The sequence below is a fragment of the Tasmannia lanceolata genome, unplaced genomic scaffold (assembly GCF_043159265.1).
Source record: "Tasmannia lanceolata isolate RefF3 unplaced genomic scaffold, GAP_Taslan_0.1 ptg000016l, whole genome shotgun sequence".
NCBI classification, from domain to species: Eukaryota; Viridiplantae; Streptophyta; class Magnoliopsida; order Canellales; family Winteraceae; genus Tasmannia; species Tasmannia lanceolata.
The window spans coordinates 8,006,863-8,078,951 of NW_027518693.1; the positions used below are offsets into that span (position 1 = coordinate 8,006,863).

Genomic DNA, 72,089 nt, shown 5'->3' on the forward strand with positions numbered 1-72,089 from the left:
CCGGATTTCTGAACCGGAACCGAACCATATAGAAATGGAACCGAACCGAACCGAACCATATGTGCCGGTTCCTTGGTTCGAACCGGAACCATGTCCACCCGTAGTCGACAGGGCCAACGTTTATCCCCCATTGGCGGGATCACAGTTCTTATGTTCACATATAGGCTAATGCCTATGACCCACTAGTGGGGGCCTTTTCTGAGTTCTCATAACCTAAGCCTCTCAATAGGTGTTCAAAGTTCACACAATTCAAAATGAGTGTTCAAGGTTTAAAGTGAGTGTTTCACATTAGTTCCAAAGTGGATTCATATAGTTGAGGATGTCTGATAGTTCAAAGATTCATATAGTTAGAAAAACTGAAAAGGATTTCACAAATCTAAATATTGCACTTCGTAGGTGCACCAAGTAACCAAATTCAATGGAGTTTCATTCAATAAAAGGTTTAAGCATGCAAGACCCAAAGACAAATTTTAGATTATGTTCAGAAGTTCATATTTTCAAGAAGTTATGCAACTTATGATCAAAGAACATGATATCGAATGGTAAATCGCAACACTAAAGTAGTACAAAATTACGTACCTGGAATGCCAAATATATATTCCCTCAACAATTTCTAGGGCACAATACCTATGCCAAACAATGGTATTCATATCAATAAATAGGCTTAGGATAATGGCCAAAGCAATGGTTAAAATCACCCAAAATTAAGAAAAATACGTCAAAATTTTCACTGGGTTCAGAAGTCCGACACTATTCATCGGACGCCCACATCACTATTCATCGGGCGTCTCTGAGACTTCCGAAGGAAAATCACACTCTCGGGTTCTCGGTTTACTATTCATTGGACGCCCGCAGCACTATTCATGATTGGTTTTTTGCGAAAATTTCAGATTCGTCCTGATTTTTCCAAAACTTCAACAGACTATAACTTTTCCGTTTTAGCTCCGATTCGCGCATGGTCGGATCCGTTGGACTCGTATCGACGAGAGGAATCCATCTAAATCAGTTCCATGCTCCGAATCGGTATGAACAATTATTGTAAAATAATCTAATCTTTTGGGTTAAGATTCCTAAAACTAAAATTCTATGACATAATGGCCAAATTAATCTTGGGTTCGTTGGAGATCGAAGGGCGATACTAACCCTAGGAATCCAAGATTAGTCAAAAGGTTCTTATTCTAAGCCATATTGATCATAAATCATACCCTTTTTAAATACTTTAACCCTTGTTTTAATGTTCTTAACATGCTAAATCTTATGTAAAACATAGATCTTACCTCGATTTGCGTTCTCTCCTTCCAAATCGCGCTCTTCCTCCATTTCTCCACGAAGTCCTCTTAGGGCTGCAAAACGGTTTAAGGTTTCTTAACTCCCATAATGATGTATTTAGAGGCTTTTCTAAAGAAGCCCTAATCTACTACTCTTGAAGACAAAAATGTCCCTCACAAATAGAGGGGGACGAATTCTGGAAGAGGGGTATTTCGGGTATTTATAAATTGGTTGTTTCACAATGAAATGATGGGAGAGAGCCAAGGAGGGTGGGCGAAAGAGAGAATGGAGAGGGCATGAGTAAGGAGAGGGTGAGAAAGGGCAGAAAAATGAGAAAAGAAAAACCTTACTCAAAATATTGTTTTGGTGTGATGGAAAGAGGTTTGTTAGCTGATCAAAGAAGGAGGGCTTGGAATTAGAATCATCCTTTTGTTGGAATTCGAGCGGAAGCTAGAATTCGACAACTTGAATGCGCCTAATACTGTAGCCTCACACGTGGCTAAGGTATGGACAATTTTGGCTCTCCCAGGGTATGTGCCTTTGCTTGGATGAAGGCCTTAGATAAGATACTCACTTTAGATTATCTCTGTAACCAGCTTATGTGGATCATAGATCATTGTGCCTATGTGTGGAGGCAGTACAAACAGTTGACCCTAGGTTTGGCATATCGTGGGTTTCCCATCCAGGTTTTCAGAGCTCATAAAAGGATGGTCTTCGGTCCCATGGCGCGAAAGAGGTACAATCCTTTGGAAGGTGATATTATTAACTACGATATGGGTGCTATGGAAAGGGATGAATGCCAGACCATTTTTTGAAGGCTTAGTGAAGCCCCCTCATTTCCTCTTCGTCAAGATATTATAGCTCTAACCATAGCTTGGGCAAGAGCGCCGCCCAACTTTTTGTTTGTATCAGGGCATTATCTTCTACAAGTCCGCAGTAGTAGGAAAATGAGGCCGTCATAAATCAGGATTGGAAGCCGCTGAGCAGATACCTAAAGGTTAATTTTGATGGCTCCACTTTGGGGAACCCGGGGCTGACAGGAGTAGTCGGTTTCTTAGAGATGGAAGCAGAAATACGACATGGGCCTATTTGGAACCCAATGGGAACGTCGAATCCAACGAGGCGTAGATTATGGCGGTGTACCAGGGGATCAAGTTGATTGATCAAGAGCTTCTAGACACGGTCACAGTAAAGGGTGACTCTTTCAACATGTTAAGATTATTGAAGGGAAGTGAAGCCCCATCCTTGGCAGTTTGATCCGTGGATTAATGAGATCTCAGACTGAATGGTGGGATCCTCTATTTCATTTCATCATGTACGTACTGATAGTGACGCTCGAGAGGGGGTTTCAAGGGAAGTATTCGAATTTCACCCTTCTTGATCTTTTTTTGGATTTTGGATTTTGCTTCTCTTTTTCACTATATTCAATTGATCATCTCGATCATCGGGGTTCTCCACGTGTTTCTTTCCTCTATTAATTCAATTCTTAGCCATTCAAAAAAAATATGGTTTTTGTTTTCCTTAGCATTTACCAACTAGGTATCGATATCCTCACTCATCCCTCTCAATTCTCTCCCTCCTTCCACCGTCCCTAACCTTCTCCCAACACTTGGTAAACTAATATTCAATTAAAAAAATCAGGGTTGCTAAGCATGGCCTTAATGATTTATGTAATCACTAAATACTTATTTGCAGAGAAATTATATCGTGCCCGAGTGGGCATGCTCACGTAAGCTGGACATGGACAACTCAAGTATCATCCTTGATATTTGATTCAACAGCAGCCCTTAAAATCTGTACTGCTGTTGAATCAAATAAGATGCTTATTACACAAGGATGTCCGCTTGGGCACCATATAATTTCTCCTTATTTGTGGAGTGCCACAAACGGCCATTCGTATGTATATGAGAGAGAGAGAGAGAGAGAGAGAGAGAGAGAGAGAGAGAGAGAGAGAGAGAGAGAGAGAGAGAGCGTGTTACCCAGCAGACAAGGCAGTGTATTTGAAAATGAAACCATGGAAGTAGAGCATCTGATCATAATAAAGAATGTCATCTCTTCATTTCTAGATTGTCCATACAAGGCCTAGACCAGTGATGACAGATGAAAGACTTGTTAATGATTTTGCATTTTCAAAATCATGTATATTACATGTTTTAGTGTTTTGGAAAATGTTTTATCAAAAGCGTTTGGGAAAAAGAAAAAGTTTTCTTGGAAATATTTGCTTTTACAAAAGGATGTAGAAGTGTAGTTGAAAAAGATAGTTCCACATCGGATGAGAGAAAAGAAAGATAAGGGCTTATAAAGCACTACCTTTTCTAACTCTTGTTGATTGCACATTGGGTTGAACCCATGGTTGGACCCGCGGGACGGTGCAACGCACCGTTCGCACACGCGCGCGCGCGGCGTGGGCAATGGGCTATAGGGCGCATAGTGGCGCTTTATTGGCGCTTTTTTAGGCGCACTTTGCACTTCACGTACGCAACGTCGCGAGGAGCGATTGGAGCCTTTAATTTTTCCAGATTTGATCTGCACCGTTGGATCAAGATGAAGGTGGACCGGTCAAATGGTTCGCAGGCCCATCAAGCCGAATGGTTCAGTTGGGTTGGGCTTCGGTTCGGGCCTAATGGTAAGTCCAGACATATAGGACTTAGACATAGTGCTATAAGAGAGTTACTTACTAATGGAGTAGTAACTATTGATTTTGTGAGATCGAGCCAAAACTTGGCCGATCCATTCACTAAAGCTCTTGCAAGAGATCTGGTGTGTAAAACATCATTAGGGATGGGGTTAAAGCCATTAACCAATAGTCACCAATGATGGAACATCAACTCAACACTTGAATAAACATCAAGTCTTGAGTTCAATGAGTCCAAGTACATCATATGGAGTGACTGCAAGCACTATAATCTGTATTATTTGCCATCCCAAGGTAAAGTGCTTGGTACCTGTAATGTTTAAAAGGAGAAGGCTGAGTATTTAAACTCTTAATAGGCTTATAACATAGTGTTGGAGTGTTTTAGTTACAGGGGCACTCTTGATAAGCCTACCTATGTGAGTGTGGAAGTGGTGCCGCTTCCTATGAGACCTGGCTAGTCTCTAGAGCGCTCATGAAACCAAGATATAGACACAAGGCCAGTACATGTGTCGGTTTTAGAAATTGCCCAAAGAGGTGAAATCTTGTGTGTGAGACGTATCCGGTTAACCAAATAGAATAGCTAGTTCAAAGATACGTCTACTATGCAATTCTGGTTAACTTTGATATGTCCTCACTAAGTGAAGGTTCAAATCGAGAGATACCTTCATCTATGCATAAGATTTCCAAGCCTGATGAGAAAATTTTCTTTGATTTTGAAAATGGTGGGGGATTGTTAATGATTTTGCATTTTCAAAATCATGTATATTACATGTTTTAGTGTTTTGGAAAATGTTTTATCAAAAGCGTTTGGGAAAAAGAAAAAGTTTTCTTGGAAATATTTGCTTTTACAAAAGGATGTAGAAGTGTAGTTGAAAAAGATAGTTCCACATCGGATGAGAGAAAAGAAAGATAAGGGCTTATAAAGCACTACCTTTTCTAACTCTTGTTGATTGCACATTGGGTTGAACCCATGGTTGGACCCGCGGGACGGTGCAACGCACCGTTCGCACACGCGCACGCGCACGCGCACGCGCGCGCGCGGCGTGGGCAATGGGCTATAGGGCGCATAGTGGCGCTTTATTGGCGCTTTTTTAGGCGCACTTTGCACTTCGCACGTACGCAACGTCGCGAGGAGCGATTGGAGCCTTTAATTTTTCCAGATTTGATCTGCACCGTTGGATCAAGATGAAGATGGACCGGTCGGATGGGTGGGTCAAATGGTTCGCAGGCCCATCAAGCCGAATGGTTCAGTTGGGTTGGGCTTCGGTTCGGGCCTAACGATCGGCCCAACGGGCCCATGACTCCAACGGTCAAAGGGTGTGATCAAATGGGTTGTGTCCCTTTCCCCAACGGTCATGTGCCAAGGGGGTGCGATCCACACCATAGATGATTGATCTAACGATGACTGGGTTGGAAAGAGGATTTTACTCAAGCCAACAGTCACATCTAGGATCGATCAGGACCGTTCAATATCAATGGGTGCGATCTAACGGTCAGATTTCAAACATTCTGGAAAGGTGCCCTGTAGAGGTGTTTTTCACACTGAAAAGACACCAGATGGTCTATAAAAATGTGCAAACTTCAGTCATTTCAAATAGAAATCGAATTGGCAATTCTGACTGACTTTACACTCTCTTCTACACTCCTACTAAAATCCCCAAGTATTTCTACATACTGTTTTTCTTTTGTTTACTGTTCTAGATACTGTTTTTCTGCAGAAACAGAATCTAGAGATTTCTCTAAGGCTTGAAATTTCGGAAGGGCATTTCGGGTTTGATTCCGCTAGTGCTACGCGTCATCAAACATTAGTAGGGCTTCCCTACTAGGCTTCATTGTATCTTGGAGGCAATTCGCGGATCCCCTTTGCACACTACTAGTGGGGGCGAATCTTGTCTTAAGGAAAGTGATATCACGCCTTGAAGCAACAAGTTTCTGTTTTCTATCATCAACAGTACCCTCAACAAATTTTCCAACAATCTTAAGACAAGATTTTCTACTGTTGTTTCAATGGCACTTTATTCAGTTCGTCAAATGACCCAAGACTTTGTCAAACTCGAACGTTTCGACAAAGGAAATTTCAAGCGCTGGCAGAAGAAGCTGCACTTCATTTTGACATCACTCAAAGTGGTCCATGTTCTCACAACTCTAAAGCCGTCAGCAAATGAAAATGAAACTTTGGCGGAGGCTCGTGCAAGGATGAAGTGGGAACAGGATGACTACATCTGCAAAGGGCACATCCTAAATGCTATGTCAGATACACTATTTGACATATATCAAGGCATGGGATCAGCAAGTGAAATCTGGAATGCACTTGAAGCCAAATACTTGGCGGAAGACGCTAGTAGCAAGAAATTCACTGTGAGTCAATTTTTAAATTTTAAAATGGTAGATGATAAGTCTGTTATTGATCAATTACATGAAATACAACATGTAATTAATCAAATTCATTTGCAAGGCATCCTTCTTGATGATTCCTTCATTGTCCCGTCAATTATTGACAAACTTCCACCAAATTGGAAAGACTTTAGAAAAAGTCTAAAACACAAGAAAGAGGAAATGTCTATTGAAGACTTGGCTCAATGCCTCAGGATTGAGGAAGAGTCAAGAATCAGAGACAAGAAAGAAAATGAAACTGTATCCTCTAAGATCCATTTGGTGGAAAATGTCAAGAATTCGAACCAACAAAGAAAAGGCAATTGGAAGAGAAACAAACACCCTGAAAAGAATACTAATAAGAATAAGAAAAGAAAGGGTGCTTGTTTCAACTGTGGCAAACCAGGCCATTACAAGAGTGAGTGCCGACTTCTTAAGGATAAGAAGTCGGGTGCACCAACAGACAAAGAAAAGTTTGTCGCCATGATTTCAGAGGCAAATATGCTTGAAGATGGCAATGATTGGTGGATTGACTCTGGTGCGACGATGCATGTCTGTAAAGACAGGAACCTGTTTTCAACTTATGAAACAGTTGAAGATGGAAGCGTGTTATACATGGGAAATTCGTCGACAGCAGAAGTCAAAGGGAAGGGCAAGGTGGAACTTGAGTTCACATCCGGCAAGCGACTCACTCTAACCGGTGTCTACCATGTACCAGAAGTTAGAAAGAACTTAGTGTCTGGAAGCATTCTCAACAAGAATGGCTTCAAACTTGTATTTGAGTCTGACAAGTTCATTCTTTCTAAGGGGGGTACTTTTGTTGGGAAGGGATATATGTATGAAGGGATGTTCAAACTTAATATCAATAAAGTGAATGTCTTTGCTTATGTTTTGGATTCTTCTTTATCTTTATGGCATAATCGTTTAGGACATGTAAATACTAGGAAAATGAATGATATGGTTAAGTTAACCTTAATTCCTAAATATGAAAATGACTTAGTAGATAGATGTAAAACATGCATGCAAACCAAGATAATTACTAAGTCATTTCCTAAAGTAGATAGAACTTCTAACTTGTTAGATTTAATTCATAGTGATGTATGTGACATTCATAGTGTTCCCACAAAGGGAGGTAAAAAGTACTTTGTTACATTTATTGATGATTATTCTAAGTACTGTTATGTTTATCTACTTAGTCATAAAGATGAGGTTTTAGAAAAATTTAAGATTTATAAAACTGAAGTAGAAAACCAATGTATAACAAGCATTAAATGTCTCAGATCAGATAGAGGTGGTGAATATCACTTTCCTCATTTCTGTGAATCAGTAGGCATAGTCCATGAAACTTCTGCCCCTTATACACCACAACAAAATGGTGTAGCAGAAAGGAAGAATAGGACACTTACTGAAATGATTAATGCTATGCTTGTTAATTCTGGTTTAAATAAAAGTTTTTGGGGTGAAGCCTTACTTACAGCTTGTCACATTTTGAATAGGGTACCAAGTAAGAAATCTGATATAACCCCTTATGAATTGTGGAAGAAAAGGAAACCAAACTTAAGTTACCTTAAAGTTTGGGGTTGTAGATCTATAGTTAAAGTCCCTAAACCTAAGTTAAGGAAATTAGGTGAAAAGGGTATTGAGTGTATCTTTTTGGGATATGCTAGTCACAGTAAGGCCTATAGGTTCTTAGTTATAGAACCCAATGATTTTATAGATGTCAATACCATAATTGAATCTAGAGATGCCTTTTTCTATGAAAATAGGTTCACTTCAATTCCTAAAGAAATTGAACCTACAACTTCTGTAGATCATCATTTAGAATCACAAACAGAAGTTGGTGAACCTAGTGTACAACCTAGTAAAATAAGAAGAAGCTCAAGAGATAGAAGGGATAGGAGTTTTGGCCCTGACTTTGTAACCTACCTGGTAGAAGGGACAAGGGAAAAACTCCAAGGTTCTATCTTGTTAAACTTTAGCATAGAAAGTGACCCTCAAACCTATGGAGAAGCCATAAAGTCACAAGATGCTGCTTTTTGGAAAGAAGCAATTAATGACGAAATGGATTCTATCATGGGTAATAAAACTTGGATTTTGGTTGATCTACCACCTGGGTCTAAACCTATAGGATGTAAATGGATCTTCAAGAAGAAGATCAAAGTAGATGGGACCATAGAAAAGTTTAAGGCAAGGTTAGTTGCCAAAGGGTTTACTCAAAAACCCGGTATTGATTTCTTTGACACATATGCACCTGTTGCTAGGATTTCTACCATTAGAGTGTTGATTGCCCTTGCTTCCATATACAAACTTCACATTCACCAGATGGATGTTAAAACCGCATTCTTAAATGGTGAACTTGATGAAGAAGTGTATATGGAACAACCTGAGGGATTTATTCTGCCAGGCCAAGAGCATAAAGTATGTAAGCTTATCAAATCTTTGTATGGGCTTAAGCAAGCCCCTAAACAATGGCATGAAAGATTTGATAAAGTCTTAGTGTCAAATGGTTATAAGATACATGAGTCAGATAAATGTATATACAGTAAATTTAAGGGTGGCAAAGGTGTTGTTATTTGTTTATATGTTGATGACATGTTAATTTTTAGTACCGATATTGAAAGCATTCAAAGTACTAAATCATATCTTTCTCAAAACTTTGATATGAAAGATATGGGTGAAGCTGATGTGATTTTGGGTATTAGAATCATAAGACAGAATAATGGTCTTATTCTAACACAATCACATTATATTGAGAAAGTTCTCAAAAAGTTTAACCATTTTGAATGTTCACCCATTTCAACACCTTTTGACCCAAATATAAAGTTGTATCTTAATACTGGTAGGACTATCTCTCAACTAGGGTATGCTAGTGTAATTGGTAGTCTTATGTATGCTATGACTTGTACTAGGCCAGACATAGCATATGCTGTAGGTAAACTTAGTAGGTTTACCAGTAATCCTAGTTTTTCTCATTGGAATGCAGTCTATAGAGTTTTAAAATATTTAAAGAAAACTATAGACTATGGTTTATGTTATAGTGGGTATCCAACTGTAATAGAAGGATACTCTGATGCTAGTTGGATAACTGAGCGTATAGACCATTTATCAACCAGTGGGTGGATTTTCACCCTTGGTGGGGGAGCAGTCTCCTGGGCCTCTAAGAAACAGACATGCATAACAACTTCAACTATGGAAGCAGAGTTTATAGCTCTGGCAGCATGCTGTAAAGAGGCGGAATGGCTTCGGAATTTGTTATTGGAAATTCCGTTATGGTCTAAACCAATGCCATCGATTTATGTCCATTGTGATAGTCAGGCCACACTATCAAGGGCATATAATCATGTTTATAATGGTAAGTCCAGACATATAGGACTTAGACATAGTGCTATAAGAGAGTTACTTACTAATGGAGTAGTAACTATTGATTTTGTGAGATCGAGCCAAAACTTGGCCGATCCATTCACTAAAGCTCTTGCAAGAGATCTGGTGTGTAAAACATCATTAGGGATGGGGTTAAAGCCATTAACCAATAGTCACCAATGATGGAACATCAACTCAACACTTGAATAAACATCAAGTCTTGAGTTCAATGAGTCCAAGTACATCATATGGAGTGACTGCAAGCACTATAATCTGTATTATTTGCCATCCCAAGGTAAAGTGCTTGGTACCTGTAATGTTTAAAAGGAGAAGGCTGAGTATTTAAACTCTTAATAGGCTTATAACATAGTGTTGGAGTGTTTTAGTTACAGGGGCACTCTTGATAAGCCTACCTATGTGAGTGTGGAAGTGGTGCCGCTTCCTATGAGACCTGGCTAGTCTCTAGAGCGCTCATGAAACCAAGATATAGACACAAGGCCAGTACATGTGTCGGTTTTAGAAATTGCCCAAAGAGGTGAAATCTTGTGTGTGAGACGTATCCGGTTAACCAAATAGAATAGCTAGTTCAAAGATACGTCTACTATGCAATTCTGGTTAACTTTGATATGTCCTCACTAAGTGAAGGTTCAAATCGAGAGATACCTTCATCTATGCATAAGATTTCCAAGCCTGATGAGAAAATTTTCTTTGATTTTGAAAATGGTGGGGGATTGTTAATGATTTTGCATTTTCAAAATCATGTATATTACATGTTTTAGTGTTTTGGAAAATGTTTTATCAAAAGCGTTTGGGAAAAAGAAAAAGTTTTCTTGGAAATATTTGCTTTTACAAAAGGATGTAGAAGTGTAGTTGAAAAAGATAGTTCCACATCGGATGAGAGAAAAGAAAGATAAGGGCTTATAAAGCACTACCTTTTCTAACTCTTGTTGATTGCACATTGGGTTGAACCCATGGTTGGACCCGCGGGACGGTGCAACGCACCGTTCGCACACGCGCACGCGCACGCGCACGCGCGCGCGCGGCGTGGGCAATGGGCTATAGGGCGCATAGTGGCGCTTTATTGGCGCTTTTTTAGGCGCACTTTGCACTTCGCACGTACGCAACGTCGCGAGGAGCGATTGGAGCCTTTAATTTTTCCAGATTTGATCTGCACCGTTGGATCAAGATGAAGATGGACCGGTCGGATGGGTGGGTCAAATGGTTCGCAGGCCCATCAAGCCGAATGGTTCAGTTGGGTTGGGCTTCGGTTCGGGCCTAACGATCGGCCCAACGGGCCCATGACTCCAACGGTCACATCTAGGATCGATCAGGACCGTTCAATATCAATGGGTGCGATCTAACGGTCAGATTTCAAACATTCTGGAAAGGTGCCCTGTAGAGGTGTTTTTCACACTGAAAAGACACCAGATGGTCTATAAAAATGTGCAAACTTCAGTCATTTCAAATAGAAATCGAATTGGCAATTCTGACTGACTTTACACTCTCTTCTACACTCCTACTAAAATCCCCAAGTATTTCTACATACTGTTTTTCTTTTGTTTACTGTTCTAGATACTGTTTTTCTGCAGAAACAGAATCTAGAGATTTCTCTAAGGCTTGAAATTTCGGAAGGGCATTTCGGGTTTGATTCCGCTAGTGCTACGCGTCATCAAACATTAGTAGGGCTTCCCTACTAGGCTTCATTGTATCTTGGAGGCAATTCGCGGATCCCCTTTGCACACTACTAGTGGGGGCGAATCTTGTCTTAAGGAAAGTGATATCACGCCTTGAAGCAACAAGTTTCTGTTTTCTATCATCAACAGTACCCTCAACAAATTTTCCAACAAGACTTACATAATAGAAGAAGAAGAAAAAATAAAAATTATTATTATGCCTTCAGTAATGCTGAGGAGGAGAGCCATGTAGCCCATGTGGTTTGCCGTGCCCTTGCTACACAAACTATTTTATCAGCACATTTGGACTGGGTTTCTTCTCCATCCATGTTTCCTAAACAAGATTCACAACAAAAATGATCTAAAATACTTTTTAATTTGCATAGAGGAAAAGAAGGTCTATTTTATGTGTTTCTTTTCTTACCTTTGTGTTTTAATAATTGCCATATCTCTAACTCATTATACTCTCAATGATGTTGAGAGATCCTCTGTTCACCATCTGCACCAAGTTCTCCATTCATCTCTCTCTCTCTCATGGGTGAAGAATCTCTCTATCTTGGAAGAAGCTGAGTGCTCACTTTCTATGTCATGGACACCTTTTTAAAGGCGAGTGATCAGCACCCTCACATGCCTTGCTGAATATTATATTACGTACACGGTGTTTAAAGTTTTGAACACTCACGTTTGAAGTTTGAAGTTTGACGTTTGAAGTTTGAATTGAAATATACAAATTTCAGAAGTCAAAGAAAGAAAGTGGTTTAACGACTATTGCACTAAAATCTACTATTGACCTATAAGAATTACTGAAAATAATATTAGAAAATCATATGGTTCAAGTCATCCATGAGCTTAAGTGCTTAACTATGGTTTAATTAATGGCTACTGTTAAAAAGAATGGATTTTCTAAGGACCATCGCACAGAGGCATTTCACGACTGGCTGTTGCATATGAGAGCAGGCACCTCATAATCTACTATTGACCTATAAGAATTACTGAAAATAATATTAGAAAATCATATGGTTCAAGTCATCCATGAGCTTAAGTGCTTAACTATGGTTTAATTAATGGCTACTGTTAAAAAGAATGGATTTTCTAAGGACCATCGCACAGAGGCATTTCACGACTGGCTGTTGCATATGAGAGCAGGCACCTCATATGAATAAGACAAAATCGTCTGAAAAGTGAGCCTCTCTCTCACATACAACAGCCAGCCGCAAAAGGCCTTTTTGTGATGGTCCCTAGCAAATCCCTAAAAAGAAAGTTACTTTACACTCATGCTGAAATATATTAATTAGGCCCCATCTTAGAGCCAAACGTAGGGCGCCAATGTGCAAATACTGAATATTCTCCTTCATTGAAGAATGATTAGAAATTGATCATGACCTAGACCATTACTCCCCCTTATGTAATGGGCCCCTCATAGCTCTATTAGCATATCGCCCTTTGCCGCCCTATTAGTAAGTGAACTAGTAAGGAGCGAAGAGTAGACCTGGCAAAAGCAACCCGTGGCCGCGGGTCGACCCAACCCACCCGCAAATTTGCGGGCACGGGTCTGACTTTTAGTGACCGGTCAAATTTAACCCGCGGGTTAACCCAACCCGCAAAAACACGGGCCGGGTCGGGTCAACCCGCGGGCACCCGCATTTTTACAGTAATTTTTAAGAATTTATTGGAGAATGTTATCAGCACTTGGGAACTCATCCTATGGAAATGATTTTTGGAACATAACCTATTTAGGCTATGGCCCATCTAATGGACGGTTTGGATCATCCGATGGTGTGGGCCATACCATACTTTTAATAAAGTGGAGAGTGCCCTCAGTAGTGTTGATAACATTTCGTTTTTTTTTTTATAGGTGGTAATACTCTGTGCAAAGATGCTCACATGGGGAAGGTTTCTAGCAAAAGCAAAAGAAAAAAAAAGTAATCATTACAAAAAACAAAAAAAAAGTAAGTTATAAAGTTTTAAATGAAAAATTACGTATAAATGGTTATTAAGTTATAAAATTACGAGAGTTATGACAATTACTGGAAAAACTTCTGCGGTGCGGTCATATCATAAGAATTGGTCAAATCATGAGAATTACAATCCCATATTATATTTGCGGGTGACCCGCGGGTTGACCCGGCCCACCCGCGGGCCGCGCGGGTCATCTCTTGACCCGACCCGTGTGACCCGCACCCGCATCACCTGCGGGTTGAGCCGGCCCGACCCACCCGTTTGCCAGGTCTAGCGAAGAGGGACCAACCCCCGTAGATGAATCTTAGTTAAACTTGGACTTATAGTTTAATTAGTTAGTAGTTACTTCCAGGAGTCTTTTAGATTATGAATTTGTTAGAGATTTGAGATACTTTTGGCTGTTTTGTTTGTTTTGGAGTCCAATTAGAATACGACAGTGGTTTTGTAGTTGAAGAAGTTTTGGTTTGTTTTGAGGTGTTAGATGTGTGAGGAGGAGATAGTGTTTTGGTAGGACTTGATCATTAGTTTAGTTGTAGTGGAATTTGATTTTTTTATTTTTTTTTTTTTTTTTCTTTTCTGTTGTTGTTGTTGTTGTTGTCATTTTCAAAGGGGAGAGCGACATTGAGAGTGAGTGGCGCTTTTAATTTCTAATTCAAGAGAAAAGTTTCTCCCTCTCCTTTTTCTTTGTGTTTTCTTCATGATTTCTGTTTTGATTTATTCTTCAACATCAAGAACCTGAATGGGCCGTAACCAAGCCATTGTTGGGTTCAATCCAGAGTAGATCCATTGGGTCGCTTATGATCTTCAACAAGATCAACGGCCTTGATTTCAAGTACATACCCCATTTCCCATTGTATGACCCAAAATTTCCCTTATACCAATGATCATAAAAGTGACTTTCTCCTATTGTCATGGATTTTCGACCATCTCCTTATAAAATATATTTCTCGACCACCAGTCTGAAGAAGTACTGGCCTCACCATTGCCTAACATGGCAACAAAACTCTTAGGCTCAGCACTGCGCACCATCATATGAGCTTCCTTTTGTGGTGTGTCAGATATAGTCTTCTTATGTTGTTTACACTCTGCAGCAAAGTGACCCCATTTTCCACAGTTGTGGCACTTGCCCTTCCTTTTCTGAAATATAGTCTTTTTAGCCTCCAACTTGGGATGTTCACTTTTAGGTGACTTGGATTTCCAAGAAAATTTCTTGGGATTTGTTACCGCGTTAGCAGCAGACTGTTGCTGTCTAACCATCTCTAAGTTATTCCTAGCTTAATTCTTATCTTCGATTCGAATGAATCGTTTGAGATCATCCAGTCCCACTTGCACATTTTTTCGATACATTTCGATTTTGAAAGAGTGACATGCAGATGGTAACTTGTATATAATTGCACCCACAAAAAACGAATCACAGACAACTATTTTTCCACTATGCAACTTAGATCTCAAATTCTCTAGATCAGTAACTTGATGAGTGATTTCCTTGTCCTCTTGAAACTTGAAATCCATGAATTTGCCCATAAAATGGGTCTTGGACAATTCCTCCTCCTTCTTGAATTGAGCATCTAAGTTGTCCCATATTTCTTTAACAGTGTTATAATTGTTATAAGTTTCTGCAAGACGGTCTGAAAGACAATTCAACAAGTAGTCTTTGCAGAAATCCTTATCTTTGAGCCATCGAGATTCATCAACTTCTTCATCCGTCTCAGCAAAGTTACTCAAAACGGTGTAAAAACAATTCATATATTTTAGATCGAATTGAGTCTTTCGCTTCCATGAGTTAAACTCAGATCCACCAAAGGATTGAAGTTTGACCATCTCAAACGGAATAGAATTATTTTCCATTGTATTATTTAGATAAAATTTAAATTGGAAAGAGTGCACCTGATTGGCGAAACGCAGTACCAAATCTAAGAAACGACGGCAAGAACCAAACCGTGTGAACTGGTCGCAAGAACCGAACCGCGTGAACCGGTCGCAAGAGAGAACCCAAACCCGACGAATTTGCACCAAGGGGATTACGCTTCAAATTTGCACCAACAAAATTGGTACTAAATTTGCACCTTCGGCTTCAAAATAAAAATAGCCAAGAGGATTTCGGCACAAAAAAAAAACACCAATCGATGTCTGTGGATGAGAAATCCACACCCAAGGTATCTAGTTTTGAATACCAAGGTTGTTGCCTCCAGCCCCTATATGTAGAGATACACTAAGGTTTTAATAGGTTAATGGCTCTAGCCCAAATAGGCCCACTACACCGGTCAATTATCTATTGAGCTTATATTAGAACATATACTGGGGTTATACCATACACATGTATACCCAAGAGTCCTCTCTTTCATAGTAGGCCACATGATGAATATCCCACTCACCTCATCTGCATGCCACACATAATAGTGGGCCCGCCACTTGTAACTAACTTCAACAATACTTTTGAATTTCCGTCTTATAGAATCTCATTGATTCTGCATAGTTTCTTTTCTTTTTGCGCAATTTTCCTAATAGAGTTAATAGTCAATCAGCCGAAACAGCACACTTAATACAATTTGGTAAGTGATATTTCCTCTACTTTTGTTTGTCTTATAGATAATTAAAGAGGGAAATCCAGCTATTTTAGGAAAATACAAACGTAAATGTTGGAAATACTGGAAACGGTGGTGATAATATCATTTACCTATGTTTCCCACAAAGACTAACTGAATACACTTCTTACTTGATTTCCCACCTTTGTAGCTTGCCATAGAAAGATAGCATTGTATAGTTTTGAATCAACATTCAAGTTCCATATGATTGAACGGACATTTTAAAGGGTGTGTGCTTGTGAAGTCCAATATTTTTCAAAAAGCATAGTGGGGTTCACTCCATATGATGATCCAAACCGTTCATTTGTTGCTAAATTCGATGTACCCCCTAAATAAGGGACTAGTAAAAAACCCCACTTGACTTTTATCTTTTCACAAATTTGAGAGGAAACTAAAACGATGATAATTGAAAAAAATTCTTGCCAACAAGGATGGTCAATGAGGACAAAAAGTCCTTGGTAATAAGAGTTAAACGACACCATTTTCCACGCCTTTGGAAGGGAAACATAATCTTGGTGGCAACTTAATGGGTCCTCATGAAAAGAGTAGGGTAACTTTCTTCATTATAGATGAGCCATCAATGAAAGCTTATTAAATAATAATGGATTACAAGTGCACTTAATGGGTTAAAGACGATCAGTGCTTCTAAGAATAAGAGAAAAAGAGTAAACACCATACAAACACATATCTTTAATCTCATCCATAAGATTGGCTAGTGTCTAGGGTCCCTCGTCGATCTTTTAGCCAACAAAACTGGGCATGGTGACATTTCACTAAACTCATATTATGCATGAGATGAAAGAGGGAGACCATTATGACAGTAGAACAAAATTATTGAAAAATGATTAAATTGTAGTGAGATTCTACAAAGTTATATAGCCATTTTTAATCATCCACTCAAGACTCCAATGGTTATTAATGTTCTTGAGAGTCCAATAAGCCCATCCAAATGTGGCAGGCCCAAATACCTCTAACTGGGCCTTTCCGAATCTTTGGTAGTCATCCTCTGATGCTCCACTGACTTGCCACTCTGTGACCCATTCTCCTGCAATTTTCATTCCAATTATGCATTGGATCAATCATTGAAATTAAAGATGATAAATCAAACTCAGCTTATCTTTTCTTTTTAAATTGTCTTCTTAGAGCTTTTTGGATACTGTAATAACATTTCATAGCTCTTTAAATAATAAAAGACAAGATGCGGAATTATTAAAACATGTTAGTGCCGATATCATTAGCATTTTTTTTTTTTTCTTAGGGAGGGAAAACCGGAAAATTGATGTTACACCCTTCCATTATTGAGCTGCACTATGGTAAGTGCACAAGTTTGTCCACAGGAAAGTACAAGTGCAGAAATCTTGTTCTATGATCCAAGTCATTTGCCTAATGGGCCATGACCCACAAAGTCTGGCACATCAAGCAATCATGACTCTCCAAGCAGAAGAACGGTTCAGATCATCAAATAAGTGGGCCCATCAGAGGTTTCAGCATTTCCAAGGACATACATGAAAACTTACCATAAAGAGATCCAAGTATAAATGTTGAAATTCTTTGGAAAATTCAGAGGAAAGAGTAGTGTCATTTTTGGGGAAACCTGGAAGCAAGGAAGTCAATAACAGCAACTGTTTGTTGGATGTTTCCATCAGTGTGTCCCCAATCCTGAAATCCATCTCTGGAGCTGCGTAAAGGGTGTTCTGAGAACCTGGAGCTGCGTGCAGATCAATTATAACCTTCTCACCATATTTTCTGCCTAATGCAACCCAAACTGATATTAGATAATCCCCATCTTTAGCTGTGTTGTTATCTCCTAAATTTCCTCCATAGTCTCCTAAATTTCCACCATTTGGTTAACTCATTTTCCATGGAACATATTTTACTCAAAGCAGAGAAATGATGTCAGAGCACCCTTGCTTTTGATAATAGCACTCCCCCTTTATTTTTTGCAAAGGCTATTATAAATTGTGGAATGATAAGACTCACAGGCGGCCTTCCAAAACAAAAAAAAGGAGTAAAAGACTATAAGGGCGCCACATTGGTAACATTCATTTATGACAGTTACGAATTATGATGGTAATTTTTTGTGGCATCATAAATGGATATTGACCAATGGGGTTGCCCTTTACCCATTTTTTAAAAAAGTGCCTGTGAATCTAGCATTCCTCTTATAAATTTATAATCTCGAGAAAAGAAAGATGCCTATTTTTTTCAAAGAAAATGTCATTTTCCTAAGTGGTTTTAAGGGCCTAGCATAACACATTTCATCAGTACTAGGGTTTTGGCATATTGGTTAGGTACCTGACATTAGTATCAGAGCCAACACCACTTCTCATGGTCGAGTCACAGAAGGAGGCCAACCAGTGAAAAAGATTTCTCAGAACAACAAAGTGAAAGCTATCACAAAGTGAGCCACATAACAGAACGGTTAGAAGGGTAACATATGAAAACGGCTACCTAGAGCAACCTGAGTGAGCCAGCCTGTGGAATAGACAACATGTGAAAAGGGCTACATGGAAGCAATGAAAAAGTAGCCCGGGGACGTTGGTTGCATAGTGTGGTGGAATGTTTAGATCTTAAGTGGCTTAGCATTCATTATAAGTGTAGTCGAATCTTAATATCCTAAGTGTGCTTTAACATTCATTCAGTCCTAGGGATTTCAGCGTATTGTAGCCTTCATTATGATCTTAGTTTTTGAAATTTTAATTTTTAACTTACTGTGCCCATACAAATGCGTTATCTATGAACTTGAAATCTTCTTCGACAATGAAGCTGTTCCAGTGATCCTGAGATTGTGAGGAGAGATTTCTTAACGAGAAACTATACAGTTCATTGGTAGAGAAAAATTATGGTTTTGCTCTCCCCAAAGCGGACCCATGGCATAGTGATTTTTTGGACAAATTGCAATTTCTACCCAAGTTGTAATTTTTTAGACAGCAATTTAAGCTGATTGCAACATAAGAGGCCCAAATTGCAATTTGTGTGCACACCCAAATGCATATTAACCTAATGAAAATGATTTTGTCACAAATGTATCCATCTCTAGGGTTCTTCTACTTAACAGGGGAATGTTAAGTTCCAATCACCATCGTGATGAAAGATTTTTATTGAATTAAATCAGTTCAAGTTCTCTTGTGGGGGGCCTTTTCAGGACCATAACCATTTGTTATTTGGAAATCTCCTTGCATTGTTCGGGCTATCCTCATCACAAAAACCGATGGATCGTCATTAGCCCAACTTGAATTGCCTCCAAAATCAGCCGTTACAGAATCCTCAGTTAGCCCTTGGGGGGGGGGGGGGGGGGGAGGGGGAAGCTCCCTTAGGGAAACAAAATACCAATTTTAAGAAACGAATATTTTTTCACACTCTCTCCACTCCCACTGGCTGAAATCTCTCCCTCTCCCTCATTCTTGACGCTTATCATCACACACTAGGTCCAGCAATTATTCCATGGAGTAATTTTTCATGGTTGTCAAACATGGCCTATATATAAATTAAGTGCACTGATTCGATGCAGTTCGGATTTATACCAATAGGGCTGCTAGTAGCCCTAGCCGGCCTGGCAGAAGTAATGCATTTGAGCCGCAATAAATTGATTCCTTACAGGATTTTTTTTGTCCGGCAGATCCCATTCAAATCCAGTACGTGATTAAGAAATTGTGTTTTGACCGGTGTTTAAAATTGCGGATGCTGCGCAGATGCGGCGTGTAATGTGGCCGAAGAAAACCCTAGTAGGCTCAGGCTCAGCACGACGTGGTCAAGAACTCGGTTGAGCACTCTATTGACCGGTCATAATTCGAGAGAGTCAGAGGAATTTTTATTGCAAAACGTGGAATGCGGATGCAGCGCAATGCGGAATGTGGCCAAGTTAAAAGGGACGCGACGTAGACGCGGGGAACCTTCACCAACCATGGTCTGACCCAAGCCCATTCAGAATGCATTAAGATAGGATCCGATCCAATCATTGGAAAATGAAAACTCCCAAAATCGAAAACCCAGGGTTGATTGTGTTTTTTGAGTTCAGAACCACAAGTTCTCAAAATCAATCCAAGAGGTGTTTTTGGAGTTCAGAACCACAAGTTCTCAAAATCAATCCAATAGAGTGTAGAATAGCAGAAGCGACTCCTTTTTCGCCAAATATTATGGGTGAAACACAGGTTGATTATTGGGAATTCGGGTTGAGCTTTTACCATAAAATCAGGTCGGGTTCGGGTTGAGTCCAATTCATTTTTTGCAAAAGATCAACCCCACCTGACCCAAGTTGGTTGCACCGCTACCAAAAATCTCCACCCAAGGTGTGATTTTGGAATGAAACCAGAACCGCGGGCTGTATTCTTTTCCCAAACCCCAAGTCTTAATATGGCATGTCCTAACCTAAATGCATTCCCACGCGAAAATGTCCAACGTAAGTGAGCCTAACATCAGATCATGTCAATAGATAATGATTAATAATCTAATACTGCTCTTTTTTTTGTACCTTAAATCATTTGATATTGATCTGATGCTTGCCACGTGGAGACAACTCCTTGCCCAAATTGGGTGTGGGCCCATCAACCTAGTAGGCGGTGGTCCCCACACTATCAGATCAAGTCAATTCACGTATTGCATCTTTTGATGCAAATTGCAGATAAGATTGTCTTAATTTAATCTTATCTGCTAATGGACACATTAAGGCTCTTTGGGAGCCACTACCTAGCGCCCTCTTTATGCAAGGGCCAGAGAAGGGCCCTTGAATAGATCCACGGCATTTTTAACTAGCTGCCTCAAAATTAAAGCATCATACTGAAGATTTATTAGTTCTCAATACCTGTTTTCCCGGAATCGATGTTATTCTTCATTGCAGGGCGTGGGTTTTGTCGTGAAAACCACTGCCAAGTCTTGCTTTTCTTCAAAACCCATCTATGGCTTTGAAGGGTTTCTAAGTCTCCTACACTTGTTTCCTTTCTTTAATTGCATAATATTAAAGAACAACATTTCCGTTGAAGGATAACAATGCGCTCATTTGAAACCAATTTGAGTCCTGTAATCAGTTTGGACTCATGATCAGATCAAAAATTCCAAACTAAACAGGGTCTAAATGTAAATTTGAGTCCAATAATCAATTTGGACTTGTACAATTGGTGCGCAACATCCAAAACAAACAGGGCCTTAGTGTATATTTCTTAGAGGGATTATAGAATGGTTGAAATACTTTTACTCTGGCCCACAAATCATAGAGGTGGTGTTTATCATTTGGTGAATCTGCTGGTTCATTTGATGGGCCAATTATGAATGATCTTGTTACGCCCTGACCCCACTGTGTAGATGACCCAGAACCGGACAATATCTACACAGTGGGGTCGGGGCGTGACATAATGGTATCAAAGCGGGACCTCCCATCCAGAACAGTGTGCCAGCGAGGACGCTGGGCCCTAAGGGGGGTGGATTGAAAGATCCCACATTGAAAAAGGGAGAAAAAGTTACTAGGCTATATATATATATATATGGATTTCTCATCTCCCTGTGTAGACGCGTTTTCAGCATCTCCAAGGGGCAGGCCCCGCGGAGTGGGTCGGGCACAGTTAGTGCTGTTAGAAAACAAAACCGGAGAGGGTAGATGACCCAGAACCGAACAAAAATTATGGGGATTATAGAATGGTGGAAATACTTTTACTCTGGCCCACAAATCATAGAGGTGGTGAATCTGCTGGCTCATTTGATGGGCCAATTATGAATGATCTAAACTCAAAAAATGTCACCCAATTGAATGACTTTCATTATTTTTAGTAGATTGCAAATGGGTATAAAAATTAAGCATAAAAAAGGATCCACATTCAAGGGAATAACAGCCATGACAAAGATCATTTCATTAGAAATTATGGGGCATGGCACATCCATAGATGGATGCACCACCCATATTTTTGTTGGTCCAATAAAAATGTACGTTGTAGTGGTTGAATGTTCAAATTGCCCCAAGAACATTCCATTCTCACGTATTCAAGTGTATGGCGATCGAATACAAGAACATCACTGATCACTGATCACAACTTCACAAGTTCAGTTCCTTGATAGGATGATTCCAAACCTGCTTCGAGTTCGCTATAAAAGATGTCTTTTAGCTGTTGATTTTGGCAAGTTTCGATTGGGAACCTTTTCTTCCCCGGGCCACCCCTTTTGTGGAAAAAGAGTAGTCTTGAAAACACCAGTGAGCTAGGGGTGGCCTGGGGATGAGGAGGAGGCGAATAAATCACTTCCCGTCTTAATTTTTGTTTTAACAGGGCCAATGGGATCTCTATTCGACATCAGGCCTGTACCCGATAATGGCCCATTGTATCAACGGTCCCAACCATGGCTGCTTTCATTCTTTTAGACCAGAACATTATGTTAGTTGATGAATTAATTAATTTGAGAACAAAAATGGCTAAGAACTTACTAATAGAGACTCCTAAAACTCTCACCTGCAAAAGATGGGTCCACTACTTGCAGGAACCATACATGTCAGAGTGCTAACTTCATTGGGTTGGTGGAATAGTACTTACTTTTTGCAAAATACAAGGTACAGATCGAGAGGATGAAACGTGTCTCTTTGTCTTATTGAAAAAATAATAATAATATAAAAAATAAAAACAGGAATACCCAGGGAACTACTCACATTACCATGTTTTGATAATCGCATTAACTCACCTTGTGGGTTTTGTTAACGAGTGCCTCAGGTGCAATGGAAATCTAAATCTACACATTTTTTGAGAAAAAAACTCAAAAGCCATATAAAACTCTTAATCCCTATGTAAATTTATTGTAACATCTTTCTTTAATTAATATATTGGTAAGGGTCCGCCTAACCCCACCTTACCGATCAAAAAAAACAAAACTCTTAATACCTATGTAAATTTATCGTAGATTTACATTTTCAATGCACCTTAGCGAGTAACAAAACCCTTTCCAAAATAATAAGAACTACACCCCATCGAAGTTGAGCTATTCATCCTAACCTTCCTATTAGTGCCCAACAAATGCGTGGGTACAAAAAATAATAATCAATTGGCACCTTCAAAAAGAACATTTTCATTTCATGTAAGGGTTAGGATCATCTAATTGGGATGCAGGGCATGGTTTTTCGTAATTGAGCTCCGCTGGTTGAATGGTTTGGATGGCAAGAGAGAACGAGTGAGAGGCTTGGGGTGTGATGGCTACCCTAAGGGGGGAGAAAAAAAGAGAGATAAGAAGAAGGAAGAAAAGGGTTTTTCTTGGGTTTCTTCTTGGGTTCCTCTTGGGTTTTCTTTCGGGTTTTCTCGGGTTTCTCTTATGTACGATCTTGGGTTTGAGAAGCAAGGAAATGATTGTGGCTTTGTGGGTTTGTGATTAATCCATTGTAATCCTTGTATTTTATTTTTCTCATAGTGGAAGATCGTGTTTCTCGTCCGTAGAGTAGGCTTGGCTGAACCACGTAAAATATCAGTGTTCATCATGTGGCTTGCTTGTGTTATTTTACTTTTTCGTTTAATTTCTGCACGATTGGATTGATTTGCCCTGCGGATTTTCTCAACAAGTGGTATCAGAGCTCAGGTGGAGCGATCACCGAGGCCGGGTGGAGAGATTGTGGATTTCAGATTTAGGGTGCTCTGTTCATGTATTCTCCATGAGGGAATATTTTGATACGTTCCAGGTAGGGGTGGACATGGTTTGGTTCGGTTCGGTTTTGGGGTATACCCAGAACCGAACCATATATAATCGGTTCCCTGAAATTGGAACCAGAACCGAACCATATATGTTTGGAACCGAACCGAACCAGAACCATATATAATCGGTTCGGTTCGGTTCGGCTCTGGGTTTACCCAACCTTCACCAAATGTAGATATTTTGCCTAAACGTATTTATAATCGGTTTGGTCTGTTTATATATGAACTACAAAGACTAACATGCACGAATTTGGAATAATCAGGCACAAATTTGTACAAATTTGGGCAATGCAAAAATTATATATGACCTACAAACATGCACAAATTTGGAATAATCAAGCACAAATTCGGGGGGTGAATTAAAATTTTAAAGGCAAAGCAACATGTTAAAGAGGGGTGAATTAAAAGGGGGTGGGGTGATTTTATCAAGCGATGAGGCATTGGATTTTAAGGTGAGGGTCGGTTCTCGGTTCCGGGATCCCAAACCCAGAACCGAACCGAATTTTCATCGGTTCCAGGATATCAGAACCGGAACCGAACCATATAAATATGGAACCGAACCGAACCGAACCATATGTGCCGGTTCGGTTCGGTTCCTCGGTTCGAACCGGAACCATGTCCACCCCTAGTTCCAGGAGACAAGGGCAGGTGTAGTGTCCTTGGGTGACGGGTCTACTTGTCACGTCACGGGAGTTGGGACGGTGAAAATCAAAATGTTTGATGGAGTGGTTCATACTTTGGGTGGTGTGGCGTATGTCCCAAAGTTGCGAAGGAATGTAGTGTCTCTTGGCCGGTTGGACTCCAGGAGTTGTAGGATTTCAGCTGCAGGTGGAGCCATGAAAATCACACTTGGTTGTATGGTTCTGATGAAAGGAGAGAAGCATAGCGGATTATATCGTCTGGTCGGGGACACGCTAACTTAAGTTCCCAAGATCTCGATGGTTAGTTAGAAACAAAGTGGTAGTGCATGCACGCTTAGGGTTTCTTTCACAGTTGGTGCAGAGACAGGTTTCCAAGTTGCAGACGATGGTGAAAAGTTGACAATACCTGCATTGGGGAGGATGGATTGAGATCCCTCTCCAAGGTTGACCGAGTGAGTCAACGGGTTAGCAGCTACAAATGTGCATTAGCAGTGTTGATCAAATCGGGTGGAGTCAGAACCAAGGTGATTCGAGGGTGTGTAGCTAATACTTCAGAAGGCAAATTGTGGTTTGCGGTAATAGCGGACCGGTGGAAACATCAACGGAAAATCTTCAGGTGGCTGGGAAATAATCCAAGGTGAAGATTGTTGAGGAAAGTTTCCTTATTTCCCACCCAGAGAATTGCTTGCAAGGAAGGCAATAAGGCAAAATAGAAAGTGTTTATTTTTCTTAGGTTTTTAGATAGAGACGAGAGTTTTTCTCTTGTGGGCAAGGGGAACAGAAAGAGAGAACGAGTGAGAGGCTTGGAGTGTGACGGCTACCCTAAGGGAGAAAAAGAGAGATAAGAAGAAGGAAGAAAATAATTTTTCTTGGGTTTCTTCTGGGGTTCCTCTTGGGTTTTTTTTTCAGATTTTCTCGGGTTTCTCTTTTGTATGATCTTGGGTTTGAGAAGCAAGGAAATGATTGCGGGTTTGTCGGATTGTGATTAATCCATTGTAATCCTTGTATTTTGTTTTTCTCATAGTGGAAGATCGTGTTTCTCGCCTGTGGAGTAGGCTTGGCCGAACCACGTAAAACATCGGTGTTGATCTTGTGGCTTGCTTGTGTTATTTTACTTTTCCGTTTAATTTCTGCACGATCGGGTTGATTTGCCCAGCAGATTTTCTCAACAAAATCAATTTTCCTAATGGGATCTAATTAGTATGAGAATGCTTAAGTTGTTGACATGGTTAAGGTCGGCAGGAGGCCTTAATCTCGCAGGTTAAAATTACAAGAGCTGAGGTGGTAGAAATCATTCCTTTTTTACATAGATTGTGACAAAAAAAAATGTAGAATATCTGTCTAATTAATGTTGGGTTGGCCAGGCCCATTGGAGTAAATAGTCCCAAAACCAACCTTTTCTTAATTAAAGAGGCTTTGGTTCCCCGCTCGGTAAGACCAGATTAAATACTTCTTTTTTTGCTGTCTGGTTGGTGTAAACATGGCCCCCACCATGCAATAGCACTCTTTATTTGAGAGAGTTGTACAGTACATAATAAAAGAAGAAACAGCCAAAAGAGCAAGAGGGGCAAATGAATATAGGAATTCACTATTTCTCATGTGATTGTTGGGACCCAAACAGAAACAAATAGGCCCAAAACCCATTTAGTTATGTTGCTATGAACCATGATCACTTATCGAATGATGTCACCACTCGATACCTATGTACCTTAATTTGAAACATTCTGTCTCTTGAAATTCCTGACTGTCCAGGCAAATGAATGCATTGACTGACTTGAGTGTACCTTTATGGTGTGTCAATTGTTTGACAAAATGGATCTAATTGGTGCCCTTAGCCCAAGTTGAGTAATGATCTTATGTGTACAGATAAAATTACGCCGGAATTGAGTATATAATCTATCTATAACACCTATCAACGCACGGTTATAGAACTTGATTATTGGCTTTTATATAATTTCTAAACCTGAACAGTGAACATGAAAAAGGAATGGCTTTAGTGGTCATGACCTCATTGTAATACAATGAGGCACGTCCATTGTGACATAGCGGGTACCACTTTTGATTGATCTATACCGTCCACTTCATAGGCCTTGATTTCGATTGCCGATGGCCACCAATCATCCGATCCTTACAGTCACTAATGTGCCTTTTTTAAACCCGGAATTAATATTGGAACCAGGGGCTGCACCTTATATTATATTAATAAGAAATAGAAGATACAACAGAAATTTCAGGCGAAATTTGGTATTTGCCATCGAAATCTGTATTTTATTTAACGGAATACAAAACTATTATTTTAATGCAAATTTCTACGAAATTCCCAAAATTTCGAGAATTTTGGTTTCGGTACGTTTCAGTTTCGGTCCTCACCGAAATCCGAAATTTCAGATTTCGGTCGAAATTTAAAACCATGCTTACAATCATGGTTCGGCCAAGCCTACTCCACGGTCGAGAAACACGATCTTCTACTACGAAATCCAAAATTTCGGAAATATCGGATTTCGTTCGTTCAGGAGGTGTCACACCAGCCACCTCCTGAACGAACGCGAAATGCTTTTTGTGTACCAATGAAACTATTATTTATTTATCACTTTTCAATGTGAAGTCAGAAAAGAGAAATACAAGTCAAGAAAATTCAGGCACTGATCTTTGCGGAGGATTATACGCTTACGTACTTGAAAATTGCATATCTCTGTGGTTGTTTAGCTAAAAATATCCCCAGAAAAATGGTAGTTAAGTAAATCAAGTCATTATTTATTTATTGACTTACATCAGCACCGTCCAACCCCTAAATTTTTCACACCCTGGAGGTATGTTCCGTCTTTTATAATAGTACAAATAAAAAATGACTGAAATGATACTCTTAAAAATATCATGTGGAGCCTTTTATGAATTTCTAGTCCCACCACTGAATCTATAACAAAGACATCTAGACAAGAGTTTTGCTGTCTATTAAAACTTTGACCATTCTGCTTGCTGTAGAAATAGAAACATACTAACAATATAGCAAGATTTTCATCTCCGACAATTCTAGTACTTGAAAAGGAAGTGCCGATATCATTTTTCCCATTACTCATAGGGACAGTTGCCTTGGCCACAACTATTGATATGATGGGCCCTGCTATTTATATGCCTTCGTACATACAAAAGTATACTAATTGGACGATCCAAACCATCCATACATTAATGGGCCTCAAATGGATGATTAACCAAAACTAATAAACTGCTCTTATTGATAAATGGACAAAATATGTTAAAAACGATCAGATCTTGGGCTCATCATGCCTGCCAAGTGGACGTGATCTGATCCGTTGTTCCAATTGTCAAACACAAGTTCAGCCCATTTCCATTAGTCACTCTTTGATTGGATGATCCTAGCCCCTTCATCTATTAGGCTCAATTTAGGGTTCTGCCTAGACAAGCTGCATTGATCATTGTAGGCCTTAATCTTACATGTGGGATGCTCGTTCAGCATCGGATAATAATGGTCTGGTCTGCACTTTAGACGGCTCTGATTTATGATATCCCATGTGGGACCTATCGATGACTGTCAACGTCGTCACATTCATTTGACATCTGAATTCTTGTTTTCTTTCTCCATAGTTGGCCCTCTATAAAGTAAATTCCCTGAGCCTTATGCTCTGTTTAATACGATCACATCTTGGGTTCATCATGCCTGCCATGTGGACGTGATCTGATCCGCATGATCCAATTGTCAAACACAAGTTTAGCCCATTTTCATTGGTACTCTTTGATTGGATGATCCTAGCCCCTTGATCTATTAGACTCAATTTAGGGTTCTGCCTAGACAAGCCAAAGCATTGATCATTGTAGGCCTTAATCGTACATGTGGGATGTTCGTCCAGCATGGGATAATAATATATGGTCTACACTTTAGACGGCTCTGATTTATGATATCCCATGTGGGACCTATCAATGATCATCAACGTCGTCACACTCATTTGACATCTGAATTCTTGTTTTCTTTGTCCATAGTTGGCCCACTATAAAATAATCATGGGCCCTGAGCCTTTTTGTGCCTTGGATCTGGTGAAATTGTCAAGTGCGACTTATGCTAGTGCACCATATGGCAAATCAAGGGTAATTGATTCTATAAAAATGACATCAATGATGCAAATCAACGGTAAATAATTCTATAAAATCAGTCTAATAAATAATCCTAGCCAGTCATTTTTGTGGGCTTTCTTTCCTGTAAAACAGATTGAAACCAATGGTTGGCAGTGGGCCCATGAAGAAGAAGAAGAGTTGGCGAACAAGACGAGCCCCAGTACAAGAAGCACTGAAAACTGATGGGCTTTCTGTCCTATTAAACAGATTGAATCCACATAGTCGGCCCACGAACGAGGAATGAGAGGCGTTGGAGAACAAGAGTGGGTCCACTACAAGAATCGACAAATATTTGATAATGGGACGAATTCCATTTTTTTACACTTTAAACCAGCTGTCAAAGCTATGACAAATCGGAAAAAGAACTCTGTCAGCAAATCAGTGACGGGTAAATCAAGGTAGTGAGGTAGTCCCTATTCCCTACACCTATCAAGATATGGCCGTCCCATGTTTCTATAATTTCACTAACTCAACTTGCCTCTTCTTTTTAATTTACTTGTGATAGCTTTCTGGGAGCGTTTAAATAATAAAAGACAAGGTGAGTTGGTGCAATTACATATCATACGGCTAATATTAGTAACCTTCGAAAAAGGTGTTGCTCATTGTATTTTTTGAAACTATGTGCACTTTCGCTTGGATTTGGACAGCACCTAAAAAGAAGGTTTCTTGCGTGATTGAGAGTCAACGTGCAGTAAGATTTGTCAAAAAGTAGAGAACCTTTAACTTTCTGGTTAAAAAACGCTTGAAACAGTACCTAGTCGTTTTGATAGCCTCACTGAGTCCAAATCAAATCTTACTTTCAACACAGTATTGAACAGACAGTGAAGACTATATTCTTTCTACACTGCTCCCTAATATGACCTACCTATTAGAGAAAGAGAAAGGACGAAGATAATAGAGGGAGGCAGTACAACAGGGATTTGACGGCTCTATGATGATTGCGTGGGTTGATTTCCACCGTACACAGGGCTGAAATACGCAGTAGGGAAGATTTTGCAATCTTTTGAGTCTTTGACTATCATTTTTGAAGATTTTTTTGGATTTTTGGAGGTGTAATTTGGGAGACGTACTGAGTACCGAGAGACAGAGGTGAATCACTGTTGTGATTTACTTACTCAACTATCGTTTTCTATTGATTTTTGAGTTGAAAAGTTTCTACACCAAGTGCAATTTCAAATTTTCAATGCACACTCGTTTACGTAGAGGGCGACCTCATTGTAATGCAGTGAGGCACACCCATTATCCATTTTAGTGATTCATCTAGACCGTTCAATTAACTGTCGGCCTCTTTTGGATTTTGAAAACCCAGCAACTAATATGTAGTGTTGGAAGTTAAGATTGGTGACTTGTCAGGATTTTTTGCCACACAAGATCCAAAGTAAGGACCCACTATGCTATAATGGTGTGCTTCATCGGTTAGGATCACTCAAAAGTGGAACCCACTATGCTATAATATGTGTGCTTGATCGGATTAAAGTGGGTTCGTGGCCTCCTAGTTAGCTTGCCCGTTGAAACTTCCCCAAGGAATATTATCGATTTAATGATGGATTTTCAATGTTTTATGTGATACTTGTTTACATGAAATAAATCTGCCAAAAATATCAATCTTTTTTAATGTGAGCATTGTGGATTTATCTTTCAAAATTTAAAAATAAAGTGGGTTTAACTGTGGTTAGGGAGCTTTATATGCATTTCAAGTCTTACTTTGAACTTAATTAAAGGAGCTTTAGCTTGTGCATGTTTTCGGTTGGTAAGCTGGGATCGAACCTCCAAACTTAATTAAAGGAGCTTTAGTTTGAATTTTTTGTTGAGAAAACAGCTTCCATCACTATCGTCTTCCTCTTTTAGTTTCAACCGTTGTTTTTGATGTCACAACTCGATACCTATGTACCTTAATTTGAAACATTCCGTCTCTTGAAATTCCTAACTGTCCAGGCAAATGAATGCATTGACTGACTTGAGTGTACCTTTATGGTGTGTCAATTGTTTGACAAAATGGATCTAATTGGTGCCCTTAGCCCAAGTTGAGTAATGATCTTATGTGTACAGATAAAATTACGCCCAAATTGAGTATATAATCTATCTATAACACCTATCAAGGCACGTTATAGAACTTGATTATTGGCTTTTTTATAATTTTTAAATCTGAACAGTGAACATGAAAAAGGAATGGCATTAGTAGGTCATGACCTCATTGTAATACAATGAGGCACGTCCATTGTGACATAGCGGGTACCACTTTTGATTGATCTATACCGTCCACTTCATAGCCCTCGATTTCGATCACCGATGGCCACCAATCATCCAATCCTTACAGTCACTAATGTGCGTTTTTAAAACCCGGAATTAATATTGGAACCTGGGGCTGCACCTTATATTATATTAATAAGAAATAGAAGATACAACCGAAATTTCAGGCGAAATTTGGTATTTGCTATCGAAATCTGTAATTTTGGGACGAAATTTCTGTAATTTCGTTTGAAATTATTTAACGGAATAAAAAAACTATTATTTTAATGCAAAATTTGACGAAATTTGGTAAATTTCAAGAATTTCGGTTTCGGTACGTTACGGTTTCGATTCTCACCGAAATCTAAAATTTCCGTCCGCAATTTCGGAAGTTTCGGATTTCGGTCAAAATTTAAAACCATGCTTACAATACAAGAGAACAATAAACCCTTTTCCCTCCCCCAAAAATAGGAAAAAAAACCAAAAATATTATTTCTCACGAATATAAGGAATAAACAATTAGTCACATCAAGCAGCTCCTCTTGAGTCTTTTGGTAGGCTAGCCCAATCCAGGGGATCGAGTTTTTATGTTGCCGCCGCAAGCATAATTCGCCAAGCTACCTTCCCTACAAAAATGAGAGAGACAAAATCCATAGCAGATAATGTATTCCTTATTTCTTTTAATATATAATAAATATTCCATGGGATCTGTTTACAAGGACTAGATTCGGTCCATATTATTTTGGTAACTAGGGTTGCAAATTATAGGGAAATGTAGCTACTTATAATGATTTGTAGCCTTTCCAAATTAAGCTACTGTATTTTGATAACGGCACTCCTCAATTTATTAAAAGTACAGTATGGCCCGCACCATAGGATGATCCAAACCGTCCATTAGATGGGCCACAACCTAAATAGGTTGCCCCAAAAATTATTTCCGTAGGTCGATCAACCCTCTAATATTCAGATCGGAGGGTTAGGAACAACCTATGGAAATGATTAACTGACCCAAGAAGAGTTATATTAACAAACCCTTTTATTTGCTATGCGTTCTCCTGCTACTCTGAAAGGGATAGCCCATCCCATGCATGCATAAAAATTGGCAGCACCTAAACAGTCTCTCTCTCTCTCTCTCTCTCTCTCTCTCTCTCTCTCTCGCACATCAGAGTCTGTGAGATAAAACACACTTAAATACATTAGTTTAAGTAGATGTAGATGGCGTTATTTAATCTTTTGTACTTTAGCACTCCCCCTCCCCCGTGGTCCCTCTTTCTTTCGGTTGGCCTATACGTGGTACATGTGGCCATTCTTCTAGGTTGACCATTTCATGTGGATTTTTGACATCAAGTGGTTTGAACTCAGGACCTTTGCTTTGATACACAACGAGTTACCCCAGAAGCTTAAGCCGAAGGAGATAGTGTTATTTAATCTTTGGAATTGCTAGCGTCCATCGCAAATGGCAGTTTGCGGCTAGTCTGACGCATGTCAGACCAGCCACCTCTTGAACAAACTCCAAATCCTTTTTGCGATGGACCACCATATCCCTCTAGATTCATAAGAAATATAGGCCAAGAAATTCAGGCAAACCCACATCTGTAACATCCGTCGGTGCTCATAAAACCATATAAATTTTTTATATGGTTTACTCAAAACCATGGGCGTGTCAATTTCAATCATCATTGCCTTCTAACAGCATTTGACTTCTCTTAACCAAAACCACATGGTTTCCTCAAAACCATGGGCTGGTTTTCATTAAAACCATGGGCCTGTCAATTTGAAGTTCTTACGAAAGGGGACGGAAACATCAGCTTTTCTAGTTTTCTTTGGGCATTAGCTTTCTAGGGTTTTGAGGTTTTCCACTTTTATTTCCGCCCTTGAGTTTGAGAAGAGAAACAGCGCTTCCGTAGTTCCGTCCGACGACTCCGACTCTCCTCCCTCTCCGGCGGGATCTCCTCCATGGCTCTACCACCTCTTCTCAGGCGGGATCTGCTCCCCCTCCTCTTCTCCGGTTTCCAGTAGGACTCCGAAAACCCTCTCCTCCTTCTGCACTTCTCCTCTTTTTTTTTTTTCTTTTTTTTTACAGATTTAATCGATTTTACAGATTTAATGGCGAAATGCATTTCGCTTATAGCCGAAGTAACCGAACAACCGAATTCTTATTTCGGTTCGGTTAGCGTATATTTCGGTTACGGTTACGGTTACCTTTTTTAGATAACCGAAATTATTTGGTCGGTTATTTTCGGCAAAATGGGTTCGGTTATAACCGAATCCACAGCCCTAGCACCAATGAAACTATTATGTATTTATCACTTTTCAATGTGAAGTCGGAAAAGAGAAATACAAGTCAAGAAAATTCAGGCACTGATCTTTGCTGAGGATTATACGCTTACGTACTTGAAAATTGCATATCCTTGTGGTTGTTTAGCTAAAAAATATCCCCAGAAAAATGGTAGCAAAGTAAATCAAGTATTTATTGACTTACATCAGCACCGACCAACCCCTGAAATTTTCACAGCATATAGAAAATTTGGGTCGAGAATGCTACACTATTTTTTTTTTCTATAGGATTGATTCCGTTAAAAAAATAGACTTATGAGAGATATCAAGAAGGGATGGCACAAATCATTTTTTCCCAGGTCAGAGTCTTCATTTTATTGATTATCGGAAGAAGGATAGAAAAGGGGGACATAGCTTCCCTCGCCTCAAACCCAAAGAAAGAGAATAAGAGAAATAAACTGACTAACTGAAGGAAATGGGGCAACAACCCAAGCCACTAATAGAAAACATAAAGGAAACAGAAGCTATCTAAACGAATCTAAGGAAGGCCTAACTGATCACACAGGGCTGGAATACGCAGTAGGGCAGATATTGCAATCTTTTGAGTCTTTGACTATCGTTTTCGAAGATTTTTTTGGATTTTTGGAGGTGTAATTGGGGAGACGTACTGAGTACTGAGAGACAGAGTTAAATCACTATTGTGATTTTCTTACTGAACTATCGTTTTCTATTGATTTTTAAGAGTTAGAAAAGTTTCTGCACTAAGTGTGGGAGTTGGAGGTGAGGTGACCATTAATTTTCTGGCCTTGTTTAGAAAATTTGGGGTTGATGCCAAGCCAAAGGAAACCCGATGGTTATAGGAACTAAGATCATCCAAGGTAGGGTAATCAGCTGAATTTATGGTCTCAAGTTGGATCAACAGATACGATCATGCCCACGTCGCACGTGTTGGCCAGATCCGATCCACCTGTCTTACACACGTGTAGCCCTTATTGATCAGATTTTTTTTACTTATATTCAAACAAAGAATGAGGGAAGATGCATTCTGGTTATGGAGTTGTAGATTAGTAACATTCTAGCACAAGCTAGAGTCTCACTGATGATTCCAGTCTCACTTAGGGAGTATTTACCGACCCATTGATGAGACTCTGGCTTGTGCTGGAATGTTACTAATCTTTGGCAAATAGAGACAAAAGATCTCCCGCCTGTTGAAGGATGAAGTTTTGGGCCAAGTATTTCTTTTTATCTTTATTTTTTTTGATTTTTTCTGTTTATTGTTTTTGATATAATTTTGTTTTTCTTTTCAGCCCTGGCTTGCTGAGGACAATTTTTTTCATAAGGTCTGGCTTTACAGTTATTGCCCTTTTTGTTGGTATGATTGCTTTTTTCCTCTCAGGCGGGGTTCTATTTATTTTGTTTGTCTCTTTTTTTCCGTTCAGGTTTCGATCTTTCGGTGAAGATAGATAAGGAATTGGATTGCGATAAGGACATCAGATTGCGCAATATGCCTAAATGCAATGCAGGAAAACTAGTTGGGCAATGCTTCCTTTAAACTGCCACCACCCATGCCATTGTAGCATCTATCCAGTCCCATATCTCAACCTGCCCGAATTTTCCAGAAGACTTACCTCGTACTTTTTTCTAGTAATCCTTTACTTATATTCACTTCCTTTTTTATTATTGTCTTCTTCTATCTGAAACTTTTTATTCCATTGTCTAATTACACATGTAAAAAGAAACTCCAACCACTATAGTTCAAGTTTTATTTATACTCCTAAAATTTATCATTTCCTTTTAAAATGTTACAAAAAAAAAAATCCCGAGGAATAGTTTTTCTTGCAATCCAAATAAGGCTTTAATACTATTTGCCAAAAAATTGTATGGTTCCTAAGTGGGCATGCTCATTTAAGCCGTCATTGATATTTGATCGAATAGCAGCCCTTTTAAAACTGTGCTGCTGTTGGATCGTATCTCAAGGGCGATCATATAATTTCTTCTTATTTGGGAGCCCAAGAGCCAGAAAACTGTGAAGACAGGATCCTGTAGAATCAGTACCTTATCTTAAAAGATTATCTTAAAATATTCAGTACATAACTTTAAAACATTATCAAAAAAAGTATATGAGGCTACATTATCTTATAAGATTCAGATTGAAGAAGACAATAAAAATGATTCTTTTAAGAAAACTGTGAAGATTCAATACATTAGCTTAATAGTTTCACAGTTTTTTACAAGAATTATTTTTATTGTTTTCTTCAGTCTGAATCTTTTAAGATAATGTAGCCTTGTATATTTTTTTTGATAATGTTTTAAGGTAATGTACTGAATCTTTTAAGGTAATCTTTTAAGATAAGGTACTGATTGTACACGATTCTGTCTTAACATTTTTCTGGCTCTTTAAACGAATCGGATAATATCCGCTTGAAACGGATCCAAATAATATTCGCTTTAAACGGATTCGGATGCAAACGGTAATCGAATTTTCGAATATCCACTTACACCCCTACTGATCACTCGCCTTTAAAAAGGCGTCCATGACATAGAAAGTGGGCACTCAGCTTCTTCCAAAGATAAGAGAGATTCTTCACCCATGAGAGAGAGAGAGAGAGAGAGAGAGAGAGATTAATGGAGAACTTCGAGCAGATGGTGAAGATATGGCAAATATCAATATAAAGGTAAGAAAAGAAACACAGAAAATAGACCTTCTTTTCCTCTATGCAAATGAAAAAGTATTTTAGGTCATTTTTGTTGTGAATCTTGTTTAGGAAACATGGATGGAGAAGAAACCCAGTCCAAATGTGCTGATAAAATAATTTGTGTAGCAAGGGGTCCGACACCGCACGGCAAACCACATGGGCCACATGGCTCTCCTCCTCAGCATTACTGAAGGCAAAATCATAATTTTTATTTTTTCTTCTTCTATTATGTAAGTCTTTCATCTGTCATCACTGGTCTAGGCCTTGTATGGACAATCTAGAAATGAAGAGATGACATTCTTTATTATGATCAGATGCTTTACTTCTATGGTTTCATTTTCAAATACACTGCCTTGTCTGCTGGGTAACACGCTCACGTCAGAAACTCTCTCTCTCTCTCTCTCTCTCTTACACATACACATACACACACGAATGGCCATTTGTGGCACTCCACAAATGAGGAGAAATTATATGGTGCCCAAGCGGACATCCTTGTGTAATAAGCATCTTATTTGATTCAACAGCAGTACAGATTTTAAGGGCTGCTGTTGAATCAAATATCAAGGATGATACTTGAGTTGTCCATGTCCAGCTTACGTGAGCATGCCCACTCGGGCACGATATAATTTCTCTGCAAATAAGTATTTAGTGATTACATAAATCATTAAGGCCATGCTTAGCAACCCTGATTTTTTTAATTGAATATTAGTTTACCAAGTGTTGGGAGAAGGTTAGGGACGGTGGAAGGAGGGAGAGAATTGAGAGGGATGAGTGAGGATATCGATACCTAGTTGGTAAATGCTAAGGAAAACAAAAACCATATATTTTTTTGAATGGCTAAGAATTGAATTAATAGAGGAAAGAAACACGTGGAGAACCCCGATGATCGGAGATGATCAGTGCAATATAGTGAAAAAGAGAAGCAAAATCCAAAATCCAAAAATAGATCAAGAAGGGTGAAATTCGAATACTTCCCTTGAAACCCCCTCTCGAGCGTCACTATCATTACGTACATGATGAAATGAAATAGAGGATCCCACCATTCAGTCTGAGATCTCATTAATCCGCAGGTCAAACTGCCAAGGATGGGCTTCACTTCCCTTCAATAATCTTAACATGTTGAAAGAGTCACCCTTTACTGTGACCGTGTCTAGAAGCTCTTGATCAATCAACTTGATCCCCTGGTACACCGCTATAATCTACGCCTCGTTGGATTCGACGATCCCATTGGGTTCCAAATAGGCCCATATCGTATTTCTGCTTTCATCTCTAAGAAACCGCCTACTCCTGCCGGCCCCGGGTTCCCCAAAGTGGAGCCATCAAAATTAACCTTTAGGTATCTGCTCAGCGGCTTCCAATCCTGATTTATGATGGCCTCATTTTCCTACTACTGCGGACTTGCAGAAGATAATGCCTTGATACAAACAAAAAGTTGGGCGGCTCTCTTGCCCAAGCTATGGTTAGAGCTATAATATCTTGACGAAGAGGAACTGAGGGGGCTTCACTAAGCCTTCAAAAAATGGTTTGGCATTCATCCCTTTCCATAGCACCCATATCGTAGTTAATAATATCGCCTTCCAAAGGATTGTACCTCTTTCGCGCCATGGGACCGAAGACCATCCTTTTATGAGCTCTGAAAACCTGATGCAGCCCACACCCATAAGGTTGACAAGTTTGAAGCCCAGATGAACCATCCTAAGCAAGTGAGAAGGTCAGCCCGCATCCTAGGAGAGGCTTGCATCAAAACCTGGATGGGAAAACCCACGATATGCCGAACCTGTAAACGATTTTACTCCACATGTTCTCGGCAGATTTGCAGTGAAGGAACATGGGGTCAACTGTTTGTACTGCCTCCACACATAGGCACAATAATCTATGATCCACATAAGCTGGTTACAGAGATAATCTAAAGTGAGTATCTTATCTAAGGCCTTCATCCAAGCAAAGGCACATGCCCTGGGAGAGCCAAAATTGTCCATACCTTAGCCACGTGTGAGGCGACAGTATTAGGCGCATTCAAGTTGTCGAATTCTAGCTTCCGCTCGAATTCCAACAAAAGGATGATTCTAATTCCAAGCCCTCCTTCTTTGATCAGCTAACAAGCCTCTTTCCATCACACCAAAACAATATTTTGAGTAAGGTTTTTCTTTTCTCATTTTTCTGCCCTTTCTCACCCTCTCCTTACTCATGCCCTCTCAATTCTCTCTTTCTCCCATCCTCCTTGGCTCTCTCCCATCATTTCATTGTGGAACAACCAATTTGTAAATACCCGAAATACCCCTCCCTCCAAAATTCGTCCCCCTCTATCTGTGAGGGACATTTTTGTCTTCAAGAGTAGATTAGGGCTTCTTTAGAAAAGCCTCCAAATACATCATTAAGGGAGCTTAAGAAACCTTAAACCGTTTTGCAGCCCTAAGAGAAGAGCTTCGTGGAGAAAGGGAGGAAGAGCGCGATTTGGAAGGAGAGAATGCAAATCGAGGTAAGATCTATGTTTTACATAAGATTTAGCATGTTAAGAACATTAAAACAAGGATTAAAGTATTTAAAAAGGGTATGATTTGTGATCAATATGGCTTAGAATAAGAACCTTTTGACTGATCTTGGATTCTTAGGGTTAGTATCGCCCTTCGATCGCCAACGAACCCAAGATTAATTTGGCCATTATGTCATAGAATTTTAGTTTTAGGAATCTTAACCCAAAAGATTAGATTATTTTACAATAATTATTCATACCGATTCGGAGCATGGAACTGATTTAGATGGATTCCTCTCTTCGATACGAGTCCAACGGATCCGACCAAGCGCGAATCGGAGCTAAAACGGAAAAGTTATGGTCCGTTGAAGTTTTGGAAAAATCAGGACGAATCTGAAATTTTTGCAAAAAACCAGTCATGAATAGTGCTGCGGGCGTCCGATGAAGAGTAAACCGAGAACCCGAGAGTGTGATTTCCTTCGGAAGTCTCAGAGACGCCCGATGAATAGTGCTGTGGGCGTTCGATGAATAGTGTCGGGCATCCGATGAATAGTGCCGTGGGCATCCAATGAATAGTGCCGGACTTTCGAACCGAGTGAAAATTTTGACGTATTTTCTTAATTTTGGGAGGTTTTAACCATTGCTTTGGCCATTATCCTAAGCCTATTTATTGATATGAATACCATTATTTGGGATAGGTATTGTGCCCTAGAAATTGTTGAGGGAATATATATTCGGCATTCCAGGTATGTAATTTTGTACTACTTTAGTGTTGCGATTTACCGTTCGATATCATGTTCTTTGATCATAAGTGCCTAACTTCTTGAAAATATGAACTTCTGAACATAATCTCATATTTGTCTTTGGGTCTTGCATGCTTTAACCTTTTACTGAATGAACTCCATTGAATTTGGTTACTTGGTGCACCTACAAAGTGCAATATATATATTTGTGAAATCCCTTTCAGTTTTTCTAACTATATGAATCTTTGAATTATCAGACATCATCTACTATATGAATCCACTTTGGAACTAATGTGAAACACCCACTTTAAATCTTGAACACTCATTTTGAATTGTGTGAACTTTGAACACCTAATGAGAGGCTTAGGTTATGAGAACTCAGAAAAGGCCCCCACTAGTAGGTCATAGGCATTAGCCTACATGTGAACATAAGAACTGTGATCCCGCCAATGGGGGATAAACGTTGGCCCTGTCGACAGGTATGTGAACCTAGGAACTAGTTCCGACACCGTGGGCGGTCGGTGTAAGCAATAACTCGCTTTGTTGACTCGTGGGCAGTCGGGGTGAAAATAACTTGCTTTTTGGACTAAGCAAATGATCTCATGATGGTATCGTACCCATATTGATTACCTTCAATGACCCTTTGAATATTGTGACTTTCGATGTGATACTAAACTTGTGCCCTTATGAACCTTTGCTCCATGCTTATTGAACTTGTGTTAATCATTTCACTTGTGACTTATACCCTTCATACAGTTGTGAACCTTCCTTTTGTAGCATGCAATTATCCCGCTTTTGTAGTGTGTCATTATGTACTGAGCTTTTCAGCTGACAGTGGTTTATCATTTGGAATCCAATACAGATAGGGCCTACATGTGACACAACAATCTCAGTGATTGAAAAGGAAAATGATATGTTCACCTTTTTTTTACTTCCATGGTCACCCATTTGTAGCGTATAGTCACGAGAAGCAAGGGTTTTGATGAATGCGTGTATTTTTGTCTACCCTTTACACTACGACTGGGTGGACCGAGGAACAAGAAGGTTCGAACACATCATTTTCAATCTAGAACACGAGGTGTCTAACTCCGCGTGCTAGCTAGTGAGCGAATGAATTACTAGAGTGTGTGCCCACCATAGCCCACCGAACATTTATTTAGGGAAATGATAATTCTTGGGACACCTAAAAAAGAGTAGTCAATTCCTCATTTTTTTTCATCCAGCTTACCTTAATAGCTCGCCATACTTCCAATCTGTTGTATACAAATTCTGTTGGAGCACTACTTCCGGATAGATCTACTGTTTTAGGTGAGGCAAAACGTACTCATTAGTCGTGTTAGAATATTGGAACTTAGTGGAATTGGTTTGTTATTTGGCACGTGGAGAAAGAATGCACGAAGGAATTAGTTCGTTAAATAAATATATATATATATATATATATATATATATATATATATATATATATATATATATATATATAGAGAAAACGGTTCCTACACATATGTGTAGAGAGTTCTCTACACACTAGCTTAAAATACAGTGGGGGCCCACATTGTTTGGGTGATCCAAGCCATCCATTTTAAAGGCCCTCACATAGATAGGGTGTCTACAAAAAATCAGATCCATATGATCATCCCAACCCTACGATTTGTGGAGGTAAAATGGATGTCTTTAAACCTTCACAAATTAGTCCATTTTTTGCCTCCACAGTTCGAATGGTTAGGATGATCCAATGGATTTGATTTTTTGTGGACACCCTATCTATGTGAGGGCCTTAAAAATGAATGGTTTGGATCACCCAAATAATGTGGCCCCCACTCTATTTTAAGCTGGTGTGTAGATAACTTATCTACACATGTGTGTAGGAACCGTTTTCTCTCTCTCTCTCTCTCTCTCTCTCTCTCTATATATATATATATATATATATATATATATATATATATATATATAGTTGTTCAACTCTAGGAACCTGAGTTTGCTGGAAGAGCAAATTGGAGCATGAGAAGCACAAAAGGTACAATGTTATCTATCTTGGAAGTTGAATTTGGGAATGGACAAAGCGAATTTGAAAGGTACAATGTTGTGTCCAAAGCGAGTGACAACTTAAGTGGAAAAATCATGTAGATGTAATTCAACTTGGAAGCTGAATTTGGGAATGGACAACAGTTGCACGATAGGTAACCAAATTGGATAGCGTGATTTATAAAGAGCATATGGGCCCGTTTGGATACCTCATACTCTGTATTTGGATTTGGAATTGAGTTTTGAGTGCAAAATGAATAGATCTGGCAGGTCATGTTGAGAGAGAGAGAGAGAGAGAGAGAGAGAGAGAGAGAGAGAGAGAGAGAAGGGGGTACTTCCTAGTGGAAGGAAGACATTGAGGAGCTAAGAGGGTGAAGGAAATTGCTAGATTGTGGATTTCCAAAATCCAAGAACTTGATCCGATCCAAATTACAATGCAAAAAGTGCGTCTGAACTTGGATGCCACCCAAGCTGCCTACGTACCCCAACTGTTGGGGATCAAGTCGCTCCTAGTTCAACGTTCTAAGGCGCATAAACTACATTCTTAAATGCTTAACTTATGGGTCTAGGACTAGTGATTGACTTTGTGTGCTTAAGGGTTCCATCTAGGATCTCTACATGCAACTAATGCAAAGGACCTAACCTTCTAAGTGCATCTTAGCTCGTCCTAAAGGATTTTAGAGTTCACAAGCGACCTATAGCTAAGGCTGAACTAACCTATTGACTAAGAATTTCTAAGGGACTCTAAGGATTCCTAATGCTCTGTATGGTTGCTTGTAGATGGGTGGGAGATTAGGAGAAAAAGAAGTCCAAGAGAAAAAGACAAGCATGGAAGATTGAGAGAAGATTTGGAGGGAGATTTGTGAGTGGTGTTTGGTTGCATGAGAAAAATAGTGGTGGAAGAGAGAGAAAGAGAGAAAAAAGAATAAGACGAGAGATTCTCCTAATTCCCCACACAAATTTCTTCATTTTGGTGAAAAAAGGGAGAAAATTATGGGGGGGAACATCTTCGCCACGTAGGCGCCACCTAGGATAAAATGCAATAATGATGTCTAGAAGTTGTCTGGTGGTCAAATGTCTAATTGACAACCAAACATGTTTTGGGGAGATCTTTGGAAGATCTCAAGCATTTGAAACTCCCACAATCCCCACAAAATAAGCAACCAAACAGAGCATAAGGGATTCCGAATCCAAAGCTCTCAAGAACTTCGAGTTCTTCTGGGTTTGTTAACTCTTTTATGGGTTTTCTTGAAGCTTTTAATTATTTTGAGGCCTTTAGTATTTTTGGGGTCTTTGAAAGTCTTTGATTCCACTTGAAGCTCTTAGGAATTTTTATCTTTTGAGCTTTAATCGCTTTCAATTTTGTTGTTTTAGGATCTTAAGTTATTTTTATGGCTTTTAAATTGTTAATGTTTTTTAGTCATTTTTTTAATTATATGAAGCATTTGGTTGTACTGGCATCTTTTACTGATGATATTTACCTTTTGTCTTTAAGAATTATTATTATCTTGTTATTGTTGTTGTAATATTTTCCATGTTAACCTTTTAATGATTTTTCTTGTTTTTATGTTAATCTGTTTTAACGTTTTTACGTTACTTGGGTGGATTTTATATTTTTTATGTTATTAGGAAATGTTATCATCACAGCCATGTTCTGGAATGTACACCACCCTTATCTTTATGCCGTTCAAAAGGTCATTATATTTTGGGAAATGTTATCAGCACTACTGTATTTTGATGAGGGCACTCACTTTATGGTGCAATCGAGTAGGTTTTGAGCTTATCAAATGATTTCTGTCGGCAACCTTAGGCTTGTTCATTTAGAAATTTTCATTTTGGTCACCCATAGGGCAATTTTCATCAAAGTTCTCAGGATAGTAATTAGAGGTTTTGCACTGTTTACTGAAGATTCTCGTTTCAGCTCGTATTGTTCTCGTTGTGGGAATCACTTCATTATTCAATGTCTATTTTATTTTTATTTTTATTTTTTTTACAGATAGAATTGACATAGCAAGGGCGATGAAGGTGTTAGCCCAAGCCCATCCTTAGGGGACTTGCTCAGTCCAAGTAGCATTCCCTCCTTTGTAAAGTAGACTCGCTTAGTCTTTTAGATGTCTTTTAGATATTAGTAGCCCTATTCATTGTTAGGGCAATGAAAGAGTTATCTAGAGCCCCCACTAGGAGACACACTATGTCTCATTAAGATGATTCTCCTTTGGAGACACACCTTGTCAATTAGAGCCTAGCCTGGGGAAGTTACCTTGGTTTTGCGGAGAGTTCTCATAGGAGGCATGCCTTGCCTCATTTATAGAGCCCCTATTTGGAGACATGTTTTATCTCATTTGTTTAGTTGCCCTCTTTAGTGTTTGAGTCTTAGACTAGTTAGCCTCTACTTTGGTAGCGTTATTAGAGAGTCCGTGACTCATGTGTACTCCCTCTCTAGTGTAATTAGTTAGGAGTTTAACTTAGTCTTATTAGAGCTTATCTGCTTAAGATTTTAGATTATTTTCTCTGTTCTTGGGACGTTTGTTTACTTGTTTGGGGTTTATTCGTGTGTCTTTGACACTAGTTGCTTATTCGGGGTTTTTCCTTTTGCTTTAGGGCTTTGCCCTAGTTTGTGGTTATGCTTGCGTGTTTCCTTTAAGAGTGAAAACATTTAAAGGTCCTAAAACATTGCAGGTTTTAAGATCCAAAAAACATTAGAAATTTGAAACTAAAATATATTTGAAAACTTTAAAAATATCAAAAACATTTGAAAAACATTAAAACCCTTAAATCATTTGGAGTGTTAGGTTTTTGTTAGGAGAGTTCGATTTCGAACTACGTTGGCTTGATCCTCTTCCACAAGGTACGTAGTGCAGCTTGGGATCCATGTCCCAAGTCCAGCCAAACTTTGTAAATAAATACTTTAACCATTTTTTCTTTAAAACCGTGTTTTTCAAAAAAAAAAAACTCTTCCTCTAAAGTTAGGAGTTTCTCTTAGATAGAGAGTTTCTTTTACAGTTAGGGGGTTTGTCCTTGATTTGTTGTGGTTGTTGTGTGCTTGTTTTAGAGTTGTTTTAGAGTTAGGGGTTTGTCCTAGAGTTATAGGAGCGCCTCCGTCCGATCAGTTGGCGATCCACATCGCCGACTGATGATTAGAATAGGATGCGTAAGTCCGCCCTTTTGTTTTTCTTTGGAAACACAGCCTAGTTACACATAGGTTGTAGGAACCACCTGCATTAGCTTATAGCTAACCTGCATTTAGTTATGGCATACAGGGTGTCCTAAAATTCACAATTCACTAAAATCTAAATGATCGCTCAAGAAGCTTTAAGAACTAGTCCAGTCTTTTAGGTCGAGTATAGGATAGAGGTCTAGGTATCTTAGGTATCCTAGCTTAAAATAGGCGCGAAGAACTACGTTGCTCTGATTCTCGTGGAGGCGGGGATACGTAGGCTTCTTTGGATGAACATCAAACCATCCAAGGACTCGGGCTAAATCGTTTAGAGTCTTAGGATTTATTGTGTTGTCATATTGTATGTTTTGTTATGTTTTCTTACTTTCTTGTGCAGACCTTATACCTTTAGCTGTAGCGTGCATGTGTTTGTCCACCAGAACTTAGACACCGGTTAGGCATGTCACTCATAACCTAGCGATGCTTAGGTGACACATCTCTTTCATTTATGTTGTGTTTGCTTTTTATTTCATCCCCGAGTCATGCATGATTACTTAGACGTCCACTCGGGGATATTTGTTCTCATTTCACATGATTTTCGCCCAAAACCCTTCGAAGTTAATAATAAATAGCATAAGAGACCAAGTGCTTGCAATAGGACGAATTGGGGGTGCTCTTCGGACCTTCTCCATTCATAATCAGGCAAGAACCTTTTGTATCTCTGGTTATCCGCTGCAGACAGAGCATTTGTTTTGGTTCGATGGCGTATCCATGGATGGCGACTCTGAGTTATTTTTAGGTATATCTTGGTTTCGAACCTTGGCTCCGGATCAAGATGTATCTCATTCGTTATGTATCGCCACTCATGCTATGTTGTGAGAGGCACTTATTTTGAGAGTTCCTTGGTAGAGCTCTCCTTCACATCTGGAGATCTTTGAGGACTGCAGGGGATCTCGTGTCCTCCGCACTCATCTGTCCTCAGGATCGGGGTCCACAAGGGGTGATCCTAACGCTCTATAGATCAGGGGATTAGGATGATCCAAAGCATAAGGGGCCCACATTGTTAGGATAATCTTAAGCATTCATTTGAAAGGCCCCGTCATAGATAGGGTGTGTACAAAAAATTGGCTCCATTGGATCATCCTAACCCATCCAAAAGTGGAGGGCAAAATGAATAGACACTTTTTGTCCACAAATTTGCCCATTTTTTCCTCCACTTTTGGAGGGGTTAGGATGATCCTATGGAGCTGATTTTTGGTACACTCCCTATCTATGATGGGGCCTTGTAAATGAATAGTTCGGATAATCCAAACAAAGTGGGCGCCTTATGTTTTGTGAGTGCCACCTCATATAAGCTTATATGAGGTTAACCTCACGAACTCTATTCTCATATATATATATATATATATATATATATATATATATATATATATATATATAGTAGAAGAGAAAATAAGAGAATTTTTTGTGGAATTACATATCACTTTTTTTTACCTTTTTTAACAAAAGCACCCATTCAACACACATGTAATATCCCACATCGGAAGCGGAGAGAGAAAGTTCCTGGGTTATATGTTGTAGACCCACATTCCCTGTGTAGACGCGTTTTAAAACCGGGGAGGGCTGCGACCTAGAACCGGACAATATCTACACGGTTTGTCGGGGCGTTACAAGTCCCATATCGGAAGCGGAGAGAGAAAGTTCCTGGGTTATATGTTGTAGACCCCCATTCCCTGTGTAGACGCGTTTTAAAACCGGGGAGGGCTGCGACCTAGAACCGAACAATATCTACACGGTTTGTCGGGGCGTTACAACACATATTTTCAATCCTACCCCTCCTTTATGCTTTTAAACAAAGGTACCCATTAAAGCCACATAATTTCAATCCTACCCCCCTCCTTTATGCTTTTTTAATAAAATATCTATGGGGTGATCTTAACCATCCGATTTAAGAGGAACAACATATTATGGAAACCTCTATGAGATTGGAAGGCTAGGATCAGCCTATGGAAATGATTTTTGGGGCACAACCTATTTATGTTGTGTTTCATCACATGGACGGTTTGGATCAACTTGTGATGTGGTCCGTACAGTTCTTTGTCGGCCCGTGCATCGCACGGGATTTTTTACTAGTATATATATATAAGAAAAGTGTAGCTTCACACCGGTGTAGCTAACTTAGCTACACCAACGGCTTAAAATACAGTGGGCCACACATTGTTTGGGTGATGAAAACCATTCATTTGATGGGCCCTCAAATAGATAGGGTGTGCCCAAAAAATCAGCTCCATAGGATCATCTCAACCCTACAATTTGTGGAGGCAAAAATGGAAGTGTAAAAACCTTCACAAATCTGTCCATTTTTGCCTCCATAGTTTCAAGGGTTGGGATGATCCTATGGAGCTGATTTTTTGGGCACACCCTCTCAATGTGAGGGCCTATCAAATGAATGGTTTGGATCACCCAAACAATATGGGCCAACTGTATTTTAAGCCGTCGGTGTAGCTAACTTTCTATGGAGATTATACCATAGAGTTAGGATTATATATATATGAGGAATAAGATTATCCGGTCGACCGCACCAAGCTTAGGTGCGATCGAGGGCCCCAAACTCATGTGGGCCCACTTTGTTAGGATGATCCAAAGCATTCATTTGAAAGGCCCTTACATAGATGGGGTATGTACAAAAAATCAGCTCCATAGGATCATCCTAACCCATCCATTTGTGGATGTCAAAATGGATAGACACCATTTGCCACAAATCTGCCCATTTTTGCCCTCCACTTTTGGAGGGGTTAGGATGATCCAATGGACCTGATTTTTTGTACACACCCTATCTATGATGGGGCCTTGCAAATGAATGGTTTTGATCAGCACAAAAAATGTGGGACCCATGTGTTTGGGCCCTCGACCGCACACTCATTTTCCTCTATATATATATATATATATATATATATATATATATATATATATATATATATATATATATATATATACACACACACACACACACACACACACACACACACACACCATAGGGTTAGGATTATACTATGGAGATGATTTATGGGTTAAGGCCTATATACTTTCTCGGTTCGGTTTTGGTTTTTTTTTTTGGAAATTCGATTATTCGGGATCGGATTCAGTTATCTCAAAAAAAAAATTTGGTTAACTGAATAATCGAAATTATGGATAAAAACCATTATTTTTCCAAAAGAAAGAGTTATATGGGCACTCCGTAGGATGATCAAAACCGTCCATTTGATTAATCACAACTTAATTAGGTTGTGCTCAAAAAAATCATTTCGATAGGATGATCCTAGCCCTCCGATCCAAAAAAAAAAAAAGATTTTGCATTTTTCCTCTTTTTCTCCCACCATTCGGTTAATTCGGATAACCGAATTTTTAATCGGTTCGGTTTTTGGAAATTTCGGTTTGGTGCCGAATTTTTTTCGATTATCAAATTTCGGTCGGTTCGGTTCGATTATAACCGAACGAACACCCCTAGGTTTTAGGGCTTTAGTAGAACCTCTAAGAGAGAGGAGGTAAATGCCTTCAGATTGCTTTTTCGCACACAAAATCTTCCTTCTTCTTCTTCATCTCCTTACACTATAATATTTAAAGAATTTCTCTCTACTATCTCTCTTGAAAATCCAAGAGTTTGTTTTTCTTCTTCAAGAACACCAAAGAAGGTTCACAAGTGGTATCAGAGCAAGGGTTGTTCGATCAGAATCGGTTTGTTCTTGGATTTGCTTCGACGGGATATCAAAGTGGGAATACCGGTTTGTTCTTTGGTTAGTTCGAAGTGATATCGATGTTGGAAGAAGAGATGACGAAAAGAGTTGGTATGTTGGCAGGAATTGAAAAGATCAACAATACCAATTATATCTATTGGAAGTCGTGCTTGGAGTCGTATCTTCAAGGTCAGGATCTATGGGAGATAGTGAATGGCAACGACACCGAAACACCAGTAGAGGGAGGAGTGGAATAGTGGATGCACTATGGAAGTGGAAGATCCGTGCCGGAAAAGCGTTGTACGTATTGAATGCGTCAATTCAGAAGGAGTTGATCGAGCATATTAGAGATGCGAAAACTCTAAAAGGGTGGGAGGCACTCTCATCTCTCTTTTCACGGGCGAACGATACACGGTTGCAGTTCTTGGAGAACGAGATCGGCTCATTAACACAAGGTAATTTATCCATTTCTAATTAATTTATAAAAGCTAAAAACTTATGTAATGAGATATCTCAATTAGACGAGAAGTCTAAGATTAGTGAAAGTCGTATGCTGAGAATGATTATCTACGGCTAGAGGCCCGAGTTTAGCGGATTTATCACTGTTATACGTGGTTGGCCAATGCAACCGTCTCTCCTGGAGTTAGAGAATTTCTTGGTTAATCAAGAGATGTTGGCAAAGCAGATGATCGGATTATCTGTGAAAGAGAGTGAGGAAGCGCTCGCGGTGAATAGCAAGCGGTGGGAGGCACTCTCATCACTCTTTTCACGGGCGAACGATACACGGTTGCAGTTCTTGGAGAACGAGATCGGCTCATTAACACAAGGTAATTTATCCATCTCTAATTATTTTATAAAAGCTAAAAACTTATGTAATGAGATATCTCAATTAGACGAGAAGTCTAAGATTAGTGAAAGCCGTATGCTGAGAATGATTATCTACGGCTAGAGGCCCGAGTTTAGCGGATTTATCATTGTTATATGTGGTTGGCCAATGCAACCGTCTCTCCTGGAGTTAGAGAATTTCTTGGTTAATCAAGAGATGTTGGCAAGGCAGATGATCGGATTATTTGTGAAAGAGAGTGAGGAAGCGCTTGCGGTGAATAGCAAGCGGAAGTGGCAGAAAAATAAGAAGCCAAAAGATGGCTATAGGAGAAAATGATCGGGCTAATAACAATTAAAAATCACAAGAAAAACATGATTTTTATTATTATCGATGTGGTAAACCGGGTCATGTTAGAAGAAATTGTCAGGCTAAGATTCAGACCGATGATGGGAATGTTGTCATCGAATCCAAAGACAAGGAGGAGGATGACGATGGTGAATGGGACGTGCAAGCTTCTTTTGAATGTGACGTGGCAGTGGAAGATACTGCTACGGAATAAGAGGGGGAGATTCCTTTTGTACTGAATGTTGCAAAATCTCCTGTTGTGAAGAGTCATAAGTGTGAAACAAATTTGGTTGGTGATCAAGAGACACTTATGGAAGAGTGTAATGTCTCACAAGGTCGTAAGGTGGATGAGCCGCTTACGGTAGATTGCAATGTCTCAGAAAATCGTAAGGAGGAGCCGACTTCTTTTGAAGAGGCAAAAGATATGAAGGAGTGGAAAATCACATTGGGCGAGAAGATCTATCAATCCCCGACCCCACTGTGTAGATATTTGACCCCACTGTGTAGATATTGTCTGGTTCTAAGTCATCGACCCTCCCCGGTTTTGTTTTTCAGCAGCACTAATTGTATCCCACCCCACTGTGTGGATTTCTCCTCTCCCTATGTAGACGTTTTTTCAGCATCTCCAAGGGGCGGGCCCCGCGGTAACTTTTCCTCCCTTTGCGACGTTGGATCTCACAATCTACCCCCTGGGGCCCAGCGTCCTCATTGGCACACCGTACTAGATGGGAGGTCCCGCTCTGGTACAATTATGTCACGCCCCGACTCCACTGTGTAGATATTGTCCGGTTCTGGGTCATTGACCCTCCTCGATTTTGTTTTCCAGCAGCACTAACCATGCATGACCCACTCCGTAGGGCCCACCCCTTGGAGATGCTGAAAACACGTCTACATAGGAAGAGGATAAATCCACATATATAGCCCAGTAACTTTCCTGGTATCTAGTGCAGTTTTCAAATACAAAACTATACATAAACTATACATGTAAAAATACAAAACAAGTCTTCTCATTCCCTTCTTTCGTATAAAATCCGTATCAACTCATTGCCCCCGCCTCTAGTGCAGGTGCTGGTGTTGGTGCTGGATTTGGTGCTAGTGAAGGCTCCACTAATGCTTTTCTTAATTCTTAAGCTGACTTTCTCTAAAGAACCCAACATTCTCCTTGCCTTAAATTCGTCATTTTGCCCATCTGCTAAAAAAATTAAGAAATTTCGGATCGAAAACCATGTGAAACAACAATTACTCCAAAAGCTTAAGCCGCTGGAGACAGCAGTATTTAGCACTTCCCTCACGTGTGGCCCCTCTCTTTTTAGGGTTGGCCATTATATGAGAACTTTTAATATCAACGTGTTTTGAACCCAGGCAATTTGCTCTAATACCATGTGAAAAAACCCAGACTTTTAATGTTTCAGTAGCATATGCAATAATAGCCCAGAAATGGCAGTGCAAAGTCAATTTTGCATCTGAGTACATTTTAGTTTCCAACGAAATGAAATGTGCCCATTTTACAATCTAAATGCTTGAAATCTTAGAGACCAATGTTTTTTTTTCCTGTCTTCATTTGTTCCAAGTGTGTAAGCTAGAGCAAAAATCAGTCCTTGGGTGAACTGTTACTCGCAGATGACTTCTTCCCTGTGTACTTCTGTCACAACATAAAACATGAACAAAAGATATGAATTAAGGCTAATAATAACATCAGCAGTAACAGCATCAACAACAGACACAGTTATAACAAAAATGATGGAGGCCGTCGGGATGCCAATGGAGCTAGAAGGAAGGTGATGGGATCATTATCATAGCATTAGAATCTCAACTGATATTGCAACACCATAAGAGTTATTTAGGCCACCATTCAGAATAGTAAGGACAATGTAAGCAATATTCATGGTCATACTGTTTTTTTTAATTATTTAATAGAGAAATGCTAGCGTCAAGCGGTAAGATTGCCGCTCGGATGTACTCGGGTTTTTATTGGCTTCTAAAGTCGCCACTTTGGAAACTTTTCTTTCCTCCTTTAATTGCAGCTTAAATCAGAGTTTTTCTTCATTCTTAAATGATTCCCTAGTTTTCTCTGTTCTTTTTTTCTTCTCCTCACCCGTGGCTGAGCATTTTTCAACTTCTTCAAGCAAGCAACAAGCAACGTAATTAAGAAATAAATTTCACCAACCCAAGAGAAAATTACTCGTTGCGAATGAAACAAGAAGATGGGGAAGAGTGGAGCACCAAAGAGGGTGACAGATTGGAAAAAGGGCAAAATTCAGAGGAGAGAGAGGGAGGGAGGGAGGTGTGACCATACGCATTTATGACTTCCCTCTCTCTTTCCTGATGATTTACCGATATTGGAATAACTGGCGACATTAGCAGCCAATAAAGACCCGAGTACATTCAAGCGGCTATTTTACCGCTTGAGGCTAGCATTCCTCTTGATAGCTTAGATGACACAAGTTTCCCCCCTTTTCATTAACATTAGTTCCTTTATACTTTCTTTGCCTCAAGCATAAACCATCATCGATTTTTGTTGTGTATCTAGATTTTTTAACCATTTCATAAATTTTTTTTGGTGTTTTTCTTTTGTTTTATTAGACAAAAAGGTAACACATTGGCTTACTTTCTATAATACATTCAAATATAACATACCACAGCCAACAGATACGTCAAATTTAACCAATGCTTTCAACTATCGTTACTTTCATATGGTGGGGCAGGCAAAGAGGGTTAAAATGGATTGCAGTCTGACCTGCTTCCCAATGTTGAAAGGGATGTATCTGTATTTGATCATGTGCCGAATTCGACGCTTAATATTCACGACAAATAGAACGATCCCGTAGCAAAACCATATTGGCGAGAAGGGTGCAAGATTGAACAGAGAAAAGCATGTCATGACTAAACCAACACAGAAGGCAATTGTGATGGAATACCTGAAAACACAAGAGCCAAATATTTGTGAGCTGCAAATCAGTTATTATTCTAACCAGCCCATCTAGACGAACTTCTGCTGATTAAGGAAATTTAGGAAAAAGATTAGACAGAAAGGAAAAAGGAAGACGAGAAAAACATGCCACTCCACTCGAAACTTGCATAAAATGCAGGCAACTCTCTTTGAAATATAAGAATAAAATTCGTATAAGAAAAAATGATGAGAATTTTGGAACCCCATTGTTTAAAAAGGGCGGCCCAGTGCACGAGGCTCCCGCCATTGCGAGGTTTGGAGAGGGGAATTTTAGCACCTTGGGTCCATTCACCTATTTTATTATCATTCGAAAAAAAAAAAAAAAATTCACCTATTTTATGCGCACTCAGAATAGAGAAACTTAACAAGTCCCATTGAAGTTAGTTACTTCAGCTCACAATTTTAGATCGCATTCCCCCCAACACGTTTGGCTCCAACTCATTCATTGCATAAGTCACTCATCCAGATAAAGTCAACATTGCTAGTTAATTAAACTTATCACATGCCAAATCCATTAGGGTGCGTTTGGATAGCAGGAATTGGAATCAGGAATCGGTATCTGAAACCGATTTAATTGATTCCAGTGTTTGGATTCTTTTTACTAATGGAATGGGAAACAATGCTTGACTCCAGGCGGAAAAAGTAAGGGAATATTGGGCGCGATTTGATACCCGCGTAGAGGGGTGGTATTCTGATTTCCAGAATCGGAGAAAAAAACAGCGTCAATAATCACTCGATATTTGCTCTTTTTTTCTCGATTTTCTTCTAATATTAGGTTTTAAGACTACCGCCCCTCTCAAGCTTCCAAAATAACTCGCCGTCATCTTCTTCTCCTCTTTTGTTGGGTTCATTGCAAATCAATCTCTCTATCACTCTATTCTTTTCCATTCCTCTGATTTTATGAATATACATATGGGTTTCTCTCTGTGTGGGAAAAAACAAAGGAAAGTAAGGAGTAAAGACGGAGAAGATGAAGTAGGAATCTGAGGAGGGAGAGATCGGAGCGTGTACAAAAAGGAGATGTTGGCTTTTGGGCTGGGTTTTTGCTTTGAGGACAACTGGAAGATGGCCTGGAAGAGACTATGACATCTCTCTCTCTCATGTGGGCTACCCATGTGATTTGAAGTGAAAACCAGTTTTGTAAAAAGCCTATGTAATTATGGAATTCTATAGATGATATGCTAAGATAAAATCAGGTTTCCGAAAATCTGGAAGAATTTGGGTTTAGACCCATGTAAATCAATCAAAACACAAATATGGGTGTCTCTCTCTCTCTCTCTCTTGACAAAAATAGAGTGCACTCTGTTTCTGCCATGTTTGTATGGATGGTCAGAGTTTGTGTAATTGTGATATTTTAATTTTTAATTTTTTGGATTGAAGTGAGGCACATATTGATTTCCTCTCTTAATCCTATCCATCTGGTAAGCACTCACCTAAGATGTATTATTATATGATATTGTTTCTTGTGATTATGTCAATGTTTAAAACTTGTGTCCAGCCAAAGAGATGTAGACACAGATCTATCATGTTGGTTTAACTGAGCCTTTCTTAATTCACTGTCGGGGTTTCTCCTTTAGGGGTGCAACTTGGGTCAGGTTGAGAGGACTTTTAGTGAAAAATTAGTTGGGTTTGACCTAAACCCAACCTGAGTAAAACCGAAGAGCAAGCTTGATCCCATGTTCTTGTATGTGTATGTGTGTAGTATTATTTCTACATATTGATGAAAGAATTAGGTCTGCATTGCAATTGATGGCATAGATTCTACTAGAAATGCAACTATGTGGAAAGAGGCATGCTTGTTAAAGTATGAATGATTAAATAACACCAACTCTAACAGGTCAGCTGGGATTGGAGCCGTGACTTTGTCATCCTGACCATTGCAAGCCATTTAAAATGATTATGACCAACATATATTTGTGCATGTGTATGTATTTATGTGCTTAATGGTGGTAGGATTAAATTAAATATGGTAATGCCTCACAATTAGAATTTTAATGGGTTTCTCTTTTTTTTTTGTTTTTCTGAGTTCTGATAAATGTTAATAGCATTTGATGACCATTTAATGATGGATGGCATTTGTTTTCTCAATTAAACAGCAACACACACACACACACACACACACAGAGGAAAGTGATTGTGAGCGGCCCCTCATATAAGCTTATATGAGGTGACCCCTAAAAACATGGTGGGCCCACATTTTTGGGGTGATCCGAACCGGTCATTTGATAGGCCCTGACATAGATAGGGGGTGCCCAAAAAATCAGCTCCATAGGATCATCCCAACCCTTCGTACTGTGGAGGACAAAGAGGGGGAAATGGACGGGTAAGTGGGCAAATTTATACCCCGCCCATTTTCCCCTCTTTCACCTCCACAGTTTGAAGGGTTGGGATGATCCTATGGAGCTGATTTTTTGGGCACCCCCTATCTATGTCAGGGCCTATCAAAATGACCGGCTCGGATCACCCAAAAAATGTGGGCCCACCATGTTTTTAGCGATCACCTTATATAAGCTTATATGAGGGGCTGCTCACAATCACCTCATATAAGCTTATATGGTTTTATATTTTATTAGAAAAACTAGTATTATTGATTGAAATAATTATTGAAAATTTGATTCCATTATGGCATTGGTCTGGCAGTACCAAACGCTAGAATGGGAATCACGGTTGATTCCAAGATAAACTTCAGCGTTTACACAAACACTAGAATTGGAATCATTATCCGTTTACGGGGGGGAATTGGAATTGGATTGGAATGTGACACCAATACCGATTCTTGATTCCGGCGATCCAAACGCACCCTTGGGGATTGAAATTTGAATCACAATATTGAAGTCTCCCCTATCCCAATTGACACTTTAGACTTAAATCTGAATCAATATATTGAAGTCTCCCCTATCCCAATTGACACTTTAGACTTAAATCTAAACTCTTGCCTATACTGACCGACATTTCCTCTTAAGCCTTGTCATTCTAGAATCATTCGTAGCCATTAAACTAAAATTTTATAATTTTGTCTACGTAGTATTTGGAGTTTATCCACCTCTGTATTCTGGTAGGGACAACTTGTCCCCTCCATTATTCAATAAAATTGTCAATTTTCAAAACAAATTTTTTTTGAAATTCCCCTTGAACCGTTACATTGGAATTCGAACTTTTCAACGTTTAAACTCTCCCCACCTATTACTAATTTCAAATTCACCACGTTTATACAATTAAAGGCCTCTCACCACGAGAGCAAAGGATTAACTTCAAATAGAAACTAAAAGTATCAATCTGGTTACATCAATCTATGTTACCAGGTTAACTTGACGAATTTATTGTATTGTGAACCAGTACATGCCTACGAATTCACAGGTATGCAATAATTCGCTAAAACTAGCAAATTACGAACTGGCATGAGAATTTTAACTTTCAACATTCTAATTTCTAACTCCTATTCATACTCTTGATTTCCCACTTTTTGAGTCTCAACTTGCATCTCAAGTATATAATAGGAATTGAGGGGTTGAATGGTTTTCCTCATTATCTCTCCCCCTCATGAAGAAAGTCAAACCATATGTTGACTGAGAGTTTGAAATGACCATCATCTTCAGGTCACAAAAAACTCTCAACAAGTACTTGCCCTTGACTTCCTGTTGTGGCTCAAGCAATATCCAAGAGGAGTACATGAGCAATTCGATCTCCCAAGTGTAGCCTTCAATGTCAGATCTCCCTAGTTGAGCTCTTGCAATAGTATGCAAGTTACAGAGTCTTGGGCATTTCAAGGAACGAAATATAACCCAATATTGTCTTCAGCCGGTCCACATGAGTGAATTGACTATGGCCATATTTATTATCTTGCAACTCGAGCAACTTGGACAAATTTTGACATGATCCTGACCCCTAACACACTTTTGCACAATCACAATTAAAGAAGCCTTGAATAGTAGCCCATATGTCCCATGACCTATGTCAAGGTATCCTCGCCAAATTGAATTCACCATTGGGAGTGTTAAAGGACATAACATGGTTCTCCAATCTTCATCACATGCAGTGGAATTGTTAGTAATTCCAATTTTCACAGAAAATATTGCCTAATTTGAAAGTTGGGACCTGCGATCAACTTGAGCTTCCTTCAAATCCTTGATTTGTACGTCAAGACTATCCATGTGACTATACATCTTGATCAATAGTCGATCTCTCTGTCTTTGTCAATCCTCCCATGGATATCCTACCCTCGTATGAAGGCCTTCGAGCCTTCTTTTTTTTCTTTTTTTTTGGAACGGATGAAGGCATTCTAGCCTTCTGACATCAATTTGATGTAGTGCGGGGTCAGTGAAACAAGAATATGAAGTGATTTGGAGAAAAGGCAAATAAAATGGTGAACTAGATGGAAAAGAAAGGAGTTAGAGGCTTAGAGCTATTTAGGGTTAATGTCAAACATTATGGTAACAAGGAAATTCAAACAAGATCCAATGGTAAGATCTGTTATTTTATTTCAAACCAGTAATATCAGCCAAATGAAAGTGAAAGACTCAGCATGATGGGCAGAGATCTAACTAGATCTGGTCACAGGATTGGAGATCAAGGTTGAGCACACAAAATAGAAAATATAACTCACTATTGTCTTTAGTTGATCCACATGACTGAAATGCCTTCAGTCATATCCGTTATCTTGCAACTCGAGCAATCCAGACAATTCTTTATATGATCTGAAACCCTTTCCACACTTTTGCATAAGCAATAGTGGACAAGTATGCCTTAAACAGCCCATAGGTATGCTGGCCTATTTCAAAGTATCCTCCAAGGTTTTAAATCTCGGTTTCGGTTCGGTCATCAACGAAACCGAAACATTTCGGTTTCGGTACAAAATTTCGGACGAAATCTCGTAAAAATTTCACCGCAAAATTTCCGAAACATTTCACCGAAATTTCGGGTGAAATTTTGTACTTCACCCGTTTCGGCAAAGTTTGGTACTTTTCCAACTCAATGTGGATTTCATTTCGTTTTCCACCAAAACCGAAATATATTTCGGCCGATACGAAACGTTTCGGCCGAAATTTAAAACCATGGTATCCTCACCATATTGGTTCACCATTGGCAGTGATGAAAGAAGACCAGGCATACTTCTCCAATCTTCACCATGTGTGATGGAATTGTTGCATAGATTGTTGGAATTGCTTTGACCAAGAGCTTATATCCATCGGTAGATTGTTGGAATTGCTAGAAAGGGGTTACATAAAGCAAGACGGTGAAGACAAGAGGGATTCAGACAGTGGAATTTCTTAGAAAGAGGAAGGTTCTCATTGTTGGTCATTGTGCGCTTTGTCTTGAAGCGGGGGAATCTGTGGATCATCTGCTTATTCATTGTAAAATGGCAAGGGAGATTTGGAGTAAAGCGCTTGGTAGATTTAGCATTTGTTGGGTTTCCTGAGAATTTTATGAATCCTTTCCTTGGGTGGGAAGCGGGAAAAGAAAAGGAAATGTATATTCAAGCTCTCATAGAAAATATTGCCTGATTCGAATGTTGGGGCCTCAGTCAGCTTAAGCTTCTTTCAAATCCTTGATTTCTACTTCAAGGCTATGCATCTGAAGGGCCATCTTCATCAGTAGTCGATCTGTTTGTGTCTCTGTCAATCCTCCCATGGATATCCTACTCTCGTATGAAGAAATTCAAACCAATAGCTCTAATATCAATTTGATGTAGGATGGAGTCTATGGAAGGGAATTTTTGTAAACAAGAATGGGGACTGATTTGGGGAAAAGGCAATTAAAATGGTGAACTAGACAGAATCCAGAGAGATTCGTAGAGAATTTTGAAAATAGCAACAGTTTAGGACTGTTAAGGGTGAATACCAACCGTTATGATACCAAGATCAAAAGAAGGATATCACAACCCATTTGCACACTAGCAAACTTTAAAATTCTTATTTATATTTCATGCATAAAGAATGACCAAAGGCCTACATATATGATTCTAGAGACTTCTCAAGGCATGCATAGGGAGTTTTCTTCTAAATTTGGAAACAAAACTCCATGCCAAATCTTGAGTTGCCAACCTTCCCTATACTTCTAATTAAGACTGCACAATTGAAACAGAGACCCTTTCTTAACTTAGCCTTAATGAATCTAAGCTTCTGACCCGATTAAATATCAGCTTAGCCCTCTGCAAAAGAAAATACCCACCATTCCATCATATGAGCCCTCAAATTTGGCTCTTCAAGCCAACCAAGCTCAAACTTAAAACGATAAGGGCCCCAAAATTGATCTTGGGGGTCTAAAAGAATTGATCGACGGTCCAATACTGGTCTTGGAAGCACAATCTCCATGGGTTCTGGGCATAGATCACACCAATGAGGACTAATCAGAAACCTATCCAATCTGATACAGATCTTGGAAGCACAATCTCCATGGCTTCTGGGCATAGATCACTCCAATGAGGACAAATCAGAAACCTATCCAACCATCCCTCGAATTAAAGCTCTCTCCCAACTATAGCGAGCACCCATTAGAGGCAAACCTATCAAGGCACTTCTAGTAACAAAATCTGAAAATGATCTCATACAGACAGTTATCCCTGGCCTACAAGATCGTTTAAACATAAAACTAATGACGATAAAATCCCCACCATTTTTTTTTCAAACGGTGAAATATATATTAAGAAGAGAGGGAAACCGAAGACCAATGAAGTCAACGGGAAAAATACAAGACAATAAGGAAGATACAAAGCGAGAAGGCAAAAAAGAAATAGATCACGGAAGAAGGAAATAAAATATCTGAGAGGACGCTAGATTCACTCTATCCCTGTTTAAACGATCCGCCTCATTATTTGCCGACCGACAGACATGTTGAAATCAGACAGGTTGACATTCCACACAATCGTGGATCTCATCAATCAAATCTACAAGTCTCCATGGATACAGTTAGATGTCATCCATCCAGGGGCGATGCCAGAAATTTTGCACAAGGGGGGCAAAAATTATTGTAATTTTTTTCTCCAAACAAATGAAAGCAATATTATAGTTTCCAAAAAAAAAACCCTCATATATATTCCATCACTAACATACATTGAGGTAAACAAAAATGACATCTTACAATTTTAGAGTGCAAAATCTACTAACATGACCCATAAAAAAATTGTATAGGCTTCCTCGACGTGGTCTCATTTTTTTGAAACGACACATGATTGTCTCATCATCGATGTTACCAAAAAAAAATTTAAGGGTCTGTGTGGAAAAAAAAACCCTATTACCCATTTAAAAATCAGTTACAAAAAACTGATTGCAATCAGTTAAAAAGAAAAGAAAAGAAAAAAACCTTAGAGGGTCTGTTGGAAGGGAAAAAAACAAAACTCCATTTAGAAAAAATACCTAAACAAATCCTAGATTCGTGTGAAAAAAGAACCCTATTTGCCATTGAAAAATCAATTCTTTTGATAAAAAAAACCCTAGATGTTAAGGGTCCACATAGAAACAAAAAACAAAAAAAAACAAACCCTATATTTGCATTACACCAAAAAATAAAAATGAAAAGCACATACCTGCAGGTTCTAGGAGGTGGCGCTCGTCGGAGGAGGTGGCGCCGTCGGAGATGAGCGCTTGAGTCGTTGAGACTTTAGAGAGAGAGAGAGAGAGAGCTTCGTCGAGAAAGGGTTTTACGAGAGAGTGTGATGCTTCTGTTGAGAACCCTATTTGGATTTTTTGTTTTTTTTATCGCAAACACAACGCAGTGGGGCCCATTTCATAGCCAATAGAAACCCATTTAAACTTTCAAGCGCACCAAATTTACGTACGCTTAAGCGTTCAATCTGTTTTCTCTTTTTTAAAAAGGGGGTAAGTATAAAAAAATAAAGGTATATTTTTTTTCCCAAAAAATTAATGGGGACAATTGTCCCCCTTCCGTTTCAAGTGCCATCGCCCCTGCATCCATCCATCTAAGGGGGGTTTAGTCGTGGGGGATTTTAAGACCCCAATGGACTTTAACAAATTGTCCATGACTCTTTGGGGACTTGGACTTTAAAGTGCGGACACTTGGATTCCGGGGACTTTAGCAAGGACTTTTTAGAGTCACACGGGCATTAAGATCGCACGTTTGTCATCAACACATACATGAGTTTGAAGACCTAGAGCTTTAATAATCAATTTTTAATATGATCCTGTGGATTTGTGGGCCAGATAGATAAGATTTTACACAAATTAAAGAATTGAGATGGGTTTGGGGAACAAGAACAATAGCTCTCCTCCAAAAAAAATCCATGTATGCCAGATAGATCAGATCTAAAGAAGCACGGGTCTTGATCTTACACAAGAAAAGAGATATCAAAAACCCTCTCTAACCCACACAGATTTACAAAGAGGGTTAAAAGATAGGCAAATACAGAGCAAGGGAGGGAAATGAAAAGCAAAATAGCCATGTTTTCTGAAAACCCAAAATCCTTATGGGAGAGGGAGAGGGAGAGGAAGAGGGAGAGGGAAAATGAAAAGCAAAACAGCCATACTTTCTCCAAATCCCAAACCCTCTCAAACCTAAAAACAGACATAAAAAAGAGAACCAAAGAAACAAGAAAAATCACGGAAAATGGGTTTTGGCCTTGAAAAATGGCTAGGGAGGGAGGGAGATGTAAAATGGGTTGCACAAGGAAAAGCACACTACAACAGATTAGTTTCTTACCTATAGCAAGAACCCTTCTCAAGAAGGGGGGAAATTTTCAGCTTCAATCTGTCTCTAAAACCCAAAACCCTAGATAGAAATTTTATTGAAAAAGGGAGGGCAAAAGGAGAGAGAGAGAGAGAGAGTTGCTTGATATGTGGATGTCGTTGTAGAGGAGAGAGGAGAGAGGCGAAACGACGAAGGAAGGAAGAAAGACAGACGAGCGTGACTTTTTAAAGTTACACCTATTTGAGGCGAACTCGGCGCTTACACTTTCACGTGTATTCGTGAACATTAAGTCCCCGCCAATGCAAAATCCTTGTTTTTACGAGACTTGCGACTAACGACGTATTTTAGAGTTCTTGAAAAAAGGCGCTCCCGACTAACGCGTAACTCGTCAAGTCCGCCAAAAACCACGTAAATCCCGCCCGACTAACCCCCCCTAATGGTATTACGAGAGTCCCCCTCAACTATCAACCTGTTCAACAAGCTATTATCAACAATCATCAATCCTTGGAGCAACGCTCTTGCCTCTGCCTCATCGGAATCCTTGACCCAATAGGGTCATGAAAATGCACATCTAATCTAGCCCTTAGAAGCAGGAATCTTCCCTCGAGGTGCCGCTATCACCTCGGAACCTCGATTCAGCGCTCCTTAGGAAGGAGCTTCCAGGGAGCGCAACCCCAAAGAGACGGGAACCGCTCCCATGACGCTCCCAACCTACTTCTATTACTCTATAAGTCCCACAATCACCAACTTCCTCACATTAAACTCCTCCAACTCTTCAAAGTACTTCAATGGAGCAAGCAGGCTTGTATATCTTCAGAAGGCACAAGAAACGAGTGCACACAAATGAAGATGGTGAAGATGGTTAGAAATTAGCTTTTAGATGTACTTAAATTTTGAAAGATGCATATGAAAATTGTTAGAAACTATTATTTTTTAATGTACTTGAATTTTAAAAGATATATAAAGAACATACACGCTCCCATGGCGCTCCCAAACTTACTCTTTTAGACCCCACGCTTCCCTGCTCCCACCTCCGCACTCGCACCTGCTTCGTGCTTCTAAGGTCTAGCCATCCTCATCTCTAAGCAAACTTCCCACCCCAGAAGGCCCTGGGTTTCCAATACTAGACAAATCAAAATTTAGCTTTAAGCCAACCAAGGGGTCAGGCGGCACCCAACTAGAAGATAAAGAACTCTCTTTCCGACACATAGCAGATCTCCTTCCAACATCGAACAAGGTCGGAGCTAGAGTAGAATTTGAAGGTAGAGAGAATCCTCATCCACGAAATAACAATGGAGATGATCTTATTGAATGTAGAAAGAGGGCATTTAGATCGATTCTTAAAGAGCTTCACATTGCTCCCCTTCAAAGAATTTGTTTCAATGCTAACATTGTCACTCACCATAGGATTCTTCCTTTATGTGGCTAGGGCACTGAGAACCAACAATCTAAAAAATCTCCCATCCGACGAGGGAAGAACCGGGACATCCCAAACTTATCTAGGATGTGGTACCAAACTTCCCTAGCAAATGAGCAATAAAGAAACACGTGGTCAACTGATTCTACATTTCTTAAACATAAGGCGCAATGATCAATAATCCACATCTGGTGGTTGCGAAGAAGATCCACCATAAGGATCTTATCCTGGAAGGCTGTCCACCCAAACACGCAAACTCTATGGGGGACCGGAGTGCTCCATACGTTTGATAGGTGTGAGGGATGCGAAGAAGATGTAAGATGGGTGTAGAAACATTTTGCCGTGAAAGTGCCAGATGTGCTCCAGATCCAAACCCTTTTGTCGACAATGAGGTTGATAGAGTCGCAAACATAATCCCCACCAATAAATACATAACAAGTTTCACCACCTGTTACGACATTGTAATATTCCAAGCATGTCCACCGAAATTGTACGAAACATTTCGTGTTGGTGGCTGGCGAAACCGATATTCCTCAAACGAAACCAAAGTTTTTCAACCGAAATTCAAAACCGTGACCTAAAGTTAGTTCAAACCCCAATTCAATTTCATCACCTTTCAACCCATAAGCATTACAACAAGTAACAATGTGACCCCACACCCACCCTAAATCATTCCATTTAATTCATCGTGACTATCCACACATAATTTTGTTAAATAGGATTCAACAAGATTCCTAGACCATTTTCCAGGCAGTCAACTAATAAATATCTCATATAACCAACAAGATTTTTTTTTTTTTTGTGAATGGTACCAGCACAAAATTCATAATAGAAAATAACACATAAGAAGGGAAAAGCAACATAAACAAGGTAATGCAATTCATGTTCAGCCTCAGAACCCGTAGGGGCGATGGCACTTGAAAGGGAAGGGGGACAATTGCCCCCCTTAATTTTTTGGGAAAAAAATATACCTTTATTTTTTAATTTTTTGGGACAATTGCCCCCCCCCCCCCCCCCAACTTTTAAAAAAGATTGAACGCTTAAGCGTACGTAAATTTGGTGCGCTTGAAAGTTTAAGTGGGTTTCTAATGGCTATGAAATGGGTCCCACTGTGTTGTGTTTGCAATGAAAAAAAATAAAAAACCCAAATAGGGTTCTCGACAGAAGCATCACTCTCTCTCTCTCTCTCTCTCTCTCTCTCTCTCTCTCTCTCTCTCTCTCTCTCTCTCTCAAGTCTCAATGACTCAAGCACCCATCTCCGATGCCGCCACCTCCTTCTCCGACGGACGCCACCTCCTCCGACGGGCGCCACCTCCTAGAACCTACAGGTATGTGTTTTTCATTTTTATTTTTTGGTGTAATGCTAATCTAGGGTTTCGTTTTTTTTTTGTTTTTTTTTTTTTGTAAATCTTATGTGTTGTTTAGAGGTGTATGAAAACCTGGTTTTCATAAGATTGAAGGGTTTCTTTCGTTTTATGCCATCTAGGGTTTTTTTTTTTTTTTTTGTGGACCCTTAACATCTAGGGTTTTCTTCATCAAAAGAACTGATTTTTCAATGGCAAATAGGGTTTCTTTTTCACATGAATCTAGGGTTTGTTTAGGGTTTTTTTTTTCTAAATGGAGTTTCGTTTGTTTTCCTTCCAACAAACCCTCTAAGGTTTTCTTTTCTTTTCTTTTTAACTGATTGCAATCAGTTTTTTGTAACTGATTTTTAAATGGGTAATAGGGCTTTTTTTCCACACAGACCCTTAAAATTTTGGTGATTATTAGTTCTTTGTCGTGATTTTTGGTGATTTCCAGGCCTTGTTTCAATCTACAAAAACATAGGCCTTGGTAGTAGATTGAAACACGGCCTGGAATCACAAAAAAATCACCAAAATTACAAAAAAAGAGGACTGGAATCAACACAAAATCAACAAAATTAAGGAGAAATAGATTGAGATAAATCACAAAAAAATCACCACAAATTAGACCTTCTTTAGGGTAAATCAATACTAATTGTTATTGAATCAATAGTTATTGAATATTTTTTTTAGTATTCTTTTACATTGATGTAGTGATTGATAATTAAATATTTTGTGATATAATGATAAAAGTTCTTTGCTTTTCTTATTTGTTTTTTTTAGGTATACAAAAATATTTTTCGGGAGTACCGTCAATAAAGTCGATAACCCCTCCTACAACTTCAAGTGTCCCCACCAAATAATGAGAAAACTCTGAAAGAATTCGATTGGAACTTGATCCTACAAATCCTCCTACTGATCCCGAATTACGAAGGCCAATAACTAATTATCATCCTAATAATAGGGCAAAAGTTCGAATGATATACTTAGGAAGGGGTCCAATTCAACTACATAATCATGATTTCCCTCAAATTATGCAAGGAAAAGAGAATAGGCGGTTTAATCCAAAGTGGTTTGATGATTATCCTACTTGGTTGGAGTATAGCATTGCAAAAGACGCTTTGATGATTATTGCTTGTGTTGCTATCTTTTTAAATCGGATAGTAAGGAGCATGGGGAAGTTGTGATGCTTTTGTTGTTGAGGAGTTCTCTAATTGGAAGAAAGTGGAAAGATTTGGAAAACATATAGGGGTCCTAATAGTGCTCATAATCAAGCTTCGAGTAAATGTGAAGCTTTTAGGAATCAAGAGCAACATATTGAAGCGTTGGTAAATAAGCAAATAGAGCAACAACGAAGTGACTATCGAATTCGCTTGCATGATTCAGTTGTGAATGCTCGATTCCTATTAGAACAAGGTTTAACTTTTAGTGGGCATGATGAATCTTGTGACTCGCTTAACCAAGGAAACTCTCGTCAGCATTTGAAGTTCATGACCATGATTAATAAAGATATAAAGAGGGTTTGTGTGGAGAAGTGTCCTAGGAATCTCAAACTAGTAACTTCAGATATCCAAAAGGATATAGTGAGTGCTTGTGCAATTGAAACCACTAACTCAATCATTAAAGATCTCGGGGATTCATTATTTTCTATTTTGGTTTATGAAGCTCGTGGTGTTTCTAACAAGAAGCAAATGGTTGTAATTATACGTTATGTAGATAAGCTTGGGCATGTGGTTGAGCGTTTGTTAGATATTACTCACGTTCCCAACACCACTGCTACATTCCTTCCCAACACCACTGCTACATCCCTTAAGGAAGAAATTGAAGCATTATTGGCCAAACATTAATTGAGCATATCGAGGCTTCGTTGTCAAGGACACGATGGGGCAAGTAACATGCAAGGGGAGTTTAATGGTCTTAAAGCACTAATCTTGAAGGAGAATGAATATGTTTACTATGTTCATTGTTTTGCTCATCAATTACAGTTGGCATTAGTTGGTGTTGCAAAGAAAAGTATGAACATTTTCCGATCTCTTTTTTTTAGTTACAAATGTAGTAAATGTGGTTGGGGGTTCTTATAAGCACCATAATATTCTTCAGAAGATTCAACTTGCCAAAATTAAGGAAGCACTTGAAAATGGTGAGCTTTCAAATGGACAAGGACTTAATCAAGAGACCACACTCAAACGTGCGGGTGATACACGTTGGAGCTCACACTATAGAACACTGGTTAGTTTGGAATATATGTTTTCCTCTATTCTTGATGTGCTTGATCTTATTGTCAAGGATATGAAGTTAAGTTCAGATCAAAGACATGAAGCACATAATCTCTTGAAATCGTTGCAAAATTTTGAATTCGCATTTTCCCTTCATTTGATGATAAGTTTATTGGGAATTATAAACGAATTGTCGCAAGCATTGCAAAGGAAGGATCAAGATATTGTGAATGACATGACATCAGTGATAATATCAAAACAGCGGCAAAGGAAGGATCAAGATATTGTGAATGCCATGACATTAGTGAGAATATCAAAACAGCGGCTACAATTGATGCGAGACAATGGATGGAATTCTTTATTAGATGACATTCCTTCATTTTGTGCCAAACATGACATATAAGTCCCTAACATGGTTGATACTTACGTTGCTCCCGGAAGAGTGCGACGGCATTTAGAGAAAATAACGGTCTTGCACTATTTTCAAGTTGAGTTGTTTTTTCAAGTTATAGACTTGCAACTTCAAGAGCTCAAAAGTCGTTTCAATGAAGCAAATACAGAGTTGCTTCGATGTGTGGCATGTTTGAATCCAAGTGATTCATTTTATGCATTTGATAAAGAAAAGTTGATTTGACTCTAAGTTTTATCTAAGAGAGTTTCCAGAAGTTCAGTATTCTACAAAAGAATTAGACAACCAACTTGAAATATAAATTCTTGATATGAGGTCCAATACTCACTTTGTGAATTTGAAAGGAATTGGAGATCTTGCTGAAAAAATAGTCGAGAAGGGAAAGCATGCCTTGTATCCACTTGTTTACAAGCTCATCACATTAGTACTAATTTTGCCAGTCGCAACTGCAAGCGTTGAGAGAGCCTTTTCTGCCATGAAGATCTTGAAGAATCGATTACGCAATAGAATGTCGGATCAATTTATGGCTGATTGCTTGATTCCATATGTTGAGAAGGATATTTTTGGTAACATCGATGATGAGACAATCATGTGTCGTTTCCAAAAAATGAGACCACGTCGAGGAAGCCCATAAAATTTTCTTATGGGTCATGTTATTAGGTTTTGCACTCTAAAATTGTAAGATGTCATTTTTGTCTTCCTCAATGTATGTTGGTGATGGAATATATATGAGGGTTTTTTTGGAAACTATAATATTGCTTTCATTTGTTTGGAGAAAATAAATTACTATAATTTTTGCCACCCTTGTGCAAAATTTCTGGCATCTCCCCTGCAGAACCCAACGGCTCTCATGCAGAGATCATGAACTTGGCATCAATTGTCTAAGCCCGGCTTACCCATAAAAAGGGAAAATGCATGTTATATGTAAGATATAAATTAATAAAACGAGAAAAAAGATACAAAATCAGAACCCATTAATCATTCAAAAAAAAATAAAAATCAGAACCCATTAAGTCGGACGTACAAGCAAAGAATAAATGCTATAAGATGAAAACGCTCTCTGATAATAAACAAAAAAAGAAATGAAGATAAAATGAATGAATGAAATTACCAGAACTGGAACTCGGGCATTTCTCGAATGAAAGGTTTGAACTCGTCCGAAGCCTTAGTGGGGAGCGATGCTCCATCCATAACTTCCAGCTCGGGATCGGCCTTCGGTGACAGGAACGAAATCGAGTGACAGAATACATGGATCCAAAGGCAACACGAAATGACGTAAAACCCTTGAAGGTAATAAACGCGCAAAACATAAATCGCTACTAAAACGAGAGTTCCCATCCATCTCCCAACCGAATGTGGCTTAATCCACCTATCCAGATAGTACTGAAAGGCCCCCGAAAACTCGATTTTCCGTTTCACCGACGCCAACGAAGAGGCAGCACCATCACCATCACCGAGAACTCCCTCCATGAAAGTTAGGGTTTCAAGAGACCAAGCTAGGGTTTCAAGAGATCGATAGAAAGGTAGTGTTTAAACTTACAACTGTGTACATCGCATTCCTCTATTGGTGCATCATCTCATGATCCAAATCGTCCAATCCACATGCCACCGATAAAGTAGGCCCTAACCCAACAAGCTTTGACCCATCTAAGTTGAGGTCGGAATGGATCGGATGCTTCGGGTAGATTGTAGCCACTTGATATGTCAAATGGGCAAAGTATGAAGATTACATATCAAGGTTTCTGGGTCTCATATCTCTTTCCGTTACTTTTTTATGTCCTAAAAAACAAAACAAAAGATTGGTTAAAAAAAAGAATGTAGGCTTTTGATGCGGGTCAGGTCAACAGCGAATAGCACAACGCATGCAAGATTGGTATGTTGAGAACTTGAGATGATATAATATTACACTTGTTTTTTATATTGGCACTCCTCTTTTTATTTAACATTACTTCCTAGATTGGTAGCATTCTCAACAACAAATCTTAAATTTTGAATAAGAAATTCATGACATTACATAAGATATTCAGAGTGGGGGGATATGGTCTCCAATTATAGGAGAAAGTCACTGGTACAATGAATCTATGTATGGTAAAAGGCAATTTTAAGGTTTTACAAACGAGAAAGGAAGGTGGGGAGATGTAGTTATGGTCTGCAATTTCAATGGTAGAAGTCAATTTTAAGGTTCTACAAAGGGGAAAGGAGAGGGTGGGGAGATTGTAGAAAATTATGAGGCAACCCGCATGGTTTTGGTCTCATCAAGCTATAAAAATCAGCGGTTTAGTTATCTTGATGGAATCCTAATGCAGCTTGATAGAGGCTTGATGGATCAACGCTTTAGGATTAACCGATCAAGGTGATCTCAAATTGTTTGGCCATACTTATGGTTGATATTCGACTTAATTCGAGCAAGGCGCCCGATTAAACGGGCGAGAAACGGAGTGATGAGAAACTTTAGAAACGGTTATTTATCACTTTCGTAGAATCCTGTTTTTTAGCTGGAAAATTAGGCAAAATTTTAGAAACGGACCTAAATGGGTGGAAGGAGATTTTAGAGATTTTTTTGGCTTTCCTAATTCTACACCCCTAAAAAAGAGAAAATACAGGAAAAGAATAGTTGTCCAACATGCCCTAAATAGTAAATATCTTGTAAATAGTGACTTTCTTGTAAGTGGATTTTCTTTATCTAACTGGTACCCCATCATGAATGTTGTAAATGAAAGCTCTACGTTTATGTCCTAAAAAACAAAACAAAAGATTGGTTAAAAAAAAGAATGTAGGGACATGCATGTGTAATTACGACCGTTGATATTGTACAGCATCATTAACAGGCCTGCATAATCTTAGTACCATGTCGAACAGACTTCGCATCTGTATGACAAAGGCCTACAAAAATGAACGTTTAGCGTGACCCCAATGAGGTGTAATTGATCAAGGGTCTAGGATCATCTGATCATGGTTAGGTCAATGGCAATGGGCTGAACATGGTCACCAGTCAGATCAACAGTTCCGTTTATGTCTTGAAAGTCGGCCTATTTTTAGAAATTTTTCTAGATACTAATACATCTTGGGACCAACAAATGTTGCACTTAATTCTCAAGGCAGGCCTAGGGCTTAAGCCAATTTGAGTGGGCCTGTAATGAGAAACTAGGCCCAATATTAAGGCCTTGTTCGTTTTGGACTTTTAGAATTGATTCTAAGTCTAAAGCTGATTATTGGAGTCAAAATTAACTCAGCTTTGACCCGATAATCAGTTTTAGACTCGAAATCAATTATCAAACTCCAAAACGAACATGGTCTAATGCATTGACATCCGTTCCCATTGTTGGGACTAACACAACACATTGAGATCGTTCACGTTGCTGGGCCTACTATCTCTACTTTTGGCCCAAGACCAAGACAACCCAAGCTGTGCTAAGTTTCAAAATATGAAAGCCCAAGCAAAAGGAATACCACGAAGCCTTTATAAACATTATTCATTCACACAGCAACCTGACTGGAAAGACTCCCACAGATAACATGTCACACTTTCCCTTGAAGCTTTAGCTACCACACCATACATTTATAATGCACCTCGCTGCACACGTGTGTTCGCCACTATGGCTGGTGCTTTGCGTCGACTCAGTTGGTCCCATTTAAGCACTGTTTCTCTTATGATTTAAGTGGTATCAGCTTCTTCCCTCTGCAGGATTTGATCGCCCCGTCGTACATATCCTCCATGATGTATAGGAATTCGAAGCCTAGGTCCGTAAGTTTTTTTGAAGAAAAATGAACAGGTTTGATGTTGTCATCAATTCCTTTGAACCTGCGCATGATTTCATGTCAGCTATCTATCATTACAGTAAGAAATGCTTAATGCTGCATTAATTGGCATTAGTTAAATGTAGCCAGATTCACTATAGCCTCCCTTCTTTGGAATCCTAGTGATGATTTTTTCTAAAATATCATACAGTTCATTTGCATGGTTCCAGTCGACTTAAGTGTATTTTTTTCCTGTTCCCTTATTCTCAGCAATGCTAACGAATTGGTTGATCATCTCACCTAATTGGGAGTATTAGAGATTCCATGTACATGGGTCCGTCCTTACCTCTAGAAGTACACTTGCAATCTTCCTTGTCGATATAATTATCGTCTAGGAAAAAGGCGCCGAATTTAAAGAATTTGATCTACTTTGTAAAGTAATAAACAAGCATGAAAAAATATATATATGGGATGAAGAGGTGCTTACTTTATAGGGATGTTATATTCAGGATATTTTTCCTTCAACATTTTCACAAGATCTATAATAGTGGACTCAGTAGAAGCGCAGATGTATCTTCCCTTGGCCTCTGGATGCTCAAAGAGGAAAATATGAGCATTACACAAATCGTCCTGGTGAATCAGTAGGTGTTGCTTTAGAATTGAATAATGAGCTTCATTTCCTGTTCATAACAGAGGATTCAAAGAAGATGTTATTAATGCAATCAAAGATTAAGATCTCTATGGATACTTCTAAAAATCATTTTCATATATATAATTTTATGAGCAAATGGTTTTGAAGTTAAATATGTTTATTTGTGAATACTTGTTAGCTCTATGAATGATTTATACATGCATATGTACTTTTGTTGGCTTACTCAAAGCCTTCTGGTTGCTCCATGTAGACTTCTACCTTGAGGTGAATATGTAAGAATGCATTTTTCATACCATTTGATTGAGCTTTCACGAAAAAATGTTAGTTGAGACAAGAAAATGAATCGGAATCTCTAGGGTGCAATTTGGGTCGGGTTTGATTGAGGTTTTGCTAGAAAATGAATTGGAACCAACCAAAACTCAACCCGATTTAATCCAAATTCTCAAAAATTGTCCTGAGTTGCACCCGTTGTTATATCCTAACCACATGATGTCATCGACATGGGTTATGAAACACATGAACCGTTGATCTCATTGTGATGGACATAGGGTCATCATCCCAATTAGTGATGGATTAGAAGAGTATTGTTTACAAGTTTCCTGTGGCAGTAGGTAGAGTGACTTCCTTTGTGTGGAACAAGACATATCTGTGATCAGCGCAAGGGCAGTGATCATGCTGGGGCATGCTTGACATGATGAAGGGTCCCACAACATGGGGCAGTATAATGCTAATTGAGTCCATGTTGTTCTCCTTAGTAAAATCCCATGCTGCTTTCTCAGCCAGTGTCTTCAACACGATATACATCTGAGTAACAAAACAAACCAATTACAATAGTACGAAGAGATTATACATAAGAATTTCATGTCAGGCATAGTTGGATTGATTTGGAACGTACCGAAACCGAAATTGCCAAAATGTACCAAATTTCGGTTAGAATTTAAGAGATTTAGACAATTTCGGCCGAAATTACCTACATTTTGGGACTTTCTACCAAAGTTTGGCTGAAATTTCAGTTTCAGCCAGGACCGAAATTTAAAGCCATGGTACTATGAGTTTAGCGCCTGGGAGACTCCACTAGACAATCTGTTTTGAAAAGGGTCTTAGTTCCGAAGAAGACTCTGGATAGGATCTGACTAGACAATCAAGGGTTGGATCCATTGACAACCCTACCCTCTCGTCTCAATGAAATGCAAAAAACAAGATGTTCCAAATCATCAGCTGAAATGGAATACTACTCTATGTCAATAGCATCCAATGAGATTGTATGGCTTCGAGATCATATCTTGAACTTTGGTATCTTACTACCTCTATCCGCACCTCTACATGTTTATAATAAGAGTGAAATCAGATTACTATCAATCCTGTTTTTCATGAGAGTATAAGGCATATTAAGGTGGATTGCCATTATATCTGTCAGTTCTAGGACAGAGGGTGGATTGCATTGCCACACACACACATATACAAACAACACACAGATTGATGCTTTATGGCCTAGTGCATCAATCTGAGGAGAGGAGTACAGAATATAGTCTTCTTATTGTGCATTAGATTTATACATTCACGTTAAGAAATAGGAGTTTACTTTTGTTCCTCTAGAACAAGTGCTGGAGTAGTCAATGTTACAGTGTGGAATAAGTTGTAGAACCTTGATTTTCAAAGATCCAGTTGCTTGATATTATCGCTACAAGAACACTTTATTACTAATCAAAGCCAAGTGCTTCAACATGGTCTTTGAAGCATTGTCACTGAACTTAAGAACAGAATGAAGAAGCATACATGCATCCCTTCAATTTATTTAGAAACATCCTTGATCTATCGTACAGGAAAGCAAGAACTAGTTTACATACAAAACTCATCTGCTACATACAAAACTCTTCAACCTCTTATATAGCTACATGATGAACCATTGTATGACAATATTTTCATATGACTAGACATTACTTTCAA

At 39.2% G+C, this 72,089-nt stretch overlaps 1 protein-coding gene, 2 long non-coding RNA genes and 1 pseudogene across 3 annotated transcripts; 2 read left to right on the plus strand and 2 right to left on the minus strand.

The window, feature by feature from the left end:
• The first annotated feature begins 32,056 nt into the window (after positions 1 to 32,056).
• On the plus strand, positions 32,057 to 34,548 carry LOC143848706 (uncharacterized). Its single transcript, XR_013235450.1, has 3 exons — positions 32,057 to 32,519; positions 34,089 to 34,121; positions 34,221 to 34,548. It is a non-coding gene; the product is annotated as an uncharacterized LOC143848706 (long non-coding RNA).
• A 438-nt stretch (positions 34,549 to 34,986) lies between these two features.
• Positions 34,987 to 35,790, plus strand: LOC143848707 (uncharacterized). Its single transcript, XR_013235451.1, has 2 exons — positions 34,987 to 35,456; positions 35,547 to 35,790. It is a non-coding gene; the product is annotated as an uncharacterized LOC143848707 (long non-coding RNA).
• A 14,385-nt stretch (positions 35,791 to 50,175) lies between these two features.
• On the minus strand, positions 50,176 to 67,505 carry LOC143848310 (protein RER1B-like). Its single transcript, XM_077357219.1, has 3 exons — positions 66,864 to 67,505; positions 51,515 to 51,695; positions 50,176 to 50,419 (listed from the first exon to the last, which is right to left on the minus strand). The coding sequence occupies exons 1-3, from the start codon at positions 67,220 to 67,222 to the stop codon at positions 50,369 to 50,371; spliced, it is 591 nt and encodes a 196-aa protein (XP_077213334.1). The 5' UTR covers positions 67,223 to 67,505; the 3' UTR covers positions 50,176 to 50,368.
• A 1,865-nt stretch (positions 67,506 to 69,370) lies between these two features.
• LOC143848957 (dihydroflavonol 4-reductase-like) overlaps positions 69,371 to 72,089 on the minus strand; it is a 3,702-nt pseudogene continuing 983 nt past the window's right edge.

Coding starts and splice junctions, on each gene's coding strand:
- LOC143848310 (XM_077357219.1), bottom strand. CDS start 67,222: ATGGAGGGAGTTCTCGGTGATGGTGATGGTGCTGCCTCTTCGTTGGCG. Junction 51,696..66,863: donor ATGCCCGAGTTCCAGTTCTG/GTAATTTCATTC, acceptor TTGTGTTTTCAG/GTATTCCATCACAATTGCCT. Junction 50,420..51,514: donor CTTTCAACATTGGGAAGCAG/GTCAGACTGCAA, acceptor ATGTTGTGACAG/AAGTACACAGGGAAGAAGTC.